General features: G+C 30.9%; 6 protein-coding genes and 4 pseudogenes across 6 annotated transcripts; 2 read left to right on the forward strand and 8 right to left on the reverse strand.

The window, feature by feature from the left end:
• Nucleotides 1–3,595: 3,595 nt before the first annotated feature.
• On the reverse strand, nt 3,596–7,411 carry LOC149885824 (uncharacterized; annotated as a pseudogene).
• A 9,099-nt stretch (nt 7,412–16,510) lies between these two features.
• Nucleotides 16,511–19,495, reverse strand: LOC145189882 (zinc finger MYM-type protein 1-like). The gene is made up of 4 exons (XM_090094272.1): nt 19,461–19,495; nt 18,301–18,994; nt 16,981–18,241; nt 16,511–16,908 (listed from the first exon to the last, which is right to left on the reverse strand). Exons 1-4 carry the CDS (start codon nt 19,493–19,495, stop codon nt 16,511–16,513), a joined length of 2,388 nt encoding a protein of 795 aa, XP_089950398.1.
• Nucleotides 19,496–20,502: 1,007 nt separating this feature from the next.
• LOC149885825 (uncharacterized) lies at nt 20,503–24,162 on the reverse strand (annotated as a pseudogene).
• A 2,731-nt stretch (nt 24,163–26,893) lies between these two features.
• On the reverse strand, nt 26,894–27,367 carry LOC149885826 (uncharacterized). Its single transcript, XM_090094273.1, has one exon. It carries the CDS (start codon nt 27,365–27,367, stop codon nt 26,894–26,896), a length of 474 nt encoding a protein of 157 aa, XP_089950399.1.
• Nucleotides 27,368–27,374: 7 nt separating this feature from the next.
• On the reverse strand, nt 27,375–27,794 carry LOC149885827 (uncharacterized). The gene has a single exon (XM_090094274.1). It carries the CDS (start codon nt 27,792–27,794, stop codon nt 27,375–27,377), a length of 420 nt encoding a protein of 139 aa, XP_089950400.1.
• Nucleotides 27,795–27,815: 21 nt separating this feature from the next.
• LOC149885828 (uncharacterized) lies at nt 27,816–31,557 on the reverse strand. The gene is made up of 7 exons (XM_090094275.1): nt 31,365–31,557; nt 30,340–30,547; nt 29,761–30,236; nt 29,228–29,616; nt 28,755–29,120; nt 28,516–28,661; nt 27,816–28,206 (listed from the first exon to the last, which is right to left on the reverse strand). Exons 1-7 carry the CDS (start codon nt 31,555–31,557, stop codon nt 27,816–27,818), a joined length of 2,169 nt encoding a protein of 722 aa, XP_089950401.1.
• Nucleotides 31,558–40,482: 8,925 nt separating this feature from the next.
• LOC149885829 (uncharacterized) lies at nt 40,483–41,286 on the reverse strand. Its single transcript, XM_090094276.1, has one exon. It carries the CDS (start codon nt 41,284–41,286, stop codon nt 40,483–40,485), a length of 804 nt encoding a protein of 267 aa, XP_089950402.1.
• A 345-nt stretch (nt 41,287–41,631) lies between these two features.
• LOC149885830 (uncharacterized) lies at nt 41,632–44,382 on the reverse strand (annotated as a pseudogene).
• A 3,303-nt stretch (nt 44,383–47,685) lies between these two features.
• Nucleotides 47,686–48,606, forward strand: LOC149885831 (uncharacterized; annotated as a pseudogene).
• A 1,117-nt stretch (nt 48,607–49,723) lies between these two features.
• LOC149885832 (uncharacterized) lies at nt 49,724–50,832 on the forward strand. The gene is made up of 2 exons (XM_090094277.1): nt 49,724–49,821; nt 49,908–50,832. The coding sequence occupies exons 1-2, from the start codon at nt 49,724–49,726 to the stop codon at nt 50,830–50,832; spliced, it is 1,023 nt and encodes a 340-aa protein (XP_089950403.1).
• Nucleotides 50,833–52,139: the final 1,307 nt, after the last annotated feature.

The following is a 52,139-nucleotide window of genomic DNA, read 5'->3' on the forward strand; positions in this document are numbered from 1 at the left end:
CTCAGGATTTTATATTTTTTGCAAAATAACTTTTACGATTACTCATTAACTAAATATGATAACTTGCATAATTGGGCACGTCAGACTTATCAAACATTTAATTCGACTCAAAACCAATGGATAAACAAGAGCGTAGATGTATTGAGAAAAACACCAGTTATTATATTTGTAGTATATCCGAATAATCCGACTGATACAAATATTTTAGATATCTTAGATCCTGATCGAGTGCCAATCAAAAAAGCATACGATAATTTTCCGTGTCTTGTCTACAAAATTACACCTTATCGTGTTCTAAATAATGAAGTTATTAGTGTAACTATAAAACTTTATTTATTACGAAATATGATTTATCTAGGAACTACATCGTATTGGGAAGATAATACAAAAAGAAAATGGATTATTCCCTGGTCGTTAGCCTTTTCCATTAAAAAATAATTAATAATTCTTACACTCAGATAACGACAGGAGAAACATTTTTTTCACTACAAACAAATTCTATGCAGAATAAAATGACTGCTTATCCTGTAACTTCATACTCAACCGATGCCAACCCTAGAGAAATTGATTTCAGTATATGTAGTTTATATGAAACATTTTATGGATGCGAGAACGTCTCAGATTTCTTAACTGAACCTACATCGATTAATAACAATTTAAAAGATTGGCTGTCCTATTTACAACAAACTTTATACGGTTATGTTAAAACTACCTATAACTTAAGTGATCAAGATACGACATATCAATTTCTCAATAGTAAATTTATGAAACCTTTATTGCAGAATTCAAACTATCCCAATCCACGACCTCAAGATTTATTGTTTGGTTTATATCAGTTGACTTTTCTTGTGCCCATTTATAGTAGCAACACTACTGTTTTAGGCTTAATACATGAGTTTACACTGCAAAACATTGACATTAATCAAATGCCATTACCTTGGTTTGATGTCGATGAGGTTATGTATCCCGAAAGACAAATTCAAATGACAAATAATTTTAAAAACGCAATTTCCTTTCCACCTATCGCGCCTACCATGGCAATTTCTTATACAAGTCAATACATTACACAAAGAGCGGATTGGTCCATTAGCTCGCAATCTGAAATTTTCATACCATTATTTAAAAATATTTATCTTGGATCCATCGCAACTTTGGCCTACGAATTTTCAGTGTGTTTTAGTATAAAAATAACGTCCTTAACTAATGCTTACTTAAATATTATTTCTCTCAGAGATTCTAATGGTTCACGCATATTTGAATTATGGATTCCAACAAACTCAAACAGGATGTATTGCTTGACTTCTGAAATTGACTCAGACTTATGGTCATTAAATTTAAACACGTGGTATGATATATGCTTTATGCGAAAAAAAAGCTGGAGCGATAATAAATATTATTCTTCGTTAACTCTAGTAGGCTCTAACTCTATTGTGCGAAATACTACTTTATCACAATCATACACTAGCGTCGCATGTACTTTAGGTTTTAATAATTCTAATGGTACTAATAATGTTTTGATTAAGAACATTAATATTTTGCCTAACATTATCACGCATCCTACTTATTATGTAACATACAATTCCGCTGAAAATCGTTTGTTAACAACGAACAATATTGCTTTACCGTATGGAAATAACAAGCTATTGGGAACTTTTAATGTATGGGGTAACGAATTTTCCATTTCCTTTGAATTTTTATTTTCTAGTACATTTCCATACTACAGAAATTTGATTCATTTGACTACTGGTCCCCAGACAGTACGAAATCCTGGCATATGGTTGGATCCCAATAATACTAATATCTACGTTGAAGATTACTATACGTCTATCGGAGGATCGTTATTGAATTTACATAATTGGAACACAGTTCGAATAGACAAGGTTAAAAATGGAACTAATTATACTGTAACTTATAAAATTAATACTTACACAAAAACAGTTACTACTACATCTGCCGCTACTTATAATAACTTTCAATGTTGGTTTGGAGATCCTTGGCATGATGGAGTTCATGCGTTTTTTAGAAACGTTAACATTAAAGGTTCTACAAACAATTCTTATGATCCTAACATTGCAAAACCAACGTCGATGGTTAGTGATGATACTTTCTTATATAGTTTTTGGAACGTCCCACATCATTACACTACAGGTAAAGAGCTATTATATCAAAGTGATAGATTAAAATCACTAACTGAGAATTCATACTTTTTAAATAAAGCTGCTGTATATCCTTTTGATGATTTGACGGATACTAGCGTGGCACTTGATTTTTACAACAAAACTATATCGCCGATAACGTAGAAAGGATTACTGGCAGACACTCAACCTTTTAATCAGGCGTTACTTTATAACGACGAAATAAAACGGGTTTTTTCTAACAACCAAACTGTGTCTTTATACACTGGCGCTTTTTTACCTAAACAAACAGACACGTTTATAGACGACTACTTCACGTGGAAAAATCATAATAAAGCCGTTTTGGACAAACGTGACATTAAAAATTTAACTTTTGTCAATACAAGTGTTAGTGGAAATTTTTATTATCAAGTGAGGGCGGACAAAACAGTAATTGATAATTGGACTGAAAGCAAGCCTTTACGGAACGTTTTGCTGTATTTTTATGAACCGCGAACAGATAAAATGAGTTTACCGCAGACGTTAATTTTGCGAAGGAATCAATATAGTTTGGATTCTGAAATTAATCCGTTTACTATGAATGTCGATCAAGCTGTATTAGCGCCGTTTCGCACATTATTAACTAAAGGCAAATATTTCGTTTGCGCTTTTGATATTGAGCTTTATCATTGGCAGACTTTTGAATAGTTTGTTCAGTACAGTCACCAATACCTTCAACATAAACAAAATCTCCAATAAAATGAGGATGTGTAAAATTTAATGTTTCTTTTGGAGTAGGCCAATATATCAATGGTTCAAGTTCTCGGGCTAATACTGTTATAAATGTAGTTAAAATCCTAGACGCGTGACTTACTGAAATTTTAAAGCGAAATGCTAAATCTTGTAATGGTGAGTCAAGTCGAATACGCATTAAGTAAGTAACACTTCATTTTCAACAAAAAGCTGTCGTGCTGGACCAGGTTTCCTTCTACTTGAAGGTTTACTAGCAGGACTAAACTGATACTGCTTTGGTTCAAATGAACGTTTATGATCCATAAAGTAAGAAACTTTTTTATGTTTAGCTTGAACACGACTAACAATATATAAAAAAACATTTTCGTTTGGACACCCAGTATACAGTTTTATGACTTTGGGTAAAGAACGCACTGCCTCCCATGTTAATCTTTTATGACAACTTTGTTTATAAAGTGTTGTTGGTGTTAGGTAAGTTGCTGGTGTGTTAGTAATTAAATTGAGTTGTTGTGGAGAAAGTTGGTGATCAAATGCTGCTGCTGATAGACATGGAGGAGATATTGACAGAGAACACTGTTTGGGAATGTTGTCATTATTGTTACTGCTACTAGTAGTGGTACAGGTACTTGATAAATGTGTAATTTTTTGTTTTCTAGAAACTTTAATGGGTGTATATCGAGGCATTAGTAATTTTCCTTTACTCTGAGGAGGAGATAATTCGTATCCTTTCAAATATAACCTGGGATGAGGGGATAGCTCAGTTGCTTCCCATATTCAAAATGACTTGCACATACTTTTGTGTTCTTATTTACAGCATATAGCTTTCTTTTTTTTGTTGAAGGGTCGACTACTTCTCTGTTAATAATTTTAGTCCATGCGGAAAAATATCTCTCTTTACAAGTAAAAAATTTTAATTCGCTGAAACTAAATGTCTTCCAAATATGATCTTTCAAAACATATTTTTCTTTGTACCGACGATCGTTGTTACAACCAAATACTGCACAACGATCACTCTTACCCATTACTAAAAAGTGTGGCAAATAAAATAAAAAAATAGTTGTAAACCAAATATATAATAGTGGTCAACTTTTAAAAAACTAATAAGAGAATGGCAGGATATTAACGAATTTAACTTTTGTTTGCTCCCAGGCAATCCCAAAATGCAATGCGTAGTATTCATGACGTCGTTATCTGGCAAAAGGTCTATTATAAATGTAGTTAAATATATAGATAGATACATAAAGACCACACAAAAAATATTTTTAACTTTAAACATTTTAACTCTAATTAAATTTCAATCAAAATAGAACTTTCTCATTTTAGAACATTATATTTAGTTATTTTTATTTAAGTAAAATATTGCAGTATGAAAGTGTGTAAATAATACCCATTTTTAATAATACCATTTTTATTTTCATCCAATCGTAAGAACTGTGACCAATTTTTCCTAATAGGAGTTGAATCAGAAACACACACTCTAACTCCATTACCACGACTATCCCTGGTCTGGGTTTTTAAACTACATTCAAAATAACGGTCAAACACAATGTCAATCAATTCTTTATGTTTTGCTGATGAGATATTGATTATTTTGTCTCGAAATTCAATTTCTGAATACTCCTTGAATGTCTTCGAATTTACTGGATGAAATATATGAACAATTGCTCCTCCATATAAGACTTTTGCAGTGATACCTTCAGGAGTAGTCAAAGAAGGTGCCGAATTTTCTTCAAGGCATTTAAGATAATCCGATTTATTAGTTTTTCGGAGTTTGCCGTATTCAGATATTGCTGGTGGATAAGCATGACTTTCATGTTGAAAAAAATCATATAAATCTCCATCTCTATGTTGAGATGCAACATAAAGTGATGCGAACATTTTACATTCTTCTTTGAGCATTACTGTTTTTAAACTTCCTTTTTGAGTGGCAAGGATTTTTTTCTCTCTAAACAAGCATAAGTTATTTTTGGGGATTGTCTTATATATTGAATCCCTTCTAATTGTTAAACAATTCTGAATATAACATCTGGATGACTCAATACCCATTTGCTTAGCTTTTCTTACTGATGCTCTAGCTTCTGCATCAAGTAATGTCTTTGTTGATAAATTCATGAGAATGTCTTCTACTAAAAATGGATTTCCAAAATCTTTTATAACTTCAATAAACTCTGATACATGTTCTTTATAATTTTTTTCAAAGGCAGGTGTATCTTCGTGATGATTTTTCTCATTGTCATCTTTTTCTTCTCCAAATCTTTCTAGAAGCTCAGCAAGTAGTGGTTCACTCACCATCCACTTCATCAATGCACTTGGGTTATCTAAAATGCCAATTGAGCCACCATTTCCCTTTATGATCTTAATGTTTTGTTCATGGGCTTGATCTGTAGCCATAGACGAAAAAGGGCGTCTTGTCTTTTGAAACACGAAAAAACCTTTGCAGAACTGGGTGTAAACCTCAGGGTGTCTATGAGGTAGCATCTTCATGTCAGAAAGAAAAGTTGGAAGCCATCTAGAGTAGTGCGTGTGATCTAAAGCAAACATCCAAGGAATAACTTGTTCCAAGGCACTGACAAACATATTGAAATTTCCCATTCTAAAACTCTTAACAAGCAACAAGACTATTGCTTGTAACTAAATTGGGTGTATGCTGTTCTTTGTTGTTGGATCCACAGTTCAAAGAAAATTGTAGATAATTTTTCAAATGCTTCAGTCAATAGTGAGTATAAACCAGCAAATGAAACTTGAACTGCATACCTGGAGCGTTTTACTTTTCGACCAGTTAGCATAGATTCAGCTCGACCAGAGGTTGTTATACCGGCTTTAGCTATGGCATCACACCAACCACTGCCTTCTAACCAATCTCCAACCAAAGATAATGAGGCCATTTCTATGTGCAACCCGCCCATCATCTTTAATAATTTATCTTCACCATATTGTTACGGGTAGTGCCACTGAACTTGTTTACCTAATGCATACACTGGTTGGTCAGCAGTTATTATGGGAACTTGATCTGGGTTGATTTTTGCTAAAACTTTTTTAACTATGTTAAAAGTTTGTCTAACCATAGATGTCGAGTTGATAGATTCATTAATAAGTGGTAACAAAACAGAAGTATGTGTTGTTTTCTGGTTATCTTTTACTGTCTTCGAATGAAAAGCTGCCCAAGATATTTTCGCTGTTTCTTCCCCTTCTGATTTTTTCTGTAAAACTTTAAATACAGCTGTCAACCATTCTCTTGATTCACTTAAAGCATCAAAGTTTTCGAACTGGTTGAAATTGATTGTTTGTAATGGATATTCTACAGAATGGTCTTTAGTAGGCTCTATTGTAGAGTGATATGATGGTAACTCGAAAATATTTTTAGTAACTTTTCCTGAAAAATCATAATCAAACTTCTTTACAACTAATTGTACTTCAGCATGTTGAAATATGGATATTGATGTTCCATGAAAAGATTTGGTAGCTGTACTAGAAGATGGGTTGTGATCAATGTTAACGATTGCTGCAGTTGTAAAAACATTTTCGATAAGTGAAGGAGGACACACGCTGTTATTATCATTGTAGAGTTTACATAGTTGATTCGTAAGTGCAGTTTTAATGGCATCAACTCTTGTTTGAGGTACACTAACTCCAAACTTTGCTAAATTATTTACAATGCCTTTCTTTCTTGTTTTGGAATGTATATTTAAACCAACATATAATGGAAAAGGTGGAATTCTATCTTTTTTATGACGTTTATATTTTCCTTCTTGTTTGGTTGGAACTTTTTTTTAAAACAATTGTAAAATATGAGTTGAGAAATAGTAGATGCAACTTTACTATGTGCTGAATTAATGTTAACATCTTTTACCTCTTTTCCATATAACATCATTCTAACAAAGCTTTTTAATGTGTTTGGGATTAGTTCACTATCTAAACCATTCAAAAATATTGGAACATTATCAGTATTTAGGACTTTAAAAACTTGGTTTCGCAAAATAATTGCTGCTTTTACCAAACATAAACCCTCTTCCTCGTTTGTTAAATAACAAGCATCAGAAATAGCAGTTCCCAGGTTTGCCTTAAATGTCAGAAAACTTCTCTACCTTTTTTAAATTCTCCTAATTCTGGTGCTAGGTTTAAAATTTTTTCTTTTAGTCTTGTTTTGTTTTCACATTTTGAATTTATATCATAACTCTTTAAACGATTGCAAAATAATTGGTATAATCCTAAAAGTTGAAACAGGAATAGTTGATTCATCTTCATAGCACTGATAGATATATTCGACTATCTCTCCTAGAACAATTCCATAAACAATGTTGTTTTCACTTTTAATTGCTGGTTGGTCTTTCTGTAACGAACGCAAGCGGTTATATAACTGGCTAAGACACGTTTTATGATAATGAGCCTCAGTAGCTACCAGATCACCTTCACTCAGCTTTGCAAGTAACTTAGCATCTGATAGAAGTTCAGCACAACTGCGAACCTTTTTATCTAGTTCAAGAGTCATCACTTGACTTAGACTTTTGTTATCCACCTTCTCACACAAGAAACAATTTTCTTGATAGTTGTTGCCCTGAAATTTTGATCTTGTACCATGGCTAGGGGTTGGTAGTTCTTCTGTCGTATCTAATGTCTTTCTTCGTTTTATCAAAATTTGTATAACATTTTTTGTGATATACCGCATTGTTGTTGCAAATCTTGTTGCAGCAAATTTTCGCATTGCAGTCTGGAAGTTAAAGCAGCTGACAAACTACCTGTATAAAATAAATCTCAAATTTCAGCAAAATATTACTCACTAGTTTCTTTGAATAATATAAAAAAGATATGGGGCATTAAAAAAAAGGCTAAATTTTGCGAAAGAGTAACAAAACGAAAGTCTAGTTCAATACTTGGGAAAGTATGAAAGCAAAACATGATTATACCTAAGATCAACTAACCTATCCTCTCTCAAAAACAGATGTCAAAAAAGATGTATTACTAAATAAATATATTGCTATAAAATAAATATATTGCTATATAATCAAACCCATTTCTTTGAAGTTCTCTAGATTACTAAGTAATGTCTTATATCCAGTGTCTCTTGGTAGCTATTTGGATTTAGAAGGATTAACAATTTCGCAACTATTTGATGATAGCTCTTGACATATGAAGCATTTATCCCACTCAATAGCATTATTTGTTGTTATTGGTAATTCATAACCAGTTGCAGCATTTACAAATTTAAAACTCTTCTGAGACATTTATTATTAAATTTAAGGGTTAATTCTGTTATATTGATTTTTATAGGTCTCAATTATTTTGAATAAATATAGTAAAATAATAGTAAAGGACATCTAAAAGTAGCAAGCTTTATATAGATTTATTGTAGTCAATAAATGCTAGTAAATAGTTTAAGATTTTAAAAACAAACATATCATTCTCTTTGATAAACTATAATAGCTACGGAAATACCAAAAAACCTAATACATGAGGTTTATGCTCATGAAGGTTACTTATTTTGAAAGATACATTTACTTATGAACAAAAAACAACTTAAAAAAAACATTTTTGGTTTACATACACTGTTTGCACTAACCTAAACAAATTTTTTAATTCTGCTTGTTACAAAACGTTTACAGTATGACCACGCGCATAATTTCTGTCTTTATTTCAAGCTGATTTTACACTATAAAATGAAGTTTTTTAAGTCCATTTCTAAAAAAAAGAAAATCTCTATAACTCAAAACCTAAGATATTTACAATTGGGGTCCTTTTCTAAATCAATTTGTATAGTTATTAACAACAGTATCGCCAAGGTCAATACATCTCAAGCCTTTAACTGAGCAACGATTGGCCATACCAAAAGGGTTTAAACAATGGCGCTGTAAATGCGCGTATTTAACCAACAGCAGTGATTTGTGTTGGAAACAAATTAAAGTAATATTTTTAATTAAATTATAAGTTCGCCTCACAATCAAATCTGTTCCTCGTTCGAAAGTTCTGAGCAAAAGTCAATAAAACCCTTTTTTCGAGTATAAGTACTTAAATGACATAAACTTCCATCAAATTTTCCATTACAACAAGTAGTTAAGTTTTGTTCAACAGACATGTCAGGATAAATTTAAAATAACTCTTATTATAACATCTATTCTAATTTTCGTCTTCGAATATTAGATGTTAGTGATAAACTTAAATATTTGAAATTAATTTAGAGAGATTTGTCCGTAGAATAATAATATACTTACTTACTAAAATTACCTCTACATGGCAATAATTAATATACGGACCTTAATAACGTTTTTAAAATATCAAAGACTTTGCATATAAAAACTAGTTTTTTTTCGTTCATAAGAAAAATCTCTCCAAGACAGTTTTTATTGTTTCTAAAATTTTGAAATAAGGTCTTTCCAATAGTACAATTAAAAAAATAATAAAATTTTGCCCACATCAAGTTTTAGGGGTTCAAACACACGTTATTTTAGGGTTTTTCACTTTTTTCGCCATATTGCTTTCAGAATAACTCTGCAGAGAAATTTTTAAAACAGCAAATTTTTAATCCATATCATTATGACAGTATGTAGAACCTTTAGACAAAATAGCAATATTCAAAAACTTTTAGTTTTAGAGATATGACCCTACAAATAAATAAAAAATATTTATAGTGTTGCGTTTGTGACGATATTTGGCGAACCATAGACTAAAATGTAGGCATAATATGAAACTGGTAATAAATTATTTGTGATCTGCACCTTTGGTTTACTAAGAAACCACATTTTTAAGATATATTACCCTTTCATTTCAAAAATATAAGACCCCAAATATACAATTTTTAGCTACTGACTGAAGTTGAAGTTTGGGTAAACCTTACAAAAAGTACCACAAAACCCGAAATAATAAACATTTTGATATGAAATTTAGGAAAAGAGCTTTAGCTTATTCTGGATATTAAAACAAGATAGAATTCTCTAATCAGCATGTTAAAACGATTCTTGGAATTAAAAAGTGTTATTGGAAAAGCTCTTGTGGATATATCCAGAACTGATTTTATTTTAAAAGAAGAAGAAATAAAACAGATCTCTGACATTGTTCAGGCTCTTCATATTATAGAGCTAAGTGTTATAGCATTGGGAAATAGAAGTTGTAATCTGATAAAAACTGAAAAAATTATTTTGTTTTTACTACAAATCTTAAAGAGCAAAATACTAATATAGCTCAAGGTTTATTTACTGCTGTCTCTGAGAGAATTAATGAAAGAAGAAATTGTAATAATGTTGGTTTACTTTGCTATTTAGATAATTCGGGTGACTATAAGTCAGATTCAGAATCACCAGGTAATCTTTTTAAGTACCCAAACAAAAGTGGAATTGTTAAAAAAGCAAGAGAAATATATGTATGCTTATTTCTACATGAGGATAACCAAAGAAATAGTGAATTAGAAGTAGCATCTGAGTTTAAATCCATTTCTTATATGGAACCAATGAGAAAAAAAAACTAAAGCTGAAGAACTAGCAGAAATTCTATCACCTACAGCTTCATCAATAGGAACAGCTAAAGGACTAACTTGTAAATCATCCCTTCAAGAAATTTTGAGTTGTATTAAACGTAAAATGGCAGTACTAGAAAGCACTGGAAAAAGGCCATGCTTTTTAGAAAAGATTTACACCGCCATGCTAAGCCTTCCCCTATCTTCTATAGAAGCAGAAAGAAGTTTTAGTGCTGCTGGTTTGTTTATTACTAAGTTACGAACTAGTTTAAATGATGATACTATTATAAACTTATGTTTTTTAAGATCATATCTGACGAAAAAAGAGAAATAAAACCTTAATGAGTAGCAATATACTTTTTGTAACTCGTAAAAGTTCATTTTTAAAAGTTAATCGAAAATTAATCAATTAATCTAGCTAAAATTAATCGTTAATTGATTAATTTAAAACACCGATTAATTTACCACCCCTATTTTCAGTAAACGATTTTCTATCAAAGAAGTATCCCTATAGAAAATCTATTGTCTAACACTTACAATAGAATATTGTACAGTGTAACAGTGTTTCAGTATAACACTTACAATATTCCAGCGTTACACTACAGAATTGTAATTACCTAGAGTCTTACATTTAACACTTGCTGTAACACTTACAATCTCACATATGACACTTACATGCTACACTTTAACTGCTTTACATGCTATACTCTTACTGCTACAATTTAAAATGATAACAAATTATTACTCACATAGCCCTAGCTGTACCATCGTGCAAAGTAGGAAAATAATTAACAATTGACTTAGTTATGTCCTGCTTATCAGTTAGAGTTGGTCTATCTTTTCTGTAATATATAAAAAATGATTTAAACTATTATTCTATTGAACAACATGAGGTTTTTCATAAATGAATCAAAGTGAATTTAATTGAATGCAAAGTCAGTTTATTTTACTAGAGTAGGTATTCCATAAGCTTCCTTAAAACAAGAAAACAAAACAAAAAAAAATAAAAATAAAAAAAAAAACAAACTTAAAAATAGAAAAATAAAAATAAAAAAAAACAAAAATAAATAAAAACTTATAAAATAACTCTTCCCTAGTTGGTCACAAATTTTTCAGTAAAATAAAGAACTTATTTTATTCAATATTTTTTGATCTCTGTTAATAAAATGTTTATTAAATGTTAAACTTTAATTTTTATTTTAATCTATAATAATTTTCTGACTTACTTTACACCTCATAAATAAAATTTTGGACAAAATTTAAAAACTAATATTTTAAGAACTAATAAGTTTTATTATTTAACATTTCAACTGTTAATATGTTAGTATACGTAGTTTATAAATATATTAAAATAATTCTTTCAAATACCATATTTAACAATATTATAAAGTTTTTTTGAAAGATGTTTAATTTGAGTAAGGAAAATTTCTTTATTCATCTTTGAATAACAATATCTAAGTCTTGCTTCAAGCTCTTTCAAATTCTCAGCTCTCCAATTATTCTTGTACACTAGCCATTTTAAATCATCCCAAAAGTTTCCAATTGGTTTTGCTTCTGGAACGTTAGCTGGGTTTATATCTTTGGGTACAACTTTGATTTTTTTTCAATTTTAAAAAGTCGATGACCGACTTTACGTAATGTGATCGAGCCAGATCAGGCCAGAAGATAAACTTGTTGTCTTTTTTATAATATTCTGATACTAGAGGAAGTAAAGTTTTTTCTAATATCTTTTGTGTACTGATTGAGGCGCTAATACACTTTCGCACCTCCTCCGAACTTACAGATTTTAATTGCAGATTCTGAAAGATTGTCGTTTAAAACGAAAAAAAAAGGTATTCAACAACAAATTTCATCAAAGTAAAGGGCTCTAACTCGATCTCGAAGTTTTGAAAAAATACACACAAAAACGCTAATATTCGCCATCTTTTTTCGCAAGATAAGATATTTTCTGTCTAAAGTCTTCGTTTTTAAAACTTTAATAGCCTTGAAACTCTACTTTAAAAAAGACTGGTTCTTATTAGCCTAAATGTTTTTAATTTTGCTTTTGTAATAAAATGCAATTTAAAAGTAAGAAATGCAATTTAAATGTACGTAGCTTAACATTTTTCTAAATTAAACTCTATTTACTAAGTTTTTATATTACAATGGCGAGACCTACACAAGCTGAGTTCGATAAAATTTCTTTAGTAAATATTAGAGTTCGATTTAAAAGGAACAAAGAAGAGTGCGTTAGATGGTGTAGAGAGTTTGGTCTGCTTTCTCAAAATGTTACTTGTCCTCGTTGCAACTTGCAATAAAATGAAGAACAATATAATCGATCTGTTGACAAAATAACTTGGAGGTGTCCGTTTAAACATTGTAGAAAAACTATAAGTATACGGGTTGGTAGTTTCTTTGAACGATCTCATTTAGAACTGTGGAAAATAATTGGAATTACCTATTTGTGGACACGTAGTGCTGGAAGAAGTAGAGGAATGTCGTCGGAAGATATTAGAAAAGAGTTAGAAATTTTTAGTCAATGGACGGTCGTAGATTGGAACCAGTTTTGTCGAGACATAGCTGTTAACTATTTCTTGAACAACCCAGTTCAATTAGGTGGTCCCGGCAGAATTGTTGAAATTGACGAGTCCTTATTTACAAAAAGGAAATACAATCGTGGAAGAATTGTTGAAGACCAATAGATTTTTGGCGGTAATGATGTCACCACAAAAGAAGGGTTCCTTATACCTGTGGAGCGTCGAGACGCAGCCACTCTTATACCAATCATTAGACAATGGATAAAGCCTGGTACTGTGATATGGAGCGATATGTGGGCTGCGTATGGAAATTTGGCAGGACACGGCTATCAACATGGAACAGTCAACCATACATATCACTTTGTAGACCCTATTACTGGAGTTACAACAAATAGAGCTGAGGCAATGTGGCAGAGAAGTAAATCAAAATTCAAAGCAATGTTCGGTTCTTCTAATCGAGAAATGCTTCCTGATGTCTTGGCAGAGTTCATGTGGGCGCAAAGATTTAAACAACACGGTTTTTTTCATTTTTGGGAACAAGTTGTTGATATCTATCAATTTTGATAAGAAAAAAATTGTTTCATGAAAATATTATTATTATATTTATTTAAAAAAAGACGAGAAAATCATAAATCAATGCAAAAAATTATATTAGAAGTTTATAAGTACTTATATTAAGTTTATTTATCAAAACAAACTTATTTTGGTATAATTAAAACATTGCACATTTCGTTATTTTAATCGTAGTAATTAATAATAAAATAAAGAAGTTAATGACTTGTAACTAATGACTTTAAAACAACGATGTTTGCGCAAGAACATTACAATGCGTGATGACAATAAAAACCAGGTTATTTAATAAACTAAACAGCTTTACAAACAAAACTTAAGTAAACTGGTTAAGTTTAAAAAAGATGGCGAATGTAAGCGTTTTTGTGTGTATTTTTTCAAAACTTCGAGATCGAGTTAGAGCACTTTACTTTGATGAAATTTGTTGTTGAATACCTTTTTTTTTCGTTTTAAACGACGATCTTTCAGAATCTGCAATTAAAATCTGTAAGTTCGGAGGAGGTGAGAAAGTGTATTAGCGCCCTGATTGATTGCCTGCTTACTGTGATGAATATAAAGAGGGCTTATTCCACGGAGGCTGATGCAACAAGAAACTAAGAGCTTGTCCTTGTACTTTTTACGCAAATTGTATCTTACTTGGTAAGAACATTGAGAAGGATCTGCGGCATAAAACCTATTATTACCAGCTAATGTGCTATTGTTTAAGGTAAAATTGCTTTAATCATCCATAACAAAATCCAAGTTTTTATAATTTTCGTACAATTTACGACATTTAGGACGCATAGCTTTCTTCTGCTGATGGCTACGATCTGGACGATTTTTTTTTTGAAAGTTTGAATGTTAGTCATTGTTTTTAATATTTGGGAAATTTGAGTTTGACTACAGTTAAAAACTTGAGCTACTTTCTTTTGGGAGCACCCTGACTTATTTTAAAAAAATGCAGCAATCTTTGGAATATTTTCTTTAGTAGCAACCTTAGCGATTCGACCACTTCCAACTTTTCTTTTTAGAGATCCTTTCTCCAATTTTACGATTTTATCGTAAGCAGTTGATCTGGGTTAACCCCATTCCATAAACTGCTTAGCACCAAACGCTTTACCTATTTCTCAATTTTTTTGGAAAAAAATTCCAAAATTTTTTCGAGGTCCTTTACCTTGACCATTTTATTTTCAATATTTAAATAATATTTTTAACTTAATTTGATTAAATTATATACAACATATATATAAACAATAAATGATTATGCTTCATAATGTTAAGCATAATTAGTATTATATCTTTTATAACTTAAAATCATAATTAATAATGATATATGTTATGTATGATTTATACTAAATCGTACATATTATATTTGATTTTGTCAAGTTATTGTTAAAAGGTTAAAAGATTACAGGGTGCGTAAAAGGTTTGGGGCCATTTTGCAAAACACAGTACTTCATTTGCAAAACACAGTATATTTCATTTGCAAAACAGGTTATAAATGTATGTACACAGGTTATGAATGTATGCACACAGTTCGTCAGACATAGTTATTTACATATTCTCAAAATGTCCTCCCTCTACCTGGATGCACTTTTTTAACCTTTTAGGAATATCATCCACAGCTTTAGCAATTGTTTCCATTGGGATTTCTTTCCAGGCTTTAATCAGGACTTTTTTTTAACTCTTTCATCGATCGATGGGGTTTCATTCAAGCTTTGGTTTCTAGAATACTTCAAAGCAAGTAGTCCAATGGGTTCAAGTCTGGTGAGTTTGATGGCCAACCTTCAATCTGTCTCTGAGAGCTGATGTCAACTTTGATAAAATCGGGAAAGTTCTCTTCCAGCCAAATTTGAATCTGTATAGCTTTGTGAGAGGGTGCACCGTCCTGTTGAAACGTCCATTCTTCACCTCCAAAATGCTGCTGGGTCAAAGGCAAAAGTTTTTCTTCAAGCATCGCTTGATATTCAGCACCACGAACTTTGACTCCATCTGGAACAAAGAAGAGAGGAGTTTTATCATTGTGGGTGATTCCTGCCCAGACCATCATTTGCTGTGGCTTCTGTTGATGGGAAAAGATTATTTTTCGAGTGGCAGGGGCTCCTTAGACTAAGTTCTGTCATTTTGATTATTATAAGCTTGCTCAAAATTGAACCATTAGAAAACAGAATTTTCCGGTGTCGCCAAGCACCAAAACGTTTCAGAAGCTTCCTGCATCGGTTCAAACGTTTTAGTTTCATCTCTTCTGTAAGTAATTGAGCTGTAACAAGTTTCCTGGCTTTTAATCTGGCTCCATTCAGAATATTTCGGATTGATCCTTCAGAAATTCCAACAGCTTTAGCCATTTTCTTGTTGAGTTCTTCTGTGTTTGTGGGTCTCTCTTGATTCGACCTTAGATCTTATTCTGGTTAGCTGGAATGTTGGCAGTCCGAGGACGTCCACTTCTCCGCCTGTCTTCATAGCTCCCAGTTTCTTGATATCGTTTAATGACTTTGGATACAGTTTGATGTTTAGAAGTTGGACAATTTCTTTCACTCTTCTTCCTTGCTCAAATAGAAAAATAATACCGGGTCTGAACTTAAACATGTTTCCTAAAAAACAATACAAACATTGTTTACAAATGGGGTTACATTATGTAAAACCTGAAAAACTGCATAGGGTGCGTAAAAAGTTCGTCTACCTTGTTTAAAACGTTAAAGAAAAATGGCCCTGAACTTTTTACGCACCCTGTAAAGGTTAAACTATAACAATTGTCAAATGTTTGTTGAAATTATTAGTTCAATATTAAAACTTTTAATATTAAACCCCTCCCTCTCAAAGGCACTGATTGCAGTAGCATACAATGAGATATACTTTTTTAAAAATAAAACGATTTTTACATGAAAATACAGTGGCGGATTTACCATATGCGAGGCCACAGGGAAGTTTTCTATTATATTAGTTGAGTTTTTAATTCTTGTGTTCTATTGTGTTTTGGATATTTATTAGAACGTAACGAAGCAAAAAACGCACATAGGTTTTAAATGTACATTAAGTATTTATTTTATTTTGGATGAAGATGCACTAATAAGACTACTCAAAATGCGATATCATTTATTTTTTTCGCAGATTTTAGGAGGATCGATTACATTGACTTAAAACTTAACCTTTCTGACTTTTAAAGACGCAAAAACATCAATTAAATCAGAACAGTCCAAAGACCGACTTATTTTATTTTCAATGGAAATTAAAGCTAATGCAGATAAGCGGTCTTGACCCATAGTGGAACGTAAATAGTTTTTTATGAGTTTTAATTTGGAAAATGACCTCTCTGCGCTTGCCACTGAAATAGGGGAAGTTAGTAAAATTCGTAGGGCAATAAATAAATTTGAAAAAGTTTCGATTAAAGAATTTGCCGTAATATACTTCAAAATTTCCAGTGCATCTTTCGATTCCGCCAAAGCTTCCATTCTTAAAAATGTATTTATTTCCGAGTGTAACTCTTCATGGTTCACGTCCGATTCTTCTGTACTAGGATTTCTCAGTGATATTTCTAAATTTTTACAATCATTCAACAATTCATTTGCATATTAACTTCGCATTTTTTTGGTACGGGTTAAAAAACCTAATATTTTGTTGTATGAATCAAGCATTTTGAATCTTTCATTTAAGCTTACTAATGCAACATCAATTATTGCATTAAAAAAATCTACTTTATATTTAGACTTTCCATTTAGAGGTGTATCAGTTTCTTCATATTCAAAAAAACGTCGTTTTCGGCTAAGCCGCACTTGAGGGAATACTGGCTCAGTACCTAATTTTATAGCTATTTCTTCAGATTTTTTAATAATCGCTTCAAATGATTCATCACTTCTGAATGATTCTAAAAAAATTTTCGTAGTTTCCACCAATTTTATCATAATAGAAATATCTGCCGAGGGATTCTGCATAACTTTACTTACTTTGTTAATTTCAAACAATAAATCATGCCGAATTGTAAGTGAAAGTATAAACTGATATGAGGATATCTCATTTGCAAGACCGTTAGCTTCAGAAACAACAACTCCAATTGAACTTGAATCTGCAACTTTGTATAAAGCTTCTATAATTTGAACCAAATTATCTTTTACAACTTTTATACTATTTATACGGCTTTCCCAACGCGTATCTGATAATGATTTAACAGTCATTTTACAAACACTTTGCAGTATGTCCCATCGAACGGTTGATGCAGCAAAAAATGCAAAAATTCGTTGAACAGTACTAAAAAAGTTAATTGCAATTGATACTGATTTCGCAGCATCACATACCATTAGATTAAATGTGTGGTTAGCACATGGAACGTAAAGAGCTCTGAGATTTTTTTCTTTGATTAAAGCTTGAACCCCTTTGTATTGCCCTCGCATGTTAGCACCATTATCATACGATTGCCCGCGACAATTCATTAGATCCAAATTATACTCAGCTAATAAATTTAAAAAAGTTTCAACGAAACCTGAACCAGTGCTATCAGTTATGTGAAAAAAACCACAAAAAAGTTCTTCAATTTGTACTTCTTCCTGATTAATTTTAACGCATCTCAAAAGAATTGAAAGCTGTTTTTTATGACTTGCATCAGGAGTGCAATCCATGATAACAGAAAAATATTTTGATGACTGTACAGAAGATACGATAGTTTTCAGTATTCTTCTCGATATAAGTCCAATTATTTCATTCTGCACATCTTTTCCAAGATAAGTGTCAAAGCATTCTTTATTTTTTATTCGTTTGAGATGCTCTAACATAACTGGATCAAATTTTGCAATAAGTTCTACTTGTGCCAAGAAGTTTCCATTATTAGGCTGATAAAGTTGCTCACGGTGTCCACGAAAAGGTGATCTTTCCACCTTTTAAAAAATGATCTTTCCGCTAACATTAGCACTATAGCAAAAAGACGTTCAAGTACCAAGCGCCAATGTTTCTTCTCATTTTCTATCATTCTCTGCAAATTTTGATCAATTGTTGCATTTGATTTTAAATTAACTGACATATTCATCCATTTTTGCATACAGCTAATGCGATCCTGAGATATATCATGTTGTTTTAGGCAAGAACCTATATTTTTCCAATCTGAATAACCTTCAATCGAAGATAAACATATTTTTCGGGTAGGAAAAATTTTGCAACAAAAGCAAAATACCGAATTATTTTGTATAGAATACACTAGCCAGCTTCTAGAAACTTCTTCACCGTTAGCAAGAACTCTCGTGTAGAAACTAGTATTAAATCTGCGACTCGATTTATCGGCTTTAAAATTTATTTGTTTAACCTGAGTCGGTCCTTTTTTAACAATATCGACTCTTTCTCGTTCATTAAACGAAATAGGCCATAACGCCGGGTCGTCGGAAACAATAACCACATCAGTTATGTCTTGTTGTGCTTCATGCAATTGAAGATTCGAAGCTAAAACAAAATCATTAGAAGCTAACAAAGACTCTTGAGACAAATTCATTTCAAAATCTTTTTCATGGGTGTCCGGTAATAGGACAGCAGAAACTTCAGAATTTGAAACATCAAAAGATAAAGACGCTAAAGATGTTTCAGACTGGTCTGATAAAATATCTACCAATTTTTCTGAAACATCTTGCGAAGTACTAGACCTGCATCAAAAGTTGTGTTAGTACCTGATGATATATTAAAAAAACTTGTCACTGGTTTAATTTTCTTTAACATATCTGTATGTTTTTTCTTATTTCTTTTTTTTTCGGCACCCGAAGCCCATTTTCTTCCAGTGTCTCGATCACGATGAGGATTCATAGTTAAATAATGATGAATATAAATTTAAACTTTTTCTAAAGTTTGATATTTATTTATAAATATATAATATAATTTATATAATATTAATATAAAAGCGAATAATCAGAAGAATAGCCAAGGAAAGAGCAGAAGTCGTCAATATAAAATGTATAATCAGAAGAATAACCAGGAGAAAAGCAAAAATCGTCAATATTAAAATCGCATAAATTACTAAGAACACCAAAAACGAACGTCTGAACTATAAGAATTATAATTTAGAAGTGAAATGGAAAACAAATAATCTCTATTTTTACATCATTCATTACTTACATTATACCAAAAAATTGTAACTCGCACACAATCATAACACAACATTTTTTATACCAACAACAATCATACTATAGCTATAGCAATATAACAAACTATAACAAACGAGAAACTAAAATCAAAATTGTTGTCAGGAAAAATAAAAAGATCGTTAATGAAGACATTAAAGTGCTCACAAAAACAAAAACGGCATAGCGACGTCAAACAAATATAATACCACAGAAACCACAAATCTTTTCAATATAAAACCAAAAACGTACCAGGGTTTTGTATATTAAAATGTACATAAAGAACTCAACTCATAAAATGCATAAAGACTCAAAGTCAGAAGGAAGGAACAAGCGTCCTCATGAAAACACTAATGTAAAATAATAAAAATAGTATGTAAATGTGATAAATTAGTAAAAGAAAAATCAGTCTTTGTTGTAAGTTCTGTAACGTCGAGTCTAATTAAAAGCCAGCGTAAGGAGTGAATATAAAAGCCACAACAATAATAAGGGAAGTGCCAGTCGTAAATCAAAGAACCCAAGATGGCTTTAACAGCAATGCAAGGAGAGTCTCCAACTTTAGACTTCACCAACTCACCAAGGATATTCACCAAGGATATAAGGCTGATAAAATTTTTTTATATTACTTGTACTAAGAGAAAAAAAAATGCGAGGCCACCTGAGCGCGAGGCCACCGGCAAATGCCTGCTTTGCCTGTGCTTAAAACCGCCGCTAGGTAAATGTTATTTCCTTTTTTTAAAAAAATTATGCAACAATAAAAATTCTCGAAGACCATTCAGAGATGTAAAATCGGACAAAAGATATACATAATAAATCAATAAAATGGATTACAAAATGACTTTGTAAAATAACCAACTTTAAATAAACTTTCAGTAGAATTAAATAGAAAAGTTTATATTATAATGAAAATTTTCCCATTTATTAAAGACTTTAACAATAATATATATATATATATATATATATATATATATATATATATATATATATATATATATATATATATATATATATATAAATAAATCATTAGAAAGTAAATTTTAGATTTTCTTATCATTAAATACAATGCCTTCTCCCAAATTTGTCAGAGCAGCACATAAAGTTACTATTTTATCACAGTTTGCCAAAATACTATTTGCAGACTTATCCTTAATGTTTTTTATAATCTTTAATGATATGATACCTTTTAATATAGTGAATCTGTTTTTCATCAATCCTATTACTTGTTCAATATCAATTCTAACTGATGCAATTTTTCTAGATGTTTCAATTTCTTTGGCAAATAACTGTTTTTTCCCCTGTGTAAATGCAGGAAATAACAACTCAGCAGAATTCCCAGCAGCAAAGTCTTCTTGTAGAGTGAATCCACGATCTGCTAAGATTTGGTTTCCTGGCATATATTTACTAGAAAATCCAGTTTCGCGTAATTTGTAAATCCGAAGCTCTGCCTCCATAACATTTTCACAAAAAATCTATTGCCCCAAGAGGAGTACAGGAAATAAACACTTTAATTGTGCGATGCCTTTTGTACTGGCTGTAAAATTGAACCCTTGCTAAGAGCAAAGACAGTGCTTCAACAAATGTCCCGAAACAATCAATAATAGATAGAAAACAATCAATAATAATGGAAACTTAGCTTTGAAAATGCCAGGAATAGTGTCGAATATGTGATCTCGATCTTGCATTTTTATTAAAAAGTTAAGTTTCCAATACATTATTTCAAGCCACTTGTAAATATATTCATTAGCTTCATTAGCAGTTGTTTTGCTAATGTTAGATATATATGCAATTAAGTCAAAATTTAAATTTTTGCTTTAACTTGATTATGGTTATAATAACCTGATCATAAGTACTTAATTCTATTGGTCTTCTGCTGTCAAATATATCTTTACATACATAATTTATCGTCTTTTCTAACACTTTAAAGTCTAAGCCAGTCAACATCATGCAAACAAACGGATTTTGCTTCAAAGCTTCTAAAGAAAATGGAGATGCAGCTAACTTTAACTCAATATTTTTTAATTTTATCCAATTTCTTTTATTTCTTAGTTCATCAATTTCATTATAAAATTCCTCTCTTTCTGAAAAAAAATTAGGTGACTGTAAAGAAAAAGTTAATTCTGATGAAGAAGATGATTGATGATTGCAAATTCATATCATTAGTAAAAGTTTCCATTTTTACATAATTAACAGATTAAAATAACAGATTAAAATAACAGATATGAATGATTTATATAAATCTTCTAACCTTATGAGTATCATGTTTGCCGACGATACTAATTTATTTCTGTCAAACAGTTAAATTTATGAGCTTTTTTCAAATATGAATAAAGAACTCAATCACACCTCCAACTGGTTTAAGTGTAACAAGTTAACTTTAAACATTGACAAAACAAAATGGATCCTTTTCCACTCTCGCAAAAAAGCGTTTTTTACCAAATAATTTACCTAAACTTTTTATTGATAAAACTGAAATAAAAAAGGAGTCGGTCACAAGATTTTTAGGCATTTACATTGATGAAAATATTACATGGAAGTATCATATCGACTTTATTTCTACTAAATTGGCAAAAAGTATTGTAATTCTATATAAAGTCAGATACTATCTAAGTAAACAAAATTTAATTCAACTCTACAACTCATTTATTCATAGTTATTTAAATTATACAAATATTGTTTGGGGAAGTTCCTCTAAAAGTAAATTGCGAAATCTTTACCATCTTCAGAAATACGCAATGCGTATAATTTGTTTTGAAAATCGTTTCTCTCATTCAAATATTTTATTTAAAAGCGTTAAAGCACTCAACGTCTACGAACTTAATGTCTATAATATTTTATGTTTTATGCTTCGTTGTAAAAATGAACAAATATTGTTGATTTTTAAAGATCTTCTTACCCATAAAACTATAACCAAATATCCTTTACGAAATAATAATTTATTACTTGAACCATTTTGTCAAACATATAATAAAATATAATATATAATATAATATAAATATATATATATATATATATATATATATATATATATATATATATATATATATATATATATATATATATATATATATATATACTTTCGTCAGGTCAGGTTATCCTTACGTTAAGTCAGGTTATCTTGCTACTGGTAACATGTAATTCAGTACAACCTGCTTCATGTTAACGTCAGGAAGGGCATCCGGTTGTAAAACATTGTTTCAACTCTTTTATAATGTCATTATGAAGAACCATCTAAACCACACAAGAGTGGAAAAATAGACAAAAATGACGATATATATATATATATATATATATATATATATATATATATATATATATATATATATATATATATATACATACATACAGTGAGAACAGAACTTAATTGTACAAAGTAATTTTTCAATTAAATTAGCATCTTTGAATAAAATACTATATCAAGCAGTAATTATAAAGAATTTTTTTTCCTCCAATTATTTATTTGGTAAAAAACCTTCAAAAAAATTATAAAGTTTGTCTTTATGCTTTTGAATTACCTGGTTAAGAATTCGAAACAAAAAGAAGGGGATAAAAACACTAGCACATAAAATAATTGTACAAGAAAAACTTTATAGGTTAAAGCTAAGAAAAAATACAAGTTTATTAAAATAACTGAGAAACAGTTTCAAGTTTTTGTATTTTATTAATATACTTTAGAATTTAGTTTGTCCTCCATTTGCTTTAATTACATTTAACAAGCGTTTCGGTATCGATTCTACCAGACATTTGATTTGATTATTGTCAATATTAGACCATGATTTAACAACAGCTTTCTTTAAGTCTTCTTTTTTCGTAAATGCTCTATAACCTATTTTTTTATCTAATAAAGTCCATAAATGCTCTATTGGATTCAAAACGGGGCTTTGTGAAGGCCATTCTAAAACATTTATGCCATTTTCATCAAAAAAAGTTTTGGTTTTTTTAGCAGTATGTTTTGGATCATTGTCTTGTTGAAACAAAAAACTGTTTCCCAACCTAAGACTTTTAGCAGAAGATTTTAAATTTCGTTTCAATATATTGTTATACAAATCAGCATTCATTTTTTCATCAATTAATTCTAGTTTACCAACACCATTCCATGCCATACAACCTTATAACATTACACTTCCACCACCATGTTTAATTGTTCCTCTTGTGCAACTCAAATTAAATGCTTCACCCCTCTTTCGCCAAACTCTTTGTACACCATCAGATTTTTTAAAATTAAACTTGGATTCATCAGACCAAAGTACTTTTTTCCAAAATGATGCTGGCATTAAATAATACTTTTTTGCAAAATTCTTTCTTCTCTTCATATGATTTTTTGTTAAAAACGGTTTTTTCCGAGCTACACATCCACTAAACCTTGCTTTATGAATGCGATTTTTAATTGATGTTAGTGAAATTGTGTTTCCTGTTAAACTTTTTAGATAATTTGCTATATTTTTTGCACTTTCAAACCGATTTTTTTTAATCATTCTTAAAATTTCACTATCATCTCGTGAGGTTTTCTTCAGCTTTCGCCCTCGTCCAGTTCGAATTTCAAACGTTTCATATTTTTTGTATTTACTTACAATGGCTCCAACTGTTTTAAATGGAATATTTGTAAGTTGTTCAACTTTTCTATAAGTGTTTCCTTGTTTAACCAAGTCTACAACAAGTTTTCGTTGAGTAGTATATAAATACTTACCTTTGGGTGCCATAATGTTAGATGAACAGAGTTTTTAATGACCTTTATTTATCAAAACTGTTAATAATTGTTGAAAATAATATTCTAGAAATATAAATTCAATAATAAAATTGATATTTTATAAATTAAAAAAACCATAAACATTCATAAGAAATAATAAAACAGTTTTGTACTATATATATATATATATATATATATATATATATATATATATATATATATATATATATATATATATATATATATATATATATATATATATATATATATATATATATATATATAGTCAACTCTCGTTATGTCGACTACTTGATATCTTGAACTTTTGGTTATATCAAACTATTTTTGGGTCCCATCGAACCCTTATATATGTAATATACTATATATCGATAACTCAAACTTTCGCTATCTCAAACTAATTTTTCATTTAAATTAGAGAGCGGACAACCGCGATTTTCGATTATCGATTAATGACCAACCAAATTAAAAAATCAATGATTAATTCGATTAAAGTTGTGTGACCGTTTTAATCAGTTTCGAGTAAACTATTAATCATTTTAATCAAATTTTCTAATAATTAGTCATTTTATTTATTTTAAATCTACTTAGATTTTTTAAATTTCTAATACTCCTTGTTCATAAAAAACTCGATAAAATATTTTTTTTTATTTTAAGAGAAAAACACAAAATGAAAAACACAATGAAACACATTTTGTTTTAACATTTATTGTACAAAAATCACGAACACATTAAAAGATGGCAAACAAAGTCTCTCAGTTAGTTTAGCTACTTTTGTTGGTTTGTTTAAGAGGCAAGGCTTCAGATGATTTAGGAATTTTTCCTCTTTTTTGAAGGCTGTCGTGTTGGCTGCTCTGCCAAAGCATTATCTTCAAGTTCATTTAAATCTGAGCTTCTTCCAGGATTAGGTAAATTCGCTAAAGTTGTGTACAATAAAACAATCACTAAGCCATCTTAAAACAAAGTATATTCACGATTATTTATAACAGAATTAAAAAGTAAATAATAACATAAAAAATGAGTTCGAAAAATAATAATAACTTCAAAAATGTCTTTAAATTTTTTCAAATTAATGATTTTAGATCGGATGAAGAATCCGATCCAGACATAAGTTACTTTAACGAAATTAATATGCCTGAATTTGTATGCTCTTACATTGTCATTCATGTGAATATAAAAAGTTTAAAAAAAACTTTGCAATTTTTTTAAACTTTATTTGCAAAACAAACATTTGTTTCAACGTGATTTGTTTAACCGAAACTTGGTGTTCTAAAATAGATTTTGAATCAAATTTTGATCTCTTTCTCCCAGGTTTTAAAGAAATTTTTTTGTACAAAATAAAACTTATATACAAAAATTCTAAAATCATTTCAATCAAATGTTGCTTTAGGCCTCCGACTGGAAGAACAGAAAATTTTGATAAATTTTTGAAACATAATCTAAAAGAAATAGCTAGTCAAGAGAAAAAAATATATAATTTGGGTGACTTCAACTTAGATTTTTTTGAGTATAGCGAAAACCAAACCATAAAAACATTTTATAACATTTTATTTAAAATGGGTACCATACCAATAATAGATAGACCGACTAGAATTACAAACCATTCCTCGACTTTAATTGATAATATATTAACCATTGACTATTTTAATAAATCTTTAAAAAATGGAATTATAAAAACTGATGTTTCTGATCATTTTCCCATACTTTTTTCTATTAAATCAGATTATCAATTAAAAAGCGCGGGGAAAATGACAATAAAAAAGCGAATTTTTTACAAATGTAACTTAAAATTATTCAAAGATCAAATTCTACAGCAAGACTGGAATCACATAAACTTTAATGATAACATAAACATGATCTATAACCGTTTTATAAAACTTTCTTTAAAATCTATGACGCTAATTTTCCAATATGTGAAATAAATATCAAAGCCAAACACATACTATCTCCTTGGATAACTAAAGGGCTAAAAAAGTCTTCGAAACTAAAACAAAAGTTGTATAATATATATTTAAAAACTAAATCCGAAAAGCATACACAAAATTACAAAAACTACAAAAATCTGTTTGAAAAACTTCGAAAAAATGCTTAAAAAAATTATTATTCAAATTTACTTTCTCAGGACAAACATAACTTAAAACGCTTCTTGGAATTAATGAAGGAAATTACAGGAAAACAAGTAAGTTCAACCTCTCTTCCACTTGCAAATAAAGTTGGAAATAAAATAACTAATGATATTAATGAAATTGGGACTGAACTTAACAAATTTTTTTTTCACTGTAGGAGCAAATTTATTAAACAAAAGTAATTCCTATTTTTAAGACAGGAGACCTGACCGATGTAACAAATTTCAGGCCTATTTCTGTTCTTCCAGTTTTTTCAAAAATATTAGAAAGAATAATGTATAACAGACTGTACACATACCTAATTACCAATAAACTCTTTTATGAAAATCAGTTCGGTTTTAAAAAAAACAACTCAACCGAACATGCTATTTTTCAATTAACACGTTGTATTAACGAATCATTTAAAAATTAAAAATTTACACTTGGTGTTTTCATTGTGTTTAACTACCTTTTACAATAAGCAGTTATGTACGAGTAAAAATGACAGCTCTTGATCAAGAAGTAAATGTAATTATTTAAAAACAAAATGCATTATTTAAAAACAAAAAGCCATCAAAAATAGTTCGTTGCATTAATAAGTAATGCAACACTGGCCCTCACTTAAGTGTCCTTGTTCACTAAGGGTATATTCTTTTCATCGATAAAGGTTATATTTACGTTGTTATTAATATCTGGAGCTTGAATAGGTTTATGTTCTTCTAATAGATATAATTTGTTAATTGGCCTTTTTATAACTTGAGGTTTATTAGTAGAAATACATCTAACTGATGCTGCACGAATTAGATTATCATTTGATAGTATTAATTCCTGTACGATACCTAACTTCCATTCGCAACTTGACGTTTTCGGATCATCTATTATAACGACATCACCAATTTTAATGATGTGACCAGAGCTTTGAGATTTGCGATATTTATGAAATTCTCTTAGTTCGATTAAATATTCATTTTTCCATCTCTGCCAAAAGTGCTCCAGAATGGTTTTACTATGATAATACTGTTTACTTAAATTATGTTCCTCATCAGAAAGGATATTTGAATGCGACGATTCTAAACTAAGCTTACGTCCAAACATAAAATGATTAGGTGTTTAAAGATTCTTTACCAGGTGTTTCATAAATAAAGGTAATAGGCCTGTTGTTTGTTATGATTACGATTTCAGAAAGAATTGTAAGCATTTCTTCATAGTTTAATCTTGATGTTGTTAATATCTTTTTAAGAGTTCTTTTTATTGTCCTAACCATTCTCTCAAATAACCCACCCCACGGCGCTGCAGCCACATTGAAATGCCAACGGATACGCATAGAAGAAACAAAAGCTTGGGTTTCATCTGCTGAGAAATATGTACCATTATCACTGATAATCTCATAGGGTAAACCATAATGCCCAATAAAACGACGTAGACAACGAACACATGACTGTGCAGAACAATCAGGTACAAGATCTAAATGAAGAAAACGTGTACTAGAACAAGTTGCAATGAATATCCAAGCTTTAAACATTTCATCTCCAAAATAGATATTTTAAATAAATATTGGACCACAATAAACTACTCCGGCATATTTAAAGGCATATTCATCATTTAGCCTTGACAAAGGTAAGGGAGGTGAAATAGGATATTTATAAGGTTTGCTATCATATCGTCTACACACATAGCATTTTTTGATAAGCTTCCTAATAGTATTTCGAGCTTTTGGTATCCAAAATTTGGAACGCAATTGAGTTAATGTTTCCTTTACTCCATTATGTTTTACTATTGAGTGGCAATTTAATATTAATAGTTCACTAAACAAACTGTTTTTAGGTAAAATTAATGGATGTTTTAAATTGTATGGCATTGGGGTATTACCAAGACGACCTAAACAACGAACAACACTACTTTCAATGAAAAAACCTAAATCTTTCTTCAACTGACTATCCGATTTTAATAAACTTATGTTTTTCTAAATATATCTAATCCAAAGAGTTTCAGCTTGGTTTAAATCTATGGCATTAGGAGTAGGAGAAAACCCTCCCACACATATTTCCTTTTTAACTATACAGACAAAACGCAAAACGAATGAAGTGACTCTCAGAAGATGGTCATAATTTTCAAATCTCTCAATATGCATTCTAAATTTAAAGGAGAATCGACAGATGTCATCAATGTTACAACATCAGAATGGAATGATAATCCCTGCTTTTTTGAAATCAAAGCATGGCCAGGAAACAGAATCATTATACAAAAATTTGGCACCTTTGAACCAAAGTTCATTATTTTGAAAATCACTAAATTTACTTTCACGTGATATAATATCTGCTGGGTTTCTTTCACTCGCAATATAATCCCAAAATTTAACATCATATAGCAAACGAATTTTTTCTAAACGCTTTTGAATAAACAATTCATAGATCTTATTTTCATTATTATAACCCAGTTTAGACAGATAATAGAATTAGAAAATTTGAGAAATATTGTAAACACTAGATAATTCTTTGGAAACAACTGACATTAAGTTAGCTAATAATAACATGGCTCTTAATTCCAGCATTGGAATTGTACTTTTACTTAAAGGAGAAACTCTAGATTTAGAAGTGACCAAACAAGTATTGTAATTGTTGTTAATACAACATCTCAAATAAACACAACGCCCATATGCTTTTAGACTTGCATCACTAAAACCATACAACTCATATTTAAAGTTATCTGGTTTGTCAGCCAACTTTTTATGCCACCTTGGCACATAAACAAACGGTACAGAAATTAAATCATGAACAATTTGATCCCATTCATTCAAAATATCACCATCTATTTCAACATTCCATTCGAGTTTCAGCCTACAAATAGACTGAAACAATATTTTACATCTTACAATGACAGGATTTAGAAGTGTAAAGGGTCGTAGAAGTTAGCTATAAATATAAGAATGTCTCTTTTTGTTGGGTTAGAGTTAACAGTTGTAAGAAGTTCTTGAAACGAAAAAATAAAGCAATCTTCTGATTTATTCCATTTTAAGCCTAAAACTTTTGATATATTGCGCGAAATAAAGTCATCCTCTTGAATCAAATCGCATAACTCTTTTGAGTTTAACTCAAACTTTCTCAGATTAAATCCACCTTCTTTTAAACACGATTTGGATTTTTTATAAAATCTAAGTCCTTCAGCAACAGAATCTGTACTTGTATTTAAATCATCTACATGAAGTGATTGAATAAATTTTTTAACAAACTCAGGATCGCTATTTAGATAACTTTCTGTTTGAGTTAGAAGAGTTGCAGACAATAAAAAGGGAGAAGATGTGACACCGAATAAAACTCTGCACAAACGATATGTACTTAATGCATCTGAATTCAATTTAGTGTTATTTAAATCAAACAAGTCATCATACCATATAAAACGTACAAAGTCACGGTGTATTTTAGCCAATTATATGTTTAAAAATGCCTTTTCAATATCTGCAATGAAGGCAATTCGCTTTCAATGAAAACGTAATAACATTCCAAACAAAGAAGTTGTAAGAGATGGGCCATAAAACAAACATTCATTCAATGAGGGACCAGATATAGAAGAACTTGCATCGAAGACAATTCGAATTCTTGAAGTTTGTTTATCATTACGAATAACCGGACGATGGGGTAAATAGTGAACATTACCAATATTGCTTTCAAATATGGACACTCGTTCAATAATGCCCTTTGACAATTGATCTTTAATAATATCATTGTAAGATGTAAATAAATTTGAATCTTTTATAAACTTTTTCTCCAATGCCAAAAACCTACTCATGCTTAAATTATAATTATCACCTAACACCGGATGATCTGATTTAAATGGTAACTCAACTTCGTACATTTGGCCATCAAACTTTATATTATTTTTAAACTGATAACATATGACCTCATCAGTTACATTAAACTTTGTATTGTCCCATAATGAATTAAACTCCTTTTTAATTGCTAGTTGGCTATTGACAAATTCAGAGTCTATTTTTAAAACATGTGTTGATAAAACAGTTGAATTATCTACCCTATCCCTTTCAACAATCATAGGGTCCACTAACAATGTACCCCACTTTTGATTTAATAGCTACTGGACCACTAACTCCTCTAATGACCTGATTTTCTACAAATTTCAAATAAAAATTAGCTCCAACCAATATATCAACAGATAAAGTATCATTTAATTTATTATCATCAGCTAACCTTAGACCTCTCAAATGGCTATAGTTACTAGAAGCAATACCAATGTGCTGTCCATTTAAAGGAGAGCAAATGTCTTTAACAAAGCATTCTATGACAATGTAATAACCATAAATACTTTTGACAGCCTAACTCTGTCTAAGACCTCTGAAACAGCCTAACTCTGTCTAAGACCTCTGAAATGCTACCATGTCCAAAAGTCTTGATATGGATTTCTTTTTTGCACAATGGTTTTAATTTAAGTTTGGCACATGCAGATGTAGAAATATAGCTGAGCTGCGAACAATTATCAAACAGGAGTCGACAGGCTGCAGATTGGGAGTTGTCTTCATTTTCAAACAATACTAAAGCAGTTTGCAGCAAAACAGCTTCACTCTGAAGTAAAGAAGCACTGGCAACCGAGGTTAAATTTGCATTTTGTTTTTCATAGTTAGATTTTGCATGATCCTTTCGATTTTCATCACAAGTTGAAATATGATGTAAACCACCACATTTAAAATATTAAAAAGAAGAAGGGCATTGATGACTAAAATGTCCATCACAAAGGCAACGAAAGCATCGCCTTTTCTTGCTCAAAATCTTCTTTCGAGCTGTAACATTTGTAATAACTTGACATTGATGTGGCTTGTGGTTATTATTGCAGAAAATACATGAAAGTTGAGTAGCAGTAGAATTATTTTTATTAAAGGGTATATTATTAACATGATAATTATTTCTTTCAAAATAGGTTGATTGCCTTTTATTTGATGCTCCAGTAGAGTAAAAAGTACTGTTTGTGAATGGTAAACTAGAAGGTTCTGAAGAATTGCTACTCTGTTCACATGCTCTTAACTCAGATTTTAGTACACGAAGCACATTTCTTATTTCCCAAGTTTAATTATCATTTAATTTACGACTGATAATTAGGTTAAGTTCATCAGGAAATTTCTCGAGTAATTCTGGTATCAACAAAGGACCATACGTTGAGGAATTAATTCCAAGGTTTTCTAAACTACGAACCTGGATTTCAATCATATCTAAAATTCTTCTTAAAGAATTATCATTTTTTATGTTGATTACACGCTCTAGAGATAAAAGCTTTTTCATGTGAGAAGATATCAATATTTATTTATTTGAAAAACGATCTTTCAAAATATCTAATGCAATTACATATTTATCATTGGAAAGTGATAATCCTGTGATTGCAGATAATGCTTGGCCTTAGACTAAGTTTCGTAAATATGTCATTTTTTGAATATTAGACAGTTCTTCATTTTGGTTAATAGCACAGTTAAAGTTTTCAAAAAATGAATGCCAATTTCCTGCTTTGCCATCAAATGGTTCAAGATTTAATGCAGGAAGTTTAACCACCTTGTTAGTTTTAAATGTAGTAACGGAACTGGATTCATTACTTTTTCAATCAAATTGCTTTAAGAAAGTATTAATTTTCAAAATCTCACGTTTATAGTTAAGTGTATATTAAGTAGCATTGTCATCATCAAGTTGAACTCATCAACATCTTCAATAAAAACAGAAATCTCTTCATCTAACACTTTGATTTTTTCAAACTTATCTGCAGCAGTGTCTCGTAAGGTTATAAGTTCATTTGAAACTTCTGTGTGATTATCAGCTCTTATAAGTTCATTAGTTTGATTAAATATTTTCATAACTGAATTTATGTTCATCGTACGAACTCTGCGTTTAGTGGAAAGATTGGACATGGTGCAAATCTAGAATCTCACAGAGTAATATTTTTAAAAAAATAAGGGAATAATGATATTAATGAGTCTATACACAACTCTTTAAGATGAATGCAAGTGTTGATAGCACACTTGTCCAAAATGGGAAATAATTACTCCGAAGCTTCCCGAAAAAACCCTTTGGAGCGAAGTATCTACATATGTTCCTGATTAGAAAAATGAAAAAAATGAAATCCTTCATGACCGTCCGAGCGAGAAATTTTAGTTTTAAAATGTAAGAAATTGCGACAAAAAATATTTTTTTGCAATCAAAAGAAAACACATTTTTTATTCACTAAACATTGATCTACACTACATAACAGATCCCTGATGCATGGGTAAGTCACTAAAATGTTTAAAAAACTTCAAAATCAAAAGTAAAATGATTGTTTAGCAAGTTTAATTTTGATTTTTTTAAAAATGATTTAACAATTGTCCACTGTAGATTGCTTTTATTCTTTTTATTCTATGAACACATAACAAAGAAATAATGTGAGAAAACAATGTGAGAAAACAATGTACTCTTTAAAAAATTGAGTTGGGGGCAGCTTTAATGTTAGTTAGTCAAGCTTTTTTGAAAAACTAAAACATAAATAAACTGAAACAAAGAGACGATGTTTTCTTGATAACTTTGCATTAAAGACGCTTGCTGTTGAAATCTACTATGCAACTCAGCAACTTTTCTGGATAGTCTGCATGACCCAGAGGCCTTTTGTATCTCTCCCAGTGGGTTCGGAAACTGTGATGAAGGGCTTCTGTTGTCTGTTCGCTGAATGGTCCAAGAGACTTTTTGTGACGATCAATGAAATCCTTGACATGAAAGAAGACAGTGTGGACTTTTGGACTCACACTTACTTTTGGCAAGGAGAGGAAAGCCAGTTGAAATTGGTCAATTTTCTTTGAGTAGTTTGAATCCAGATGATTTCCAAAGCAGGCATTCACAACTGCATCAAACTTTCTCAAAGTGTCGATGAATGGAAAAACATGAAAAGCTGAACAATTCTCTGCTTGTCTTTGAAGAAGGTCAACATTTTTGAGGAGTTTGCGGCATTCATTCCCAGCAAACTGCCCTCCGTGAAAAGGCTGTTCTTTGATATGAAGAGCTTTAGGCCATTCTTCAGCCTCAGGCCAGGAGTCCTTTAGTGCCTTGAACAGATGGTCCACTACACCGAGAAGGAGATGTAGCTCCATTGGTGGTATGATGTCAAGAACAAGTGCATTGTCAGAAAAATCCAAGAGGGGCTCATGCACCACATTCTGAAATTGTTTAGCCTTTTTCATGTCTAAACCAGCTGCTTTAAATGAGGCATAAGATCTTCTGATGGATCCAAAGGTTCGAAAGTTACCATTCTGTGATAACCTATTGTGGTCAATGTCACACCATGTGCAAGGGTGTGAGCTGGCATGTGACTGAAGCCCACACACAAGGTTTGCCACCTTCAGGTCACTTGAAAGAAGAAAGTCAACTCGCTCAGAGAAGATGAGAGATAGTATTGTTCTCAAATTCTCATAGTTTTCTGGTACATCCTCTGCTACAGCAACAAGAAGTTGAGATTTCACACCACTGTCTTTTGCTGCAAAAGATGTAAGTGTCTTCTTGTCTGGTGGAGCTTGAACTTGAGAAATCAATTCATCTTCTTGAATCCCAAGGCTAACCTTGAGGAAACCACCACCACCGTCAATTCCAAGCTTGACTATGTGCTCTTTTTACACTTGTCTTTTGAGCAAGACATCATTGAGAAGTTCAGAGAGATTCTTGCAGTGAACCACAATTTGTTTCTTTGTCTGAGACTTTTCATCTGTCACAGTTATGTTTGTGTGAGTGAAATGTTCAGATAGTTGTGTACCTATTTGATGGAATTTTGCCCGGAATTGAGGTTCAACAACTCTGGCTTGTGCAACATGGTTCAATGTTGAGGCCAATTTTTTGACGCTTGCATTAGACAGCCCTGTGTTTGTCTGAATGTTTGCAAGGTCTTGGGCTTTTAGAACTACTTCATCACCAAAGAGTCTTTTTGCGCTTGCTGCACCTGTATTAAAAACATTGCTATGAGTAGGAGCAAATTTTTCACATAAACAACCAAGTTTTGTTTATGGAAAGTAAAGTTTAGATTTGAACTGCAAATTTTATTTGTTAAAGGTTTTTTCTTTTGTAAAAGACAAAGACAATGACAAAGTTTTAATTACTATCAGATAAAAGATTTGCAAGTTACTGTTACCTGGAGTAATTGGCAAAGGTCGCCCACCACCACTTTGTGCTATTCTTAGGGTTCCATGAGGAGAAGCCTCTTTAGATGAAATGACTGCTGAAGCAATCTGTTCACTGACTTTGGAATCTTTTGATGCCAACATCTTTATGTTATGCCTGAATGTGAACTGATTGCATTGATGAGGTACTCCTCTTCCAATTAAGGAGAGGCAATCAGAACATCTTCTTTGGTCTTGGGATGGTAAAGGCTGTTGTGGCATTTCAAATGGGTGCTTTTGCAATGCTTTCAGGTGTCCAATTTTGCAAATGATGCAATCACACTGCTGTCCTCTTGTCTCAGGCCTAGGGATGACAGATGAGAAATCAAAAATGGGAGGGACAGAGACATTCTCACCATTTTTCTTTCTCCTCAGAAGCAGTCTGCAAGAATCACACATTCCAAGTGGGACTCGTGTGTCACAAAAGTCAACATCCTGAGAAATCAGACTCTTGACTTGGTCTTTAAGAAAACTTTTTAGCTCCCTAGAATATTTTTTCATACAGAGGAGACAAACTGACTTCCGACAGTCTTCATGATTTTTTGCTGAGTTTGGCATTTTTGAGTTGTGCATTCCACGAATGAAAACATGAATATGTCATTAAAATGCCTTTACCCGAAATTTGGTTCAATATTTTATTAGGGATGTGCCACTAATACTTAAGAACTGATTTTTTCATCAAATTTTGAAAAAAAAATTAAAATTTTTTTTGGCAAAAATCTTATCTTTTAAACTGAAATTTCTCGCTCGGACGGTCATGAAGGATTTCATTTTTTTCATTTTTCTAATCAGGAACATATGTAGATACTCCGCTCCAAAGGGTTTTTTCGGGAAGCTTCGGAGTAGTTATTTCCAATTTTGGACAAGTGTGATAGTAGTTAAGATGAAATATGTTTGACAAATAGTTAAGATAAAAATGAATCTCAAATGATTGTACTAAAGAACAATGATAACAATTAAAATCTGCACTTATAATGAAATTTCCTTTTAATCAATGTAAAGCACATTAGGACTGCCTACCAGCAACCACATTAACTTAAATGTCTTTAGTGAAAGCAAGTCCAAAATAGCAGAAAATTTTAAATTATTTTTAAATTCAGACCAATTTAAAATGCACTTCGAATAATTACAGTACTTGTCTTTCGAAATATAATTATTCCATATAGAAACAACGTATTTAACATTAATATATTAAAGAAGAAAAATAGTAACGACTTAGCTGCAAATATCTGGAAATATCTTTAGCATCCAACTGAATAAAATTTCAGGATAATTACTACTGTAACAATCTTAAATCACAAAGAAAAAACTCCGTAGGCTCCATGTTTATCTACCTTTTACAATAAGCAGTTAAGCACGAGTAAAAATGACAACTCTTGATCAAGAAGTAAATGTAATATATATAATAAAATTATTTACAAAGATCGCATGCTTTCGCTTCCCTATAATACAAGAATCTGTTGCGAGAAACGCATTTTTTTTAAAAAAAAAAAGCCATCAAAAATAGTTTAACAAGTCAATGTGTTGCATTAATAAGTAATGCAACACATTGACTTGTCAAAAGCTTTTGACACGGTCGATTATGATATTTTGCTTAAAAAACTTAAATGTTATGGCAAAGTTGGTAAAACTCTAAGTTGGTTCAAAAGTTATCTCTCCAACCGAAAGCAATTTGTTTTTAGCAAAGATTCCCAACCTCAAACATTAATGAACATAACATATGGTGTCCCACAATGATCCATACTTGGACCACTTCTTTTCATTATATATATAAATGATCTTAACAAAGCATCCAATTTGAAGACTATAATTTTTGCAGACGACACAAACTTGTTTCAGTCAGATGAAAATATAAACATACTTTTTGATAATATGAACAGAGAACTTAAAAAATCTCATTTTGGTTCAAAAAAAATAGACTATCTTTAAATATTGAAAAAACAAAATGGATACTTTTCCATCCAAACTTTAAAAAACAAATGCTGCCTGTAAATATGCCCGATCTTTTTATATATAACGTCATCCTAAAAAGAGAAAAAGTGACAAAATTTTTAGGAGTTCTTATTGAAGAAAATCTGTCTTGGAAATCACACATCAATAATATTTTTAATAAAGTTGCAAAAATTGTATGGGGAAGTACATATAAAACTAAACTTAAATCTCTTTATCGGCATCAGAAACACGCAGCTCGCATAATAAATTTTAAAAATCGTTCTTCGAACTCTGAACCGCTTTTTAAAGAAATGGATATCTTGAATGTTTATCAACTAAATGTATTTAATGTTTTGTGTTTTATGTACAAATGTAAAGAACATATATCACCCGATGTTTTTGTTAACCTTTACAAAATTAAACCACAAAATAAATAGAACCTACGTAATAATGGCATTTTAGAAAAACCTTTTTGCAAAATGAAACAAGCTCAATTTTGTATATCTTATCGTGGACCTTTTCTATGGAACGAAATAGTACAGCCAAATTTTGTTTTTTCATCTGAATTGACCTATTCTTTTTTCAAGCAATCTAATAAAAAAATAATTTTTTCAACAAAAAATATTCTTGATTTTTTAAAAAATACTTTCAGTTGCTATACTACACCTTGATTTGTCATGTTTTTATTTTGAGTTTCACTTCTAAAGTATGTAGAGTATTAAGTTTATGATATATTTACGATATAACTTTATGATATATTATGATATATGATATATTTATGATATTTATGATATTATTGATTATATATTCTTGGTATATATTTATTTTATATAGTATACAGATGTTTTTATTGAAGAAGAAAATAGATTTTTGTTAAGGGCTTCGTGATAAGGTCATTGCGATCTTCTTGAAGTCCTGCCCTTATAATATTATAAATCTTAATGTAAATAATATTATACGCCAACAAATAAATAATGAAAAAAAAAAAAAAAAAAATTTGGCTGAAGTCACCATCAAAAAGAACGATTTTTCCTCCAAACGGAAAGTTGTTGTTGCAAATATCTTTTAACAACCTATCAAGTGCATTTAAGGCATGTTTAGGTATGCAAACTAACAAACTAACTTGTCTTAAAAAATGGCCGTGTAAAGAGTTGGGAGTTACATTAAATGTGTTATTATCATATATTGGAGCAGGAATTTTGAATAAGCCATGCAAGGTAGATCAATTTGTAAGAAGAGTTGCTGCTATGGCAGTCCATGCAGCTGTAGCAGATTTAAAGCCCCTACTTATGGTTTCAATAATCAATTAATTATAAGTAAAGGTTTTTCCACTACTAGCTGGTCCATCAATGAAAAACAATCTAGAATGTTGATATTCTACACTTGGTTGCTCATTCAGTGCAGCAAGGATAGCATTGCATGCATTTAAATGATTAACATTAAGCAACAGTCTTAATTCATTTGCTTCGTCAATAGATTGTTAAACATTTTCATCAAAATTTTCTAGATTTAAGCCTATAAACTCATCAATCACAGGCAGATTGTAATCAGGAAGCCTTTTACCACTTTGATTAGAAATCTTTTCAATTTGATGAAGAGTAGCTTGTTCAGCCATTAGAAGTGAGACTGAGCGGTGAATGAAATCTTCCATCATAAAAGCTTTGTATGTATTCCAGAGATGTAAAATATTGTCAGGTTCACAAAATTTCAAATTAATTCAATACAACTGTCTAGTTTGCTTTGGCATACGTATAAAAACCACCTCAGAAAGAGTATTCTGCCATTCAGTGTCATCTTGCAACATACTTTTCAAAACACATGCTTCATAAAATGTTTTAAGGACAGTTCCGTTAACAATAAGCACAGCCTCCCGAGATGTTGCTCCTTTTGCTTGCATAAGTAACAGTCTAAGAAGAAATAATTCTCCAGTTGGATTAAATTTATACATTCTTACTATCACCTTATTACCACCCCTTTGTCTAACATTCCATTTGCAAAGTTTATCATCAAATGTAAAGTAATAAGGAATGTCTACGTACGAATAGCAATGTGCTCTTTCATTTTCAATATTTAACTTAAACCATGCCGTTAGGTGAGTATTACGTTGATCTGCACAATCTAAAGCCATTTGTTCTACTCCTTCTCTAAAATACACTAATTAATTTTCAGTTAGATATTTTTAAGTCACAGGACTTTGAAAACACGGAAACAACATAATATAAAAATATGTACCAACTGTAAACTTAACCTTATTTACATATTTAAACACAATATATGTGTTTAAATATGTATATAAGGTTAAATACATATTTAAACACATTTTTAAAACAGTTGCATAACACATATTAACACATACACAAACAATAAAAAAAAGCACTTTACATTATTATAAAAACACATTGATAAAACAACTATAACGCACTTATTACCACATACTCATATATATCAAAAAAAGCATATATGCAAGTAATAAATGTTTTCAAACAAAAATTTTTAAAATGAAGCCAGAAAATTTAAAAAGAGTTAAAGTAAACAAAATATATATTTACAAACAATAGAGTAAAATGGGGCCAAATGAAATAGTTAAGAATTTTAATTAATTTTTTTTAAGGGAAAAAGGTTTTTAAATTTATTTTTTTTTAAGTTGTAGAGAAATTTGAGCTGTATTTAAATATATACAAATCAAGTAAAAAATGTTTTTAGTTTTTTAAGAAACTTTATTTAATTGAAAAGAAAAGTTATTTCATTCTACCCTAACATTCGGGGAGAATGAAATACGCAAATCTATGTGTAATTAAAACAATAATAACAATAATAACAATTTAAAAAGCAACCAATAATAGCAATTAAAAACAACCAAATAAAAAAAACTTTATTTTTGTGATGATATTAAGTCTTAAAGAGGTACTAGAGGTTGAGCTGAATTGTCACTTGTGCGGCACTTTTTGGTGCAATAAAACTCACCGCCTTTTACATATCGCATTGTATGCATGTTTGACAAAGCCAAGCCTTGCATTTTGAATTTTCACATTGATACCATTCCATGTATTGACTTGTTGAAGCTTCGCCTAAAACTTTACGGCACTTTTTACATTTCACTTGGTTTGCAGCTGTTATTGTTGTTGGAGTTGCTGTTGTTGCTTGATTTATTTGCAGCTCGTCATTAAAGCTTAGCTTACGTTGTTTTTTAGCTTGCTTTGCTGAATTTTGCTCTCAGCATCTTTCAATCTTTTGAGTATTTCAGGTTTACTAAGACACTCCCCATCGAACCTTGGTACATCTACATTTTTTCGTTTTTTTGTGTCAACGTGTTGGATACGAAACATTTGTTGCAAAGCTGCTGCAAGCAATTGGGCCGATTGCAATTGTTTTTCAACCTCTTTTTGAATTTCTTTTTCAATAGCCGGAGTTACTAGACTATTGAAGGTTGTTTGCAGACGAGTTGGCTTTGGAGGTGACTTTGAAGCTGATGCTATGCAACACATGCTGATGCTAGATGTTGTTGATATAGATTCAGATAGCAGTGGCTGAGATGGTGTAGTTCCTGGTGCTAGTAGTGGTTGTGGTACTTTCATAGATTCTGGTGGTTGAGATGATGAAGGCTCAGGTCGAGATGACGGTGTTTCAAACGTATTAGCAATTTGCAATTTTGACTGGTCGATTTTACTGATGTCGAGTGGAAACAAGCCAGTATTCTGAAATTCACTAACTATTTGGGTGCGTGTAAAAACTTCGCCAGAGCTAAAAAGTTTTGCTTGCAGTTGGCTAAAACATTCTTTTGATAAGTTACTGAACTTTGTCTCTGCATAAAACTGTTGAAGTAATTTGCGCCAAACTCTTTTGACATGACAATACACACCGACATCTAGTGGCTGCAGAATGTGTGACGAATGAGCTAATAAGTAAATTAACAAGATATTGTTTTTGATACAAATAAGTACGACCCGATAGGTGACATGTGTCACATGTCCATCTGCGACTAAAATATGAATGCCTATAATTGGATAACTATGATTAGATTTATTTAATTAATTAATTAATTGATTAAAGTAAAGATTAAACTAATTACCTGGAATTTTTTTAATGGCAGGAACATACACGCCAGTGAGCCAATTCATAAATTGCTTATCTTCCTCCATCCAGATGGAGATATGGCGTAAACGGTATCGTCTGGACCACTTAAGCACCAATTTCTGTACAGGCGTTTTTTTGATTTAAAAATAATATATGGAGCAAGACGATTACCAGCAGCATTGATGCAATTTCCAACTGTGTAATGGATTTTTTCATTGTTGCCAACCAATTTCAATGGTCGTTTTGCACCACGCCGGCAAACTATATGTTGCTTGCCTTGATCACCAGAAAATCCAATTTCATCAAAATTCCACAAATGACATGAAGTACTTTCATTGATTCCTGCTTCGTTGAATTCTTTTTGCAGTGTGTTGAAATACTTTGTTACTATTTCTTGTGTGCAAGAAGCGGCTCTGAAGGATGAAATATTGCCTATGACCCTGATGCTTAACTTATGACTCCACCGGTTTATGAAAAGCTTATACCAATCTCTCCCTGGTGTACCATTTGGAAACAAATGAGATTGACCTTGGTGTTGCAAATAGTCGGTAACAAGTGTGATGACGTCATTGTAAGTTCTACCAAAGCCCCAATCGGATAATTTGATTAGGATATCTACCAAAGTTGATTCAAGTTGTTGCGACAATCTCGTGTTTGAACCACTCCCAATTGTTTCAACTATGCCGTGGACACGCCTGTGAAGAGTTGCTACTGGTATGCTGAATGATTGAGCAGTTTTGTTAAGTGAAAATTTACCGCTTTGTACTTTAGCCACTGCAAGCGCAACTTGCTCTTCGGTGTTTGGTTTTTCTTTTTTCTTTGAGAGCAACTTGTTTCGAGTCATATTTTATATTAGAATAGATTTAACACGAATTGATTTAAAACTTATACAAAAAATTCATAGACATCAATTGGTCACTTGAGATTTAATTAATAAAAGCCGCATTTAACAAGTGAGCAATTAGCGTATTTCATTCAGGCCCACATTCTCCGTTTTCGCTTTTTTCTCATAACTTTTTTCCTTGAATAGCAAACTTAATTTTGAAAAAAGATTCATGACCAGGGTAAAAAATTCTACCAGTAAACATATTAAGTTCACTAATATCAAATTTAATTTCCGAGAGTTTTATGTCCATTTTTCAAAAAAAGAAAAAAAATATCTTCATGCATTCGAAAACTTAGCAAAATATCAAAAAAACTTTTTTTTTTTAAATAAAATTTGATATCATCTTATTCAGAAAAAAATCCTCTACAACATGATCAAAAAATATTTGCAAAAAGTTTATTCAATAGTTAATTAAGAACAAAAGAATAAGCATAGTCATAACTATTTCATTCTACCCTGTTTTACTATACTCATTGATTTCCTTTTTTTTTTTTTCTTAAGAACTGTAATCCTCATAACAAATTTTAACCTCTACATACAATAACATGTGACATCCCATATCAGTGTTGGCACAAAGTTTTAATTTATTTTTCTAAATTTTCTAAAAGAGAACAAAAATAGTTAATAGCATCACAGAACTTTCAAAGTAGTAATAACCATTTTATGGAAATACCATTAGTATAACTTTAAATAATATCCATACCCCTCTTTTCCTTCTAAAAACTAAGATAATAAATACAAAACTGCAAAAAGAAAAACTAAAACAAACAAAATATAAACGATTTAAAAAATTAAAATTCTTCCTACTTTAAATTCTTTCTTCTCTATCTGATAAAAATTTAAATCCTCTCTACTTTATGTAATAAAAATTTAAATCCATACTACTTTATCTAATAAAAATTTAAATTTTTTCTACTTCATCTAATAAAAATGTTTATGTAACTATTTTATATAGTTACTTTATTATAATATGATCTTAGCGATGATTACTTATCTTAATAACATTCTTTATGTAATATATCTAAACTAATAATTAAATTCCAAAAAGTTTTAACTCGTTCAAGAGATCTTTCTCCAATGACCGCGTGCATTTAGAGAACGTGCTCTTTCAAAGCCTAGTAACTAATGACGAAACGACATTAAACGTTTCTGTAGGAATTATATTATAGATTGAGAGAGAATAATTTAATTTTTTTAAGTTAATAATTATATGCATATATATTTATAACATTAATAAAATAAAACCTTAAAACTTTGTTATAAAACAATCACTATAAAGACATGAATCGATCGAAATGTCGTGGAGCTGGAAATATATCTAATGGATATCCATTTCCCAACTCGAGTTGGCAAATGTTAGTGCACTATAGTTTTACCTGTTGTACGCTGTAGCTTTACTAAAGTATGTCAGTAATTATGACATAATTATGACATCTTTATTTCCAACATATGTTGGTAATTCAGGCAAAACTGGCATTATATTGGTAAAACCATTGCGTACCATATTATATTTACCGAAGCTGGCAAGCCTATTTAAAAACGCGTTTACAACGAATCGTTTTGCCACTCTGCAGCCGATGGCAGAAGCCAACAAAAAATGACATAACGGACCTTCATTATTTTGCCAATGACGGCAAGCCGCGCTTTATATCACAGCAGACCAGCATTGGCATGCCGGCGGCGGCTTTACGCATCACGGTAAGCTGAAAGCATGATTGCTGGGTCTATAGCCTCAAATATTTGCTCAAAGATACTCCTAATAAACATATCTAGAGAATTGGAATATAGAGCATATATACCATTCAGGTACTTAAAAATATTATAGCAATTCGCAAGTCACCACTGACGGATCGAAAAACTTCTGCTGCTTTATCCTCTGTTTTATGAAGTTTCCAATACAACTTTGAACCAAATCATACAATATTGTCATCAATTCAGCATAATTTAACAAACTCATCATATCTAATTTTTCGTAATACATTCTTTAAAAAACCTGGATCAAGATCTAGCAATTTTGGGGATATTTAATGACTCAGTAGAAACTGGAATTAGTTCAACTGCATAAATTGTTCTAAGTGAACACTTTTAAACATGGCTTGAGAACAACCTCTTGCTTTTGAAACTGTTTCAAGCACTGCATTAAATTTTTCCATTTGGTGAAACTTTTTTCATGTTGATATAAGATTATCAGTGGAAGCCTGACTCTTACTATACATTAATATTCCTTCTCTTCTTATTTTAGCAAATTGTTTTTACAAACTTTGGCTGGTGCACAGCCTCAATAACCCGAGGCTCTTTCCCATGCTTTCTTTCAAATATCTACTTACCTTTTGCTTCATTTGGCCACAAAATATGCCGAGTCTGATAGCCTTTTATTATCTGATAATCTCTAAAAGAAGAAAGTGTATTTGACAATATTTTAGTGCTTTAAAAAATAAAACTAAAAAATCAAAAAATTTAAGTTTATAAATATAGCAAAGGTTATTTTTCCTACAAGTTTCTTTTTATATTCTACCTCTTTCATAACAAGACACTAAACGCGTAAACTAACTTTAAAATAACAAACAAAATAAGTTTAACAAATAATATGCTCAATGTAACTAATTTTATCTACTTTTTGGACCCCAATACAATCATCTACTATTTTTATGGCAGGGATCTAAGTAAAATGATCAATCAATATAATTAACTTTAACAACAATTTTTACATTATTCTACAACTCAAAATTTTAAATATGTTCTTAGGTTCTGTTATAAATAACGCCATAAATATAGCTTTAAATATTCAGCATCGAAGACCTACTAAAAAAAAAAATCAAAAAACTCTTCCTCACTTTCAGGAAACTTTTCTTCCATTTAATAATCTATATATTCATCATGCAGATTTATGATGTGGCAGATAAGCATTAAAAATGACTAAAATTGTACACAAGTGAATTAAAGCATGAAATTTTCACCGAAAACTCAGAACATTATGCTGATCATTTTAAGATATGGTGGCAAAGCATAGCATGACCAGAACTGTCTTGAATCCATGGTGGCAGTTACTGCCATCTTGTATTTATAAAAACCTTATCAAATTTTAATCCGTTTAACTAATCTTGGCCAAAACTTAAGTGATGGTAGATCATTCAAAGTATACATTGATCGCTTATGCGCCAATGAGGGGGAAAAGAGCTTGGGTACGGCCCTCTTGCCCAAAAAGTACCCCCCTCCCCCTTCATTTTTTTTAAAAAAAAATGTTAATTTTCTTTTTAAAAAAAATTAACATTTTTTTACAGTTAAAACACAAAAATGTTATAAGGTTTAAGCGATATTCTACAACACCAACTGCACTTAATTTTGAGTTATACTCTATAGAAATCTGAAATGTACAGATATCAAATTTATCTCAAATGATTCAACATTTATACAAACAAAATGATATTTTTTTTTTCTCCAGATATTGAATTTTATTTATCAGCCATCTAATGGTATCATGTACTTACATGAAAATGGGATTGTTCATAAAGATATCAAACCTTCTAATCTGCTTGTAACTGGCACAACAAAAGATATAACTATCAAAGTTAGATTTTAATGATTATGTAGATATTAAGGAGACAATTGCCTTGTCAGTGATAAGACAAAATATAAATCGTATGACTTTAGCTTTTACATCTCCTGAAATTGTTAAATTTGAAGTTGAAGCACCAAACCAAAAATCTGATATATATGCACTTGCAATCACTGCATTGAAATGATTTCTGACTTTTCATCAGCCTGGCATGGTATCACACCTGTGCTGAAAGATATACTTTTAATGAATGCCATAGTATCTGGCAAAAGACCAAAATTGAACCATCTTTTTACTCTTTATGGTGAAGAGAACATAAATCTCCTTAAATTTATAAACCTAATTCAACAAGGTTGGCAAGATAATCCTTCTTTACGACCAAATATATCTGTGGTATTTGTTTAAATTTTTTAATAATCTTTTGTCTAATTATAAAAGATAAGAAGTTAAAAAATATTTACTCCAGGCTTAACTTTTTGTATTTTAGTGGACAGAAAGTTTAACCCATATGATGGATTTTGTTAATGGTAAGACTTCTTGTGACAATTTTAAACATTATTTTATTAGCATTATTGAAACAGAAATGAAATAAGAATTGTTTTAGTTTTCTGAGATTTATCTGGGAAGTTTTCAGGGAATTACTCTGTATGATCTGAGTTTTTTTTAAATTTTACAATCTAATATTAAATGCCTTGTATTTCACAGGATGTTACAAGTGATCACTGTTTTGGAGCTAAAGAAGAAACAGAAGTATATTTTTTAAAAATTTATATCATAGCATTTTGTCATGTAAGTTTATTTAGAAAACTGCTTCTCTTAAATTCAATGCACTATAAGTATATCATTTAAAAACAATGCGTTTGTGCTCCAAAGAAAAATTCTGCATGTGAACTCTAATCAAGAAAGTTGCATGTAAACTCTAAACACAAAAATATTTTTTTGTAATAGTCAACAGTTTTCAGTTATTGTGGCGATGAAAGTATTGGTCATAGATCAATTTTAGATTTTTCTTTTGAGTAAGTTTTTCTTTGTAGTAAGATTTTGTTAAATTTGAACATAAATCCTACTATTTGTATTTACAGCTGGATAACCAAGTTGTTTTCTTTAACCTGGACATTTTTGTATACTATACTGTTTCAACATGTTTAAAATTTTTTTTCAGCCAATTTTTCTTACATGATCCTTATCCAGCTTTATCTGGTAAAGTAAATCAAGCATCTAAACCCTCTTCAGCTTGTAGTGAAACTGTAAGTTAATTATGTGTGAATTTTATTCAAATTTAATTTTCATAATAGCTTTCCTTAATCTGATGAAGTCATCAAATCTAAATCTTTTTTTTAAGAGTGTTGATTTTATGGTGAATGAAGATCTACCGACTAAGGTAAAAATTTTTATTGTGAAATCATGGGTTTGATGCTATTTTTTAATTTCAAGTTAAAATTTCAAATTCAAAAGAATTTATCAAATTTATCTCATTATCAAATGAATAATAAAAGAGTATGCTGATGAGTCATTCTAATTTTAATATCAATAGGTAATTAAATCATAATCTTTTAAGTTTATATATTGGACTTCAACTACTTTTTTAGATAAAAGAACTCTGTTATTCAGTAAGCAATTGTAGATTTTGCATAAAATATATTTTCGTTTTCAAAAATAATAGCTTGTATTGATATTGTTTTTTTGCGTTTTAAGATATGAAATAGCAATAAATTATAGATAATCTTTTAGTAAAGATAAGTTTTTCAGATGGATGTTGAAAATGACTCTGCACTTTGTCTTGACTCAGATATTAGTATATCAGAAACAGATGTTAGTTTTAGCAGCCAAATATATGAAGCAGTTTCAACCAATCTTAGAGTTGTAATTAATATTTTTATATTAATATGCAAATAAAAACAAGTTTACTCTTAAGTTTTATTTAAAGTTTGATCCAGATAGTTGCACCAAAATTGTTAATCTGTTTTTAAAATGTGAATCAAAAAGTGAAAAAAAAGCCTGACAGGTTTCGTATTTTTTGCAAAAAATACTCGTCTTATTTAAAACGACACATTAAAACAAAGCATAAAAAAGAACCTGAAGTTAATCAAACATTATCTTTGCCAAAGAAAGAACAACGATATGTTTTTCAAAAACTCAAAAGACAAGGTATATTTAAAGTTAATCAGGCTGAGGCTAAGAAAGTAAACCCACTTTATGAAAGGGAAAATGGCATTAGCTATTCCAGCCATTGCATAATGTTTGCCTCACGAAGATATTGGCACAGCCATTTCAAAAACTGTCAACAAAATTCTTGCCAAACAATTATTCCTGTACCTGTTAGAGTTTTACTGGTACCAGATGATGTAAAAATTAGTGATTCATTTCGCACAAAAATTTTGGCGAAGTTTAAAACTGATAATATTGGACAGATTTGTTGCACTGATCCTATCATATTAAAAAATGGGATTATGTTTTTTAATAAAGAGAAACGTAAGTTTGGAAAAGCTATTGCTGTAAGAAATTCAGTGCGTACTGATATGAGGCGATTAGCTAACTTACATGTTATATTTCTACAGCAAAAACAAATCACAATAACCTTTAAAAATCTTCATGATATGTTTGCTCGTATCAATTTTGAAGCCTTGAGAGAAGCAATAGAAGTATATACCACTTCTGATATTTCTATTCTGAAAGCAGGTTTAAAACAAAATTTGTTTTATATACTTAAGCGCTCAGCAAAAGTATTAAAAGGATTATTTCTGGCACAAAGTCAAGATAATCTTTCAAGTGAAATTGATAATTTGGTTAGTATTCTTGAGATGTGGGAAGATTATATATTTGGTGATGCAATTTATCAACTTAACAAAAATATAAAGTTACGAAAACCATCACAGTCACCTGATGAAGAAGATATATATGTATTTAGACAGCATATTTTAAAAAGAATGAAGGAGCTTACAGATGAGTCTTATGAATTTTTTGATATACCCAGTTTTGTTGAGCTACAAGACTGTGCATGTGCAAGGTTGACTTTATTAAATGCAAGAAGAGGTTTGGTTTTAAACAGTTCTATTAATATCAATTATACCAGCATACTTTAGATTTGCTCTATTTCTGTGTAACGTTATCAATTCGATAGTTTTAATTTTAACATTTTTTAAAAACTGAACTAATTTACTTCTTTAGGAGGAGAGCCAGCTCGATTGCAATTTGATGAGTGTAATGAAGCAGTTAATGACTCATGGATTGATAAACAGAGGCTTTTTGAACTTAATGAGATGGAGCAAAGATTAGTAAAACACCTTAAAATAACGTACATGTGTGGAAAAGGCAATAACCATTTGGTACCAATCCTTATTCCTCCCAATACAATGCCATCATTAAGAAAATTAGCTGATCCTAATGTACGTAATGAAGTTGATGTTTTAAAGAGAACATACTTATTTGCTGGGACAAAACTATCTGAAGGACACACTTCAGGTTGGCATGCAGTCCATAACATTATAAATAATCTTTCGTTAAAAAAGCCAGAAAATATAAAAGCAACTTCAAACCGTCACCGAGTTAGTACCCTTTTCTCAGCTCTAGATTTGCCCAAGAAAGAAAGGGAGTTGTTTTATAAACACATGGGTCATTCAGCTACTGTCAACGAAGGCACTTATCAAGTTCCTCCTGCGTTAATGTAAATTACTAAAGTTGGAAAATATCTTCTAAACTTTGATTTATGTAAGTACAGCTAGTAAAATTTTATTATGGCATATTGTGATAATAGCTGATTGTTGTAAAACTTTATTATTACGTTTATAAAATTCTTGTCATTAAAGTTAATTGATGTAAGTTATTAGTCAAGTCATACGCTATTTTTGTACATAATTACGCCCTCGAGTATTTTTTGTTTCTGTATAAAAGTTGTAAGAGAATTGAATAAAAACAGTAGAAAATAAAAGTAAACAAAGTTGTCGTATTAACAAGCTACTTCGGCAGTATGGCATCCATGGCAAAAATGATTGGAAAATTTTATGGATCTGGAGATGTTGTAGTGTGGTTGAAAAAGATCAAACTGGTGGGAGAGCTGCAAAAATTGGGCGATCTTTCATTGATCATTCCGTTGTTTCTTGAAGGTAGTGCGTTCGTATTATATGAGCAACTTGGGGAGAGCCAAAAAACTTCCGCTAAGGACATAGAAAAAGCCCTACTAGATGCATTTGCAGTTGATGGTTTCCAAGCTTACGAGCAGTTCAGAGATCGGAGATGGATTGACGGTGAATCTGTCGATCTGTATTTGTCCAGTTTGCGTCAACTTATGAATTTGGCCAATATTGAAAGCGAAGAATTATTGCTAAGAGCGTTTATAACTGGATTTCCGGGTGAAATTTCAAAGCAGCTACGAGCACAAGTGAAAATATTTGGGATCAGTTTACAGGATGCATTAAACCATGCAAGAGTACTCATGACGGGAAAAACAAAAGAAGAGTATGTTTCAACAACCATCTCTGAGTTCCATAAAAATGTTAAGAAACCATCCGCTACTTATGTTATCTGCTACAACTGTGACAAGCCTGGACATGTTGCTCGAATCTATTTTTCAAAGAAACAAATTGTCAGTGATGAGATAAAATGTTTCAGGTGTGGAAAATCTGGACATATTGCATGATTTTGTTTGTTGCACCAGAGAAACTCAAATGGGGAATCGCCAGCGCCAGCTGTTTCCCTAAACAACTAACGGCGCTTCCAATATGCACTGTGCAGGTGAACACCTTTGCAGGGAAAGCACTGGTTGACAGCGGATGTACCTGAACTATTATTTCAAACGACATAGCTCGGAAAGCTGGTGTTCGTATTAGAAGACATGACATAATGGTGTTGGCTGTTAATGGAGAAGCTGTGAAAATGGAGGGAGAAGCTACAGTAACATCATTGAAGGAAAAAAGCTCAAAGCATCAGTTGAAAAGGTCGTAAATCATTTGGCGCGTTATGGATTGGTAACCAAAGAGCCAGAGCAATGTGATACTGCACGAGTGTTGGGTTTGTAACTATTTAGATATGAAAAAAAGGAGCTTTGTTGGAAAAGAGGAAACACCATTCCAAAGTCACAAGATATCAAAACTGAAAAAGTAACACGACGGAAACTTTTTTCGATATGGGGACACTTATTAGGTCACTATCCTGTTGGAGGTTTGCTCAGAATTGCCTGCAGTTTTATAAAACGACATAGTCAAGGAGATGCTTGGGATGATTTAATAGGAGATCAAGCTCAGTCATGGTTGATTGAAATATTGCGCCGATTGGAAGTTAGTGATTCTGTGAGAGGAAAATGGAATGCTGAAGGAATTCAAAATGGAGTGACAATGTGGTGTGATGCAAGCAGCATGGCAATAGGGGTTGCTATAGAATACAATGGCGTAATAATTGAGGATACAGCCTGGCTTCGAAGTATAAATGATGTCATGCATATTAATATTGCTGAATTAGATGCTGTGGTGCGTGGGATAAACCTAGCTGGTAAGTGGCATATAAGGAATTTGTTAGTATTCACTGATTCAGTAACAGTTCATGGATGGTTAATGCTTACTGAAAGTCATAGGGTTCGATCAAATGGATTATCAGAAATGCTTATTAAAAGGAGACTTTCGTTATTGCAAGACTTAATAAAAGAATATAATATAAACAACACAATGAAATGGGTTCCGTCCTCCAAATACAAAGCTGACGTGTTGACAAGAGTTCCAAAAATTTGGATAAAGGAACTTTCACAAAGAAATACTAAAGAACTAGCTGGGGTAAGTATTGCTGAAGAAATTTGTAATTTTAACTCAAAGCATCATTTTGGCGTTAATCGGACAATGTTTAGAGTGCAACGAAGACTTCCGCAAGTATTAAGAAAAGACGTTGAAGAACGTGTTCGCAATTTTTGCCAATGTAATTCAATTGATCCAGCACCAGTAAAATGGAAAAAGGAGTGCTAGATGTACCAGACACATGGTATAGAATTGCTTGTGATGTGACTCACTATAAAGGGTCGCCATATTTAACAATGATTGACTGTGGACTAAGTCGGTTTGCAGTTTGGAGAAAGTTGCCGTGCGAAGATACCAAAAGTGTAGTAAGTCAATTGGAATCCGTATTTAGGGAGCATGGCCCACCGCAATAACTGTTGATGGATAATTGAGCGGTGCACAGTGGGCCGGATATTAGACTTATGGTGGACAAAATTATTTTGATAATTTTTTTTTACTAAAGTCCTTTAAATGTCTAAATAAACACATTATAATAAAAAATATTCGCTTTTACTATAAATTTTAGTTAAATTATTGAATATACTGAAAATAATAGAAAAAACTTTAAAAAACGCGGGTTTGTAATTTTTTATATTTGAGTTCTCATAAAATGCTTATGAGGTTTCAATTATATTTTATGATGAAATATAAATTCTATAGATTATGGTAGTAATTAGTAAAATTCTAGTCTAAAGAATTACATTTTTTAATTTTTAAATCTATTACCCCCAAATTCTGAATAACATTATTTTAAGTTTTTTTATACTATATAGAAAAAAGGCTACTTGTAGGAAAAAGAAAACAAAAAAAATTTTAAAATGGCATTCAATCTACCAGATCTGGATGAAGTTGATTCCCCAAGTGAAGATGAAGTGAGTCGATATCGAAAAGAACTCTGCGCCAAAATGGATTCAGATCCTCTTCAGTGGTGGAAGCTACATCAAGGTTCATATCCTCGATTAGCAACAATCGCAAAGAAATATTTGTCAGTTCCAGCGACTACAGACTGTTTTCAACCGCTGGATTCATTGCAGACAAGCACAGATCATCTCTGCTGCCAGATTCATTGAACATGTTATTATGTTTAAAAGACTGGCTTTAAGAAATTTTTTGTTTCAAGTTTTTAAAATATTTTATTTTTATTGGTTGTATTAGAAACAATATAAACTATAATTAGAACTTTTTTATGTTTTATCATTTGCATGCAAATAGATCAAATGATTTAAAAAACTTTTCCTGTTTGTTTCCTTTATTTATTTAAATTATAATGTTCGATTAATCGCGCGATTAACTATGATCAAAAAATTTAATCGTGCGATTAATTGCGATTAAAAATTTTAATCGCATGCAAGCCCTAGTACCAACTATAAACACAATAAATGTGTTTAAATATGTATGTAAGGTTAAATATATTCCTTATATACCTATTTAAACAAATTTTAAAGCAATTTTAAAACTCATATTAACACATACACAAACAGTAAAAGAACACTTTA

This window comes from Hydra viridissima, unplaced genomic scaffold, assembly GCF_058129835.1.
Source record: "Hydra viridissima isolate aposymbiotic clone 2 unplaced genomic scaffold, HvirCarnegie_v1 scaffold_7, whole genome shotgun sequence".
Classification (NCBI taxonomy): domain Eukaryota; kingdom Metazoa; phylum Cnidaria; class Hydrozoa; order Anthoathecata; family Hydridae; genus Hydra; species Hydra viridissima.

Coding starts and splice junctions, on each gene's coding strand:
- LOC149885827 (XM_090094274.1), bottom strand. CDS start 27,794: ATGTTTAAAGCTTGGATATTCATTGCAACTTGTTCTAGTACACGTTTT.
- LOC145189882 (XM_090094272.1), bottom strand. CDS start 19,495: ATGATTGTGTGCGAGTTACAATTTTTTGGTATAAT. Junction 18,995..19,460: donor TTACAATTTTTTGGTATAAT/GTAAGTAATGAA, acceptor CTTTTGATGCAG/GTCTAGTACTTCGCAAGATG. Junction 18,242..18,300: donor AGAAGAAACATTGGCGCTTG/GTACTTGAACGT, acceptor ATTTTTTAAAAG/GTGGAAAGATCACCTTTTCG.
- LOC149885832 (XM_090094277.1), top strand. CDS start 49,724: ATGGTGTTGGCTGTTAATGGAGAAGCTGTGAAAATGGAGGGAGAAGCT. Junction 49,822..49,907: donor AAGCATCAGTTGAAAAGGTC/GTAAATCATTTG, acceptor GTAACTATTTAG/ATATGAAAAAAAGGAGCTTT.
- LOC149885828 (XM_090094275.1), bottom strand. CDS start 31,557: ATGAAAAAGCTTTTATCTCTAGAGCGTGTAATCAACATAAAAAATGAT. Junction 30,237..30,339: donor GCTATTAAATCAAAAGTGGG/GTACATTGTTAG, acceptor ATTTGTCAATAG/CCAACTAGCAATTAAAAAGG. Junction 29,121..29,227: donor TTCAAGAACTTCTTACAACT/GTTAACTCTAAC, acceptor ATATTGTTTCAG/TCTATTTGTAGGCTGAAACT.
- LOC149885829 (XM_090094276.1), bottom strand. CDS start 41,286: ATGACTCGAAACAAGTTGCTCTCAAAGAAAAAAGAAAAACCAAACACC.
- LOC149885826 (XM_090094273.1), bottom strand. CDS start 27,367: ATGTTTGGACGTAAGCTTAGTTTAGAATCGTCGCATTCAAATATCCTT.